Source organism: Hylobates moloch, unplaced genomic scaffold (genome assembly GCF_009828535.3).
Source record: "Hylobates moloch isolate HMO894 unplaced genomic scaffold, HMol_V3 SCAFFOLD_2, whole genome shotgun sequence".
Taxonomy (NCBI): domain Eukaryota; kingdom Metazoa; phylum Chordata; class Mammalia; order Primates; family Hylobatidae; genus Hylobates; species Hylobates moloch.
The window spans coordinates 165,452,152-165,524,240 of NW_026652277.1; the positions used below are offsets into that span (position 1 = coordinate 165,452,152).

The 72,089-nt window shown below is 44.3% G+C and overlaps 1 protein-coding gene and 2 pseudogenes across 1 annotated transcript; all 3 read right to left on the bottom strand.

Moving 5' to 3' along the window:
• Window positions 1–18,632: 18,632 nt before the first annotated feature.
• On the bottom strand, window positions 18,633–18,724 carry LOC116477881 (small nucleolar RNA U13; annotated as a pseudogene).
• Window positions 18,725–18,965: 241 nt separating this feature from the next.
• Window positions 18,966–47,221, bottom strand: TMEM242 (transmembrane protein 242). Its single transcript, XM_032161197.2, has 4 exons — window positions 46,757–47,221; window positions 46,051–46,151; window positions 42,083–42,220; window positions 18,966–20,335 (listed from the first exon to the last, which is right to left on the bottom strand). The coding sequence occupies exons 1-4, from the start codon at window positions 46,842–46,844 to the stop codon at window positions 20,237–20,239; spliced, it is 426 nt and encodes a 141-aa protein (XP_032017088.1). The 5' UTR covers window positions 46,845–47,221; the 3' UTR covers window positions 18,966–20,236.
• Window positions 26,041–27,462, bottom strand: LOC116473331 (L-lactate dehydrogenase A-like 6B; annotated as a pseudogene).
• Window positions 47,222–72,089: the final 24,868 nt, after the last annotated feature.

Sequence of the window (72,089 nt, forward strand, 5' to 3'; positions counted from 1 at the left end):
ACCTGTTTTCGGACATGACCAAGGCCCCAGGGAAAGACGCCAGCAGCTAAGGGGGTCAGTGGAGCGGTGGGAAGTGGGGACCCTGAGTCAGAAGCCTGGCCCTTGCTGCCCACTAGCACTCAGCCTCTCTGCGATGACACAAAATGCCAACAACAGTCAGAGCTTGCCAGCTGCCCAATTGCTCCACAAGGCTCAAAGCGCTCTTATTACCAAAAGTGAGACTAAAATGCAGACGGTGCATCCAACTCAAGAGAAGCCAACCTACTTAGAGAGTTCTGTATGCTTTGTCTCAGATTTGAGGCAGTTTAGAGAGACATGAGCAGATAGACTTGCAGAGGGGCTGTGGAGAGACTGCACAGGGGTGGGCAGGTGAGGTAGCAGCCCCCCACAGACCCAGTCACATCCCTTGGCCTCTTGGTGCCTGAAATGCTGCCTTCTGATATGCTGTTCATCTGAAGACCTTTACAGGTTCCAGAGTTTCTGCCGAAAATGCAAATATCCCTGGGAGATGTGGTGCCTTACGCCCTTTAGCCTAGGGAAGCAGCTGGCCCTGGCCACCCGCACAGAGCCGGGATGTTTCAGCTCACTCCTCCTGCCTTGTGTGGCCCCTGCATATGTTTTTAGCTGATTTTTCAACTTTGCAAACACTCAGGGAGGAAAGAGCAGCCAGAAAACACAGGTCTCAATATTCAGATGGAAAGAAAACTCATTTGGAGCTCATCTTAATGGTTCTCAATTCAAAACATATGGGCTGGTACCAAGAAGATATTCAAAGATCTCACCATTTCTTGAAGCTGAGTCTTCCCTGGCCTCCATCACATCCATGACAGTAATAGGGGGTGTTGCAGGCATTAGGATTTTTAAAACTCCCCAGATGATTCCGATGGGCAGCCAAGCTTGAGAACCCGTGGCCTGGTCCGGTCTTAGGGCGAGAGAAACCCAGGGCTGGCGTTCCCCTCCTCCACCTGCTCGCTGTGTGGTCACAGGTGAGTTCCCGGCAGTCTGAATGCCCAGCACTGTCACCTGGGAAATGGGAGGGGCAACTTCCTTCCCAGGGTAGATGTATCAGAGATAACGTGTGTGAGAGCGTCCGAGGCATGGAGGTGGTGGTGGGGGTGCTGGCAGAAGAGAGATGTCATTATTTGTGATTTTACTGAGGAAGAAACTGAGGCACTGAAGCTGTGCGTAAACCTTGGTCTGGCTCCCATCTGGAAAACAAGACAGTTGGAGCAGAAAATGTCTAAGGTTCCTTTGAGCTCTAGCAATGTGGAGTTCTGCAGTCAGAGGGTTGAAATGCTGGGACATCTTGAATTGTCTTGAAAGAAAAGACTCATAAACGAGGCACATCTCTCCCCCAGAGCCTTAGGAAACAGCCTGGATCCATGCACAATGAAACAAAACGAAACAGCCTCAGCTACTGAATTCATCTCCTCCCCCGGCGCCCCCTTGCCCAGGGCCTCTTATTTCCAGACTGCAGTTGCAACCTCTTGCCCTTCTTGGTTGCCAGTCGTTTTGGGTCCTGGGCTAATGGACATGGCCTAGGAGTGATCAGCCAGGGCCATTACCCCTTGGACGGTGCTGTAGGCAGACCTAGGCTTCGGGGCTCCTGGGCTCCTGGGCCCCTGGAAGAGTGTCGAGAAACATCTGGACAGGATTTCTCAATCTGGGCGCTACTGACATTTTTAGCAGTGAATGCTTTTTTCGTGGGGACCTGTGCTGTGCATTGCAGAATGCTTAGCAGCATCCTGGCCTCTACCCACGAGGTGCCAGTAGCACCCTCTTAGTGGGGAAACGTCTCTAGGCAATACCAGGGTCCCCTGGGGGAACAGAGGCAAAACTCCACCCACCAACCCCCTGCCCCCAGCCTCTCATTGAGAATTGCCGATCTGGAGGCACCCTAGTTGTCCGGAGGCAGAGGGAGGAATGGGACTCCTTGGGGTCAATATTGATTTGTTTTGTATTCCTTGTATTTAAATCCACACAGGAAAGAGCCACTCTACACAGGGCAGACGGACTCTGCGGGGACTAGAGGAAAGGATGGGATTTTCTTCTTCGAGGTGCTCTTTAAAAGGACACCCTGAAGCCCGGTAGCTGCAGTCAGGGATGAGACCTCACCAACCAAGGTGACGTAGGTAACAGGACCCATGGGCCCCCAGGAGGCTCACAGGGAGGGCCCTCCCCTGGCCAGGCCTCGGGTGGGCTGGGTTTGCCGGCTATGCCCCGCCCACACTCGCCCTCCCAGCGGGCCCAGCTCCTGTACCCTGCTGGGTGCGTCTTCACTGTGGTTCACAGAGAGACGTTCTCACTGCCTTGCTCTGTGGAAAAGCAGATTGCAGAGGTGGATGGGAGGGATCCCTATTTTGGAAAAATAACATGTATCACCGTACACACACCCACACACGGAGGGGAAAATGTGGCAGCAGACACCAAAATGTTCCTATAGTTATTGATGGAAGCTAGGATTTCAGGTGCCTTTTTTGCTTATCTTATGCTTTTCATATTTTGACCTTGAACATGTAGTTACTTATAACAAGAAAAAAAGTCATTCGAGAAAGTAAAGAAAGTAGGCAGAAAACGGCACCTTAAAACCCAAACCGCCAGAAAAACCACTTAGATCTCAAAAATGCACTGGGAAAAGCCGACATCTGGTTTTTGGGTTTTGGCACCCACCATGCAGAGTGCGGCCCCTGGGTGCTGAGAGTTCCGGGGTCTGGAGCGGGATACAGGTGGGTAAAGGAGGGGCTCCGAGAGGGTGCAGCTGCAGGCGCTGAGGACTGAGCTCTCCCGGGAGCACGCGCGGGGAACAGGGGAGACCCCAGGAGGGGAACGGCGGCCACGCCCGGGGACCGACGCTGCAGCCCGGAGGAGGCCCAGCTTCTGCGCCTGGGGGCGTCCATGGAGATGCCCGGTGGGCGCGGCCGGACGCGCGACCCTGGGACCACCGGACCCGCAGCCACGCCTTCAGGACGCGTGGGCGGGACAGGCTGCGTGGGCTTCTGATGAGGACAGTCGGGGAGATGTCGCCTGCGCGTTTCCGGGAGCCTCCAGTGGCCCCGGTTCCAGGGGACCAGATAGAAAACAAAAGAGCAAAAGGCAGCCAAGGCCTCCAGCGAGGGGTCATCCCCCCAGCCCTGGTCCCGGACCGGGCGGAAGGCGCTGTGGGGACGCGCCGCCGGGCCTCGCTGTCAGGTCGCCCGCGCCCCGCTCCGCCAGCCCAGCACAGGCGACGACAGCCCCGCCTAGGCCCGCGCCTCGGCCGCCCTCTGCTGGGCGACGCGAGCACCACGGCCGAGCGGCGGCCCCGGGAGCGCCGCGGAGACGGCCGAGCGCGGGGAGGCGGCGGCAGCGGAGGCTCGGCCTGGAAGGCAGGGGCCTTGGGGGCGTCCGGGGAGCGGGCGGGGGACATCTGTCCAGCGTGGGCCATGCGCGGTGCCGAGCGCGCGGGAAGGGCTGAGGAGCTAGACGCGGACCCAGGTCCTCCAGGAGCCCGGAGGGATGGGAGGGACAGCGGGTAAACGGGCAGTGCCGGCCGAAGCCCAGTGGGACTCGGCGGCAGACAGACAGGCGGCTTTCGAGGGAGGACCCGGGGCCGGGCGCGGGCGGCGGGAGGAGAGGCTCTGGAGGCCTGGAGCTCCTCTGCACCGCGAAGACCGGGAGGCTTCAAGCAACAGACGCGGTTCTGGAGGCGGGAAGTCCAGAGTCAAGGTCCCCGAAGGCTCGGGGGGAGAGAATCTGTTCCATGCCTTTCTCTTGGCCTCTGGGGCTGCAGGGTCCTCGGTGTTCGGGGCTTGTCTCCCGTCACTCTAGTCTCTGCCTCTGTGGCCACATGGCCCTGTATCCCTGTGTCTGTCTTTTCTCCTTTTACAAGGACAACAGTTGTCTTGGAGTAGAGCCCACTCTCATCAAATATAGCTTCAATTTGGACGGGCGCTGTGGCTCACGCCTGCAATCCCAACACTTTGGGAGGCCAAGGAGGGCGAATCACCTGAGGTCAGGAGTTCGAGACCAGCCTGGCCAACATGGTGAAACCCCCATCTCTACCCAAAATACAAAAATTAGCCAGGCGTGGTGGCGGGCGCTTGTAATCCCAGCTACTCAGGAGGCTGAGACAGGAGAATCGCTTGAACCCGGGAGGCGGAGGTTGCAGTGAGCCGAGATCACGCCACTGCACTCCAGCCTGAGCGACCAAGTGAGACTCCATTAAAAAAACAACAACAACAACAACAAAAAAAACTCCTGTAATCCCAGCACTTTGGGAGTCCAAGGCAGGCGGATCACCTGAGGTCAGGAGTTTGTGACTAGCCTGGCCAACATGATGAAACCCCGTCTCTACTTAAAACACAAAAAAGTAGTCAGGCTGGTGGTGGGTGCCTGTAATCCCAGCTTCTCAGGAGGCTGAGACAGGAGAATCGCTTGAACCCAGGAGGCAGAGATTGCAGTGAGCTAAGATCGCGCCATTGTACTCCAGCCTGGGTGACAGAGTGAGACTGCGTCCCCCTCTCAAAATAAATGAATAAAAATAAAATAAATAAAGTGTGTGTGTATATATACATAGCTTCATTTTAACTTGATGAAAATGGAAAGGCCTGATTTTCAAAGAAGCCTTCAACACTGAAACCTTCAACACCAGGGGTTTGGACTTTAACACACCTTTTGTGGGGACGCAGTTCCACCTACAGCAGGCCTGTTCCAGGTGGGCATGCAAAGTCCACAGGGCTTCACTCCCAAGGCAGAGAGAACCTTGAAAGTTGTCATGATCTCACCTCACGGGAGTGGCCCTAGAAGGCAAGAGCCCAGCCCGGTGTCCCAGCAAGGAGGATTCCAAGCACTTCTACTCCCCAGGGAGGGATGGGGCCTGGGGACTGCTTGGGGTTTTAGATCAACCCATGTATTGTAGGCAACGATTATTTTATTCTCAAAAAACAACCATGCCACAAATACCCCTCCTTCACTTTCTTTAGTTAGAAGAGCGAACCGTGTTCACTGAGGGGAAATGGGGAAAGTAGATTATAAAGGTTTAAAATCCCAGTGCCCCATGATGGCCACACATGAAAAGGTTCATCTGTCTACCTAAGTGGGTTGGATGTCACTGTCCACAGTGGAATAATGCCACATGCCAACCTTTCTGGAACTATGACTTTTGCCGTCACTTTTTAAGTTTAGTTTCCTAGACTCATCAATAGGGCTGTTCTCTGAAAATATGACCTGCAGTTAGGACTTGGGGCCTCTATAAGTGGCAGATGCTTTTCTCGTGTGACTCAGAAGATGTGGAGAGTCTGGGCCTCTCTTGAGGAGATGAGCTTGGGGAGGTTGCCCCTTGGCCACAGGCTCCACGCTATGGCAGAACCAGGGAATGTGACCTTCTGAGGAGACACGACCCTGGTAAATAAGCAAGATCACTGCCAGAAGAATAAGGCCGAAAGTGTCCAGAGAGGCTGGGGGTGGGGAAGAGACCCAGGGCCAGGCTGGCTGTGAGAGAGTTGAGAAAGAGGGGGTGCGGGGGCTGCACGGAGAGGAGAGTGTGTGTGTGTGTGTGTGTGCTGCTTCTTTTGAACAATGTAGAGTTCTCTATTACAACTACTACATACCAATAGCCTTAAATGACAAAGTAATCTCGCAGAGAAAGATTTCAAAAAATAAAGGACAAACAAAGGCGTGCACTGGGCTCTCTCTCTGGTGTCTTCTCCCCCTCCTGACATAAGAAACTTCCTTTGTTCTAACTTGGGAAGCTCAGGGGTCTCCGCTCAGCCAGAACCCGAACTCTCTTTAGAGTTAAACCCCCAACAGAGGAGCCTTCATTTCCCTCTCCTGCACTCTAGCCAGCAGGGATGCCCTTCTCTCCTCTGGTCCCGCTCATGGCAGACAATAAGGAACAACGTGGAATCTCCATTCAAGCACATAAATTCTCCGACTGTTTTCCTCCAGCCAGAAGTGACTCCACATTTCCCAGCCTCCCAGTCCAGCTAGTGCCAGCTAGCTAAGCACAATCCCAAAATATTAAACAATGCTTAAGATGAAAGCAGGGTGTCACAAACAGCCACCACTTGAGGTAAATGTTTACAAACTAAACATTTACCATTTGCCATTGAAAAGTTTTCATTTCAGAGCTCAGGGTTATAGCAACCCAGGATCTTTTACAGAAGCAGAAACTTAAAACTGAGTTGGTGCAAGAGATGTTTTGTGTTGAATTTATCACAAAAGCCAAGTCAGGATTTCAGATACCTCCTGAAATAAGAAAGCTACCATGGGAAGATTTCAGCAGTATTTATTTTTATTTACAATTTATACCCTGTCAGCTTCTAAAAAGGATTGGAGGCAGCTTCCAATAAAAGATACACGCAGAATAAGATTGCTAAAATGGGAACAGAAAATTGAAAATTCATGCCGAAGAAGGAGGGAGTCAAAAAGGTGGTAAGATTATTATGATGCAAGATTAAATTTAGTTCCAAGCTTTCTGATGGCCAAAGCAAAGATGGAAATGTAGAGGCTGGCGTGCACTTCAGTATCTGAATAAAGAAAAGAAAATCATAACCCATGTATTAGTCTCCAAGGGGTATCAGCGGGTCTCCAGTACCATGCTCATTTGGTGACTCCTATAAGGGCCTTTGAGTTAGGTGATGGAGAGGGTCCAGCTCTCCTGCGTGTGGCGAGCCTAGGCTTTGGAGTGGGACACCTGCCGCGCCAGGCCCCAGGCAAGGGGCCCAGCCCAGCCCTCGCTGCAGAGTGCCTACCCCTGCAGCTGCCTCGCCCTGAGGTGAAGAATCCACAAGGCCCGAGCCTGTCATTTCCTGCGCAGTCAGCCCCGAGACCCCTGAGGCTTGGCATTTGCCCTGGGTCCATCCTCTCCAGTGGCTAGCCCTGCACGTGTTTATGCCTCTGAGCCTGAGGAGGCCCAGGGGCGGCCAGTGGGGTGCAGGGGAATTTGGACTGCAGGCTGGGTTGTCCACACGCTTGTTACTGTAAATCATTGTCATTTCTGATTCACTGTGTAATTCTGCCATTTATATTTATAATGCTATTTGAGAGGTTGTGAAAAAGCAACACCACCCTGAAAACACACAGTCTTCCTCTAGGCTAGGCAGGCTATAGCAGATTAGCGCTTTTCCCTTCTTCTTCTTCTTTTTTTTTTTTTTTTGAGACAGATTTTTGCTCTTGTTGCCCAGACTGGAATGCAGTGGCACAATTTCGGTTCACTGTAACCTCTGCCTCCCAGGTTCAAGCGATTCTCCTGCCTCAGTCTCCCGAGTAGCTGGGATTACAGGCACCTGCCACCATGGCTGGCTGATTTTTGTATTTTTTGTAGAGATGAGGTTTCACCATGTTGGCCAGGCTGGTCTTGAACTCCTAACCTCAGGTGATCCGCCCACTTCAGCCTCCCAAAGTGCTGGGATTGCAGGTGTGAGCCACCCTGATGGCCCATTTTTCCTTTCTGAAAGGGCTTCTTACCTGCATTTGTCTGGGTCCTGTGGGTTTAGAGCTTGTCATTTAAGGATCGGATTGGGCTGGGTGCAATGGCTCATATCTGTAATCCTAGTGCTTTGGAAGTCCAAGGTGGAAGGATTGCTTGAGGCCAGGAATTTGAGGCTTCCATGAGGTATGATCACACCACTGCACTCCAGCCTGGACAACAGAGTGAGACAAAGAAAAAAAAAGAAAGAAAAGAAGAAAGGAGGGAAGGAAGGAAAGGAGGAAGCAAGGAAGGGAGGGAGGGAAAGAGGGAAGGAAGGAAGGAGAGAGGAAGAAAGAAGAGAGAGAAAGAAAGAGAGAAAGAGAAAGAGAAAGAAAGAGGAAGGAATGAAGGAAGGAGACAAAAGAAAGAAAGAAAGAAGGTCTTGTGGAGGGCAAGGACTATATCTGATTTATCTTTGATTCTCTGGGATTTACCACAATGCCTGATGCCTACAGATCCGTAATAAATGTTTGTTGTCCAAATGAAAGAATGAAAAAGATCATACCGTAAAAATAGAGATAAGTTGGGAAGATATATTGATTATGCTGTTCTGTTGAGGGAAAGTTCATGTATTTAGAAATTTAAACTTTTGGTTATTGGGTTCGCATCACAGTATACAAGCATCATTTATAGTTTGGCTTTGAGAACTTTTCTGGTATTACGTTTATGGAAAATGTATAAAAGAAACAAGTTTTGGTTATATTTTTATATTTGTAAAGTAAAAGTTTGGTTAAAGTGATCACTGTTCTTTTTTTATTTTGTCATTTCAATAAAAAATATTTGAAAGAGAAAAAAAAAGAATCAATGAAGGCAGAGACTAAAACAACAACAACAACAACAACAACAACAAAACCAGCGTGGCCTTGCGGTGCTTGGTGGAGCCACGGCAGAGAGAGGAGAAAAGACCGAGCCCGGGACCGGCCGCTCTCCCCGCATTGTGTCCTGGTGGGCCTCTGAGGAGTCTGAGAATTCCAAATCTGAACCTGGCCGTCCAGGCTGCCATGAAGCTGTCTGTCAGGGAAGGAGACGGAGCGCATTTTACTCCCCAGCTTGCGAGCTTGGTGGGTGACTGTTGCGCGTAACTTTCACGAAGGTGTCCGGGACCTGCGCCTGCATTCACTCTTGCCCCGGGCCCAGCAAATGCTCAATTTCAGGCTACAGTCGTCTTTCCCTTCTAGTCTGCTGCCTGGGCCAACGGGGTGTGGGGCCAGATGTGAGTTTGAATCCGAGCTGTGACGTTTATTAGATGTGTGATCTTGGGCAAAAAATTCACCTGATTTGCATTCCAGCCATGTGACCCCAGGATACACTATGAATAAATAGTGCGAAGGGAGGCCTCAGCTTCCTCCTCTGTATAATGAGGATATAACAGTGTCCACCTCGCGGAGAGTGTGAGGATTAAATGAGTTAATATGTGTAAGGTCCTTAGAGCAGTGCCTGATATATAGTAAATGCTACATAGGTTCTGTTGTTACATCAATATTAGGATCAGTGACTGATCTTCTCTAAGTGGGTCTTATCTAATTCTCCCTTCCACAGGACCCCCAAGTGCAGGATCAGACCCTTGGCTGGCACCTCCCTGTGCTCAGTGGCCAGAGGTCACTGTGGAGGCCTGGAGGTGCTATGAGACCTGGTGCCCCTTCCCTGGAACCCGAGCTGCCTCCCAGCTTCTCCAGTGCGGTGAACGGGAAGCGCGTGTGGCCCAGCTCTCACCCTCCTGCACCCGACCAGGAACAGGCCCAGTGTGGGTGCTGCACCCACAGCCACCCCGACATCCAAACCAACATCTGCCCCTGGACAGACAGTGTGGGGCCCTGCTCAGGTACAGCTCTGCCATTCACTGTCATTTCTTTTCTTTTAAAAAGAGAAAAGTGGCCGGGTGCAGTGGCTCACATCTGTAATTCCAGAACTTTGGGAGGCTGAGGCGGGAAGATCATTTGAGGTCAGGAGTTTGAGATCAGCCTGACCAACATGGTGAAAACTTGTCTCTACTAAAAATGCAAAAAAAAAAAAAAAAAAATAGCCGGGTGTGGTGGCGGGCCTGTAATCTCAGCTACTCTGGAGGCCGAGGCAGGAGAATTGCTTGAACCTGGGAGGTGGAGGTTGCAGTATGCTGAGATTGTACCACTGTCCTCCAGCCTGGGCAACAGAGTGAGACTCCATTTTAACAAAAAAAAAAAAGAAAAAGAAAAAGAAAAAGGAGAAGAGTAAAATTAGAGCCAATGGGATCTATGGGCTGTGCAGTCCACAGTGCACACCCTTCCTGTCCCCAGCCACTGGGGACTCGCAGCCAACAGCTCTGGTCCTCCTGGCTCAGGCCCGGCTGCCTCCTGCTGGCCATCCAAGGTGGCACTCCCCAGGGACTGCCAGGGCCTCTACTCTTCCTGTCCATTCTCCAGTCACAGTGGCCTTCCTCTGCCCCCTCAGATTACCGGGAGTTCTTAAAGGAAGGAATTGTTGCCATGTCCCCACCTAGTGCTGGCCAGGCACTTGATAATTGTGCTTTAAACGAATGAACGAATGATTGAAAGAAAATACCAGTTTTACATGTCACAAGCTCAGAAAACTTTATTAACTTTATATTCTTGTTGCTATAGGCAAAGTGCAAACCTCTTAGCCAGTCAAGGCCTTTTATGCTTTTATGAACTGGCCTTAACCACGGACCTTAACCTACCTTTTTTTTTTGAGATGGAGTCTCGTTCTGTTGCCCAGGCTGGAATACAGTGGTGTGATCTTGGCTCACTGAAACCTCCACCTCCCAGGTTCAATTGATTCTCTTGCCTCAGTCTTCTGAGTAGCTGGGACTACAGGCACGAGCCACTCTGCCCAGCTAATGTTTTTGTATTTTTAGCAGAGACGAGGTTTCTTCATGTTGGCCAGGCTGGTGTCAAACTCCTGACCTCAGGTGATTCGCCTGCCTCGGCCTCCCAAAGTTCTGGGATTATAGGCATGAGCCACCACACCCAGCCTTTAACCTACCTTTCTGACTCACCTCCCTCTCTCCATCCTGCCTGTCCCACCACCCACTGCACCGTGGTCTCAGGCTCACTGTGCCACCACCAAGTCTTCCTCTTGGCACCAGCTTCTTCTGCTCCTCTGAGCTTCTCCTGCTCCTCTGAGCTTCTGCTGCTCCTCTAGGCTTCTTCTGCTCCTCTCTGCCTCATACCATCTCAGCCCATCTCCCAAAGCCCATTCCACTTTGGCCTCTTCTAGGTCATTCTCTCTGACTCTCATCTGCACTGTCCTCTCCCTTTCTGGGGTCATCAGCCACACCAAGGTCTTGGTCAGTTAACTCAGCGTGACCTTGTCTGCCTCTCCAATTATATTATAAACAACCTGTGGACCGCACCTTGGAGGGCCCTCCTAAGTGCTCCCCACGTCTTTCCGCATGGCTCCTGAAGGGGTCCAGGGTCTCGTGTTGCCATGTGCCTGTGCTTCTGCCCACTCCTCAGGTGCTCACAAGGGTAGGGCTGCCTTGGTGAAAGTATGGCTCCTGCAGCTGCAGGAGAGGGAGTCCAGAGGTGACAGGAGAGGGAGGCAGCCATGGAGGGTGACACCCGCTGATGCATTTTTCAGTCCAGTGAATGCAGTCACTTTGGATTTGTGAGAATCGGGACCAGTGTTACTGCCGCTATCTACAGAGACCTCACAAGGTTGTCTGTGCTAGCAAGTGAGTGATTAGCAAAGACGCGCTCCTGTGACACATTATGTTGAAAGTACCATCATCAGAACCACACCACAGGGCAGTGCTTCTCCAGCAACAGCAGCCTCGGGGAACCTGAGAGAAATGCAGATTCTCCGGCCCCACCCCAGACCAAATAAATCAGAAGCTCTGGGGGTGGGGCCAGGAACCTGTGTTTTAACCATCTCCCCAGCTGATTCTGATTCAGGCTAAAGTTGGGTGTCAGGCGAAGGGTGGGCAAAGTCTGCAGGCCCAAGCATTGGAGGAACCTGCCCTGATGGTGTAAATAGTGTGCTGTGGGAGGTGCATTTGGGGTGTTATTCTGCTGAGTAACATTAAATCCAGTGGGCCAGCAATCCAGCTTGGGGGCTTTCAGGAGCGGGGTGCTGCATGAACCCTCATTTAACCCTCCCTACAATGTGGTGCCACGGGAGTGCATGCACCTGTTTCAGAGATGAAGACAAGAGGCCCTCATGGGGTCATTTGTCCCAAGCCATCCTGGTTGTCAGTGGTGTGCCCATGGGTGGAGGGGCCCCGGCTGGAGATTAAGGCTGTGTATTAGGGTTCTTGAGAGAGACAGAACCAATAGTATCTGTCTGTCTACACTTATCTAGATAGCTAGAGGAGAAGGGATTTTTTGGGAGAATTGGTTCACACATTTGTGGAGGCTGAGAAGTCCCACCACTGGCTGCCTGCAAGCTGCAGACCCTGGGATGCTGGTAGTGAGGCTCAGTCCAAGTCCGAAGGCCTGAGAACCAAGGGGCCACGGGTGTCAGTCCTGAAGTCCAAAGGCTGGAGCGCCTGGAGTTCTGATGTCCAAGGACAAGAGAAGAAGAGCAGCCCAGCTCCAAGAGGGAGAGACACCAACTCGCCTTTCCTCTGTTTTTGCTCTCTCTGGGCCCCCAGTTGATTGGATGGTATCACTCACATTGACAGCAGATCTTCCACACTTACTCCACTCAGACTCACACGCTAGTGTCCTCTGGAGACACCCTCACAGACACACCCCAAAATAATGCCTCATCAGGTTCGTGGGTACTGCTTCATCCAGTCAAGCAGACGCCTAGAATTAACCATCGTGGTTGGGAGGCTGGAGGAGGCCTGAGCGCTGGGGCCAGGTGGCAGAGGAGCTGGAGTGAAGGGACACAGATCTCACCCTCACCCACCAGTGGCCCTGGGGACCCCTTTCAGGGCGCACTGCCCATTACACAGGTGCTTGTAATTGTAAAGAGTGTTTCAAATGTTGACAATAGCAGGTTTGTCATAAAGGAGTGTTAGCTGCAGAGACAATGTTTCTGACATAGAGCAGTGCTGAATAGACTGTTAATAACTAGTGGGAAATGGACAAGGTTTGGGAAGTGACTGCTTCAGGTCCAGGAAGGATGCTCCTAGCTGAGCAAAGGGCATTGGGCAGAACTCACAGGCCTTCCCCGGGGCCCAGAGCATGGGGTTCCGGAGAGCAGGCTGCCTGCTGGGAAAAAATCAACAACTTATCTGAAGGGAAAAATGTGGCTGGCAGATTGTCGGCACAGCAGAAGAACAGGTAAAAACATTTAATTGCACACACATTGCCATGTCACTGGTCAACACGTCCTTGTTCTGAAAGAGGAAGGAAAAGAGGCTGAGGCTAACAGAACCTGCCAGGGGGCTGCTGATCTGCCTTATCCTCTCCTCTTGGGAGAGCTGGGGCTGGTTCTGGGATAGGACCCACCTAGGGGACCCCTGAAGGATATTTGAAGAAAGTTCTGGAAGTGGGGGTGCAGGATACCCAGAGAAATATGAGAAGGCACCAAAAACCCAAGGGCTGTGAGCCCCTGCCCTGCCCTTCTTCCCACTAAGAGGCTGGGGAGATGCCACAGTTTGTAGCAAGTGGACCATGAATGCTCCTTTTCTGACGAATGGAATCAAATTCACGTCTTGCTTTTCCAGGTGTTCTGTGCAGCAGGAGGAGGAACCGTCAGGCAAGAAGATGAAGTCTAGGTGAGTCCGAAGGCTGAGGCCCAGAAAGAGCTGTGATAACTTTTTCTGGCAACCAAGGGTCAAAGAAAGAGAAATGAGAGGAGGGAGCAGCTGCTTGGGGAAGCCGGCGCCCCAGCAATGCTGCTCCCTGATTAGAGGAAACTTGGATTTAGCGGCATGCACAGGAAGCTACCAAATGGCTTTAGAAAGGTTTCCTGGGAAGCCACGCCTGTAATCCCAACACTTTGGGAGGCAGAGTCGGGTGGATCACCTGAGGTCAGGAGATCGAGACCAGGCTGACCAATATGGTGAAACCCCGTCTCTTCTAAAAATACAAAAATTAGCCGGGCATGGTGGCATGCGCCCGTAGTCCCAGCTACTCCAGGGGCTGAGACAGGAGAATTGCTTGAACCTGGGAGACGGAGGTTGCAGTGAGCCGAGATCGTGCCACTGAACTCCAGCCTGGGTGGCAGAGCAAGACTCTGTCTCAAAAAAAATAAGTAAATAAATAAAAATTAAAATTAAAAACCAAAGAAAGGTTTCCTGAGGCAGCAGAGTCGCATGCTTGCTGAGTACTGCGACTTAGCTCCTTGTCCTTACTGGGGACGCCACAGTCTTCGAGAAGGCTTCTGTCTCCCTTTGGCCTGCTTGTCACTAGCCAATGCTGGATATCACCACTGAACAGCATGGCACTGAGTTCCCAGCCTCAAGCCTTGAGATCGCATAGCTCTTTGGCCACAGGACAGTTACTATGAGCACTGATTTAGAAGTTTGGAGCCACAGAGAGTAGTCATAAGATTCTCAGTGTGTCATGTATTTGAGAGAGCGGTTTTTAATTTTGGTACTTAAAGCTCAGGCATGGAACAGGACATTACATATTGATACTGGAAGGGATGATATTAACCTGGTAGCCCGAACTTTTCTAATAACTTCCGCTGCCTCCTGGCAGACACAGCCCAGGAAAACCAGCTGCCCTGGGGTTTGTCAGGCTAGGTAATTAACGTGTGATGGCACTCCACTCAAAATGATTTAGCGACTTGTGAAAAAGATATAATGCTGAAGCTTATATCAAAGGCACAAATTGGGTAGATTAGGTGGAATTACTGGACTTTCTAGGGCATATTAGGTTCACTGGGAAGCGGCTGGTGGGTTGCTTTCTGTCTAGTTTCTTCGAAGAATGTGACCAGGCGACCCTGGCCCAAGATATTTGTGTGCCCTGCCTGATCCTAGGCACTCTCTGTAAAACTTCAACTTAGGTTCTCTGGCTACAAAATAAAACTCTCCACCCCCGGAGATGAGGACGAAGCCTGACTTCTAGGTGGTGTTGCTGATACTACAAGTAGGAAGACAGCGAGGTTTCTAAAATGAAGGGAGAAGTGCAGGGATTTTTTTTTTTTTTTTGAGGTCCTTTGCTTTTAGGGACAATGCCCTCCATCATGCCTCCAGTGCCTGAGCAGGGCACCGGCCCGTCCTGTGCAGCAAGACCGCCACCTTCTCCTCGGCTGGATGCAGGGCCACTGAGTATCATCTGCCTGTACAGATCATCCTGCAGATCTGTGTATTTCTTTCTTCCTGCTCAGTAGGTCAGAGCTGGTGAGTGCAGTGGGATCTTACCAGATGGCTTTTCATTTTTGAACTATCTGTTCACAGGGCTGGCAGTTAGAAATGCCTAACCTTGCAGCCTCTGGCTGTAAAAGCCCAGGACACCCCCAACCCCACCGCCTGCCGAAATGACTTTTTCCTCATTTTTATTTTGATGTAATTTTCCTTTTCGTGAGTTTTGGTGGTAAAGGCAAATGTGGCCAGCACAGAGAAGGCGAATGTCAGTCTCCCAGGACCTGGTCTCACACACAGCCAAGTGGACGCTTGGGTCCTCTTCCCAGGGAGGAGCTCCTCCCTCCCCTTTCCCTTCCTTCCCCTCCTCCTCCCTTCCGTCCCTTCTGTCCTCCCTCTCCTCCCTCCCTCCCTTCCTAACTTCTTTCTTGAGTCTGCTAAGGGCTATGATGGGCTTAGTCCTGAACCCGAAGAAACAGTCCAAGGTGAACGCCCTCTTCCCGTCAGGGCTGTGGATGTTTCTCTAGGGTCTCACCTGAGCCTGCGTTTTCTAACCTGGCCCTTCACTCTGGCTCCTTCAGTAACATTTAGAATATTGAGAAGTGAAAGCTAACCACGCTCATTGAAGAATACGGATTCCACTCCAACTCCGAGCCCTTACATTTTCACAGTTCCTGGGGAAGATCTCTGTATGCGGGACACTTGGAAAGACAGGAGAACCTGGGAGGCAGGCCGGTTTGCTGCAGAGCCACACCCTGGCAGGTGGAAGTGCGGTTTTACCTCCCACTCCAGATAAACTTGAACCCGGCCCTCCTGCAGGCATTTTCCACTGCGGAGCCAAGCCTCCCTGTGACTCACTGCATCACATGCTGCATCCAAGCATCTCTGTGAAATAGGGAGTTGAGAGACTTGGTCATGTGCTGATTCCACAGATACTTTACAACCATTTGTCACGAGTCTTTGAAGAGAACCAGAGCTGGCTCACGAGCAAGCTGAGTGCAGAGGTTTCCTCAATCCTTATCTTCTGACAAGAGGTCTTATTTTAGTTTTTATGAGATGTACTCACTAGAGCTGTCTTAGCTGTGTAACCTGTCCTGACTGCAGGAAGGATCTGAGTAGCTGTGGCCGCCATGGCCTGATGGGAGATGGAAGGACACAGGGAGACGGTGGCTGCAGGGGACACTCCCCAAAGGCTCTGGATGGAGAGGTCTGCCACGTAGGCTCCGCTCCAGAGTAGGAAACACGGTGGGGGATTCAGCCCCTACAACAGGGTCAGTCGGAGAAGACAGCCAGCAGCAATAAAATAAACATATTCCCATCACCCAGCTTGGCAGAGCAAAGGAGCAAACTGCAGTTTGGCACAACTTTGTACAGACCGCCAAAATCAAGCTTTCTTTTAGAAACTCAGTTTTGCCAACTTGTCCTCTGAAGGCAGGGCATGCACGCGGGAGCGCCAGAGACTCGCCTAGGGCCAGCAATGTGGATGTCGCCTGGAGGTGTCCTGTGGAGGGTCACCTATTAGGCTGCAAACCTGGAAGGCCACTCTAAGCCTGGGGTGTCAGAGGCAGCATGAGGGTACAGTTTTTGAGTGTTTTCAGATGAGCAGGTAACAGGTGTTATGAACATGCCAAGCTTTCTCAGTTTGCCTGACTTAGCTTCTTAGGAGAGTCCATTAAGAATGACCTTTATCCTTATGTCTTTAAGTACATTTAATACATTCACCTATTTTTTTTTTTAAAGTAAGTGATCATGCCTCATCAAACAGTAATGAAACAAAGGCCTCGAGCCAGCTTATCTAAGAAATATAAATCAAGGTCCTAAATCACTTCACTAACACTTGGGTGAGAAAGTTGAAATGATATGTGCCTCTTGGTAGCTGTGATTCTAATTTTCTCCAAAACCGAGTTATCTGCCATCAGACAAAATTTGCTAACAGCCTCACTCATTAGTACACATTCATGTCACTGCTTGTGAGAGATGCTTGCTTTCCTCTTCTATGCTCACAAAATCGCAGCCTTGGGCAATTAAGCCTGATAACACCAAGAGAGACCCAAATACTTGCTATATCATTTAATGACTCTTGGCAGAAAGGAAAAACATTTCACTTGAACATGGTATTATAAAAATATGTATTTTACTAACTTTCATAGGAAATTTAACTATTTGATGAAATGCCTTTGTATGTTACCTGATTTTCATTTGTACTTAACAATTTGTCTTAAAGATGATACATAAAAATGAGGTGAAAATATACAACGTTCCCCATAAACCAAGATTTAATCTTGGAGATTAAATGTTGCCCCAAGTGAAATAGCTAAATTCAATGGATTTTAATTACTTTTGTCCCCATGGGCTCCCCGTCCCCCCACCCCCACCTTAATTTCTTCTATCTTCCCCTTAGATTGCAATGATTAATTTGCAACTTTGGTCCCATACTATCCATGAAACTAAACAAAACATGTGACAGCCGAGATGATTCGATGCCACCTTTTGACTAAGCAGGAGAAGTGCCCTTTCTAACGCCAGCCTGTGCCCATGCCCTGACGCGAGGGTGGTGGTGGGGATGGCCCACGGCCCTCTCAGCAGCCACCTGCTTCCATGCCCTTGGGCCATGGTCCTCCTGGTGATGGGCTGCCCGGCGTCTTTGGAGGCAGCTCCCGTCCCCCACTTTCCACTCTCAGGTTGTCCTGAACCCACACTTTCTTGACTCTGAATATAACAGCAGCCCATGGACTCCTTTTCACAGGCAGCAGCAGCTTACCAAGATACATGTTTTCCCTTGAATGGATCCCGGGGTCTCAGAAGCCCCTCCTCTCTGCCCGTGCTTTCTCTAATAGCTCTTTTGAGCACTGAGACTCTAAGTGTAAAGCTTAACACTCACCCAGTGGAAGCAACAGCCTTACCGAAAGCCTCCTTCATGTTGGCTTAGACAGGAAATGGAAATGGCCTGCGTTATCCATCCTTTAAAGCATTTCTAGTGCTCAGCCTCCATGAAATGGATTGCTTATAGGGAGATAATGTCTGTTCTATTCCTTTTTAAGTCAGTGAAAAATGTCATCCTGGTTAATAGGGTGATTAAAACTCTTTATGCTCCGGGAGATAAATGTGATTATGTTTGTCATACTCTACCCAAGATAAAGACAGCAAAGAAGGCAAACTTGAAATTCCACCACATTTCCTCTCTTCCATATCCAGGGACATTCAGAGCTCAATACACAGATGGTACGTCTCATAAAGAATAACATTATCTGTTCAACATTTTTCCTTTCCATTAACCAATTTAACAATATGCCTCTGGTACAAAAGGAATAGACAAATGACGAAATCTACTGATATTCAAGTTCTGACTGTGGAAAACACCACTTGAGTCATACTGCTTGTTTTCTTTTTAAATTTCCATCTGTGCATTACTTCACTTTTGCTTTTAAGATGCAATTGGAGCTGACACTCGGTCCCTCTTCTAGGGAATTTGTCCCTGCCAGCCTCCCCTCTGCAGGGGAATCATCATCATTCTTATGGGAGTTCCCCTGCCATCGGTCAAGGACAGCAGAGGTGACATATAAGGGTTTTGTAGACACGAGGCATGCCACTCTAGTATTAGGACACTCTTTCAGCAACATATGTCTAGGCCTCCTCTGTGCCAGCCCTGTGGGAAAGCAGCGCCCCCACCATGGCCCCTGGCTCCCTCCTAGGGCCTAGCTGCCATCAGCCTGATGTGCAGCAGCCCCTGCAGCGGTGCTGACACCAGTTTACAAGGCCCTGAGAGGGGTCCCTACCCTTAGGGAGGTTACAAGGCAGGAATCCATTAAACAGAATCACAGTTAACAATGATTTCTCCTTTTAACACTCCAGACAGGTGGGCAAGTCTCCTTTCTCCACCCAGTGGAGGCCTTTAGAAATCACTAGGCATTCTCCATCTATGAAAAATAAAACCCAGATTCTAGCTGTCAACAGTTTTAGGTAAGTGCCCATTCTTTTTTCCCCCCACATCAGATGAGTAAAGTGCATCGTTGTAACAAGGTTTGAGGGTCATCTCATGCATGAGCTTGGAAACCCACGTTTATGAAGCACAAAAGGATCAGGCGGTGCCCATTCTATTCAGGGGAACCTAGATTCAGACTAATTGTGTAGACAAAAACCTGTTCCTTTGGCTCCTGCCTTTCCTTCCTTTCATTCAGAGGCTACAGATCTCTTCTCAGAGGAGATTTAGTTACAAATGAAAGGCCGGTGAAGAGTTTTTGCTACCTGCATTCACTGACCAATTTCACAGTCCTTTCCTTTCAGTCTTCCATTTTTAACAGATGACACATAAATTCCAGATGCTGATTACACCTGTTTCATTAACAATACAGCAATTTTAACAGGATAACATGGTCTACAGAAAAGTATTACATTATGTTCTTGTCATTTCATTTAAAAATCTCCCTTGGAATAAAAGGTTTCATGATAACAGAGATTTCAAATGTCCTTTATTAAACCTGATTGCTGACTAACTAGAGCCTAGGCAAGTAGGAAGAAACTGCGCAACCGATATTTAACTACAGGTTTTTTCTCTGGACATATTGACATATTAAAGTATTTCTCTTCTTGAAAATATTTTAAAATGCAATTGCAGTAAAAATAATTGCATATAGACATTATTCTCCATCTGTTTTTTTTTGTAGGAGACTGTGGAAGACAGGAGGGAGTTGGGCGTGCACACAGAATTTACCCTAACAGCTTTGTTAGGGAGGTGGTGCCAAATACTTTATATTGGGACTCAGTACTCAGGTGACTTTCTGGTTAAAAACATTGAAGACAGATGACAACTGGATTTTTTTTTTACTTTGACAACTGAGACAAAATGACAAATTGTCAGTGTTCAGAGATCCAGACCAACTTCTCAAAAAAATATGTTTACCCCGATATCATCATTATTTTAGCCCAACTGTGCCTTCTGGGGTGATCACAACTCATTACTGGTTTTTTGTTTTAAGAATTTATAGGGCCTTCAAGCAAGGGCATCAGGTAAATAACTAGCATGTGTGTGCTGGCTGTAAATCACAGACCACACTCAGGACACGAAAGCCACACCCACTTCCTACCACACAGGACTTACCAGGTGACTGTCACTTTGTAATCTGGCTAATCAGAATAAGACTTCCAAGTTGTCATATACTGACAAGAAAGGCTCTTGAAACTCCTTTAATTAGACACATTGCAGTACTATTGCTATTAGGGGGTCTGTTTTATAAATATTTTCTTATCATACTTTTATTATAAACTTTTTTACTGTGAAACTTGGTTCAACTGAAACTCGGTTCAACTGTTACAAACAGAATCATTTCCTGTGGGATCCCCTCCACATAAGGAAGTTATTCCTGTAATTACTATTTTTAAATAGTCTTCTTAACTTTGGGAAAACTTTACCCTCCCCCAACACGCACACACATACTCTCCTGTGATGAGGCCAAATGCTATCCAGTGCACTGGTTCAATCAGCAATCTGCCCATGTTCCTGGGAGAAATCAGTCCCAGTCCTTTTGCTGTCATGGTGTCTCCAGAGCCACCCCTTTCTGTAACAAGCATTTTGAAATTCATCCATGCTCATCTCATTTGGATTTCAATGTTTCCTCCCACTCAACAGTCGATTCGGAGTTCTTGGGAATTGTTGGAAATATTGATTGCATTTTACTTCGAAAGTCTTTCATCTAAAAGAAGAAAAATAATCAGTTATCAAATGTTAAAAGAAGGAGAAAAACAGCTATTAGAGATGGCACCTTTGCTGACTGGCTAGTACTTCACTGCTCACAGGTACAGAGCTAAGGAACATCAATAAAAGATAGGGACTATATATATCCTAGGTATCTTGAAAGAAAATGAAATATACTTCCTTTCTTCTTCTGAGTATAAATTTATTATTAAATAACATAAAACTTCACTCTTAGCTGGACATGGTGGCTCACACCTATAGTCCCAGCTACTCGGGAGGGTGAGGTGGGTAGATTGCTTGAGCCCAGGAGTTTGAGTCCAGCCTGGGCAACACAGCAAGACTCCATCTCTTTAAAAACAAACAAACAAACAAACAAACCACTCTTAATCTGCAAGGCAACATATCCTAAACTGTCAACTCTCCATAATAATTATTCCCTCCCAGAAGAAGAGTGTGTATTGTTGGCTTTCATATATAAAGATGCCGTTGAGGATGGGATTTCCATCTGAATAAATAAATATAATCAGGTCATTCAAAGCTAGAATTTTAGACACAGAGAAATGGCAGGCAGAAGAAACTTGGTAGGAGTTTAGTCAAGAACAAATCAAGGAATGGTAGATAAACTGGAATGTTCTTATGTCCAAGACAGTGGTTTTTTTTTTTAATCTAAGTAGGAGTTTTACAAGCAGAAGTTGATTTGGAATCAGAGTCACAGCAAGGGAACAACAGTTTTTTTTTTTTTTTCCTTTTTTTGAGGCAGTTGCCTAGGCTGGAGTGCAGTGGCATGATCATGGCTAACTGCAGCCTCAACCTCCCAGGCTCAAGTGATCATCCCACTTCAGCACCCCCAAGTAGCTGGGACTACAGGCATGTGCTAACTTTTGCATTTTGGGTAGAGATGGGATCTTGCTATGTTGCCCAGGCTGGTCTCAAACTCCTGAACTCAAGCAATCCTCCCACCTCGGTCTCCCAAAGTGCTGAGATCACAGGCGTGCACCACCGCGCCCAGCCTAAGAGATCTTAACATGCAGTGTCACACAGTATTACAGTTTACCTGGAGCACCTGGGTCCACCTAAGGTGTACAACCCCATAAGGTGGGAACACTAACTTACGGAAGTTAGGTGATCTTTACATTGGACAGTACTAGTAACACACTCTCTGATTCATCCTGGTTAATCTATACGGTCCTCCTACAAAGATGTTTCAGCAGCACCACAGCACTGCCTTCCAATTTTTTCTCATCAGCCATCTGCCAGTCATATTTTCCTAAGGATAGAGATTGCCTTGATCAGGTTTGTGAAATACGCTGGACTCATTTGCAATATGCAAGTCATTTCTTAGAGTGGTTATTTTGAGAATCAGCTAATATTTCTTTAACGTCGATGCTTTATTTCAATTTGAGGCTGAATCTTTACCTTGTTTCCAGATTTAGGGGTTTGGGACTTGTAAATCCTAGGCATTTACTCCTAGCACTGCTGCAAACTGTAGCACTGCTGTCAGCAGCATGGACTCTGTTCAAATCCTAGCTCCAGCATTTGGGAAAGCTGCTTACTCTATTAAGCCATAGTCTCCACGTATGTAGAATGGAGACAGTAATTACCTGCTTAAAGAGTTGTGAGGATTAAGGATTAAGTGAGATGACGCATATAAAGCACAGCATCTAACACATGGAAAGTGCTCAATATACATTAGCTATTATCATTGCTGTATTATCGACATATGTGTGCTATATTCCGAGAACAAAGCTCACATGGATATAAATATTATGGAATGTCTGTTAAGTACATTACTTTATAGCTATATATCATTTTAGTTTACATATTCTGTCACTGGAAGATACGTAAGGTCTTCCTTCCGTATTATATATTGTTTATATCTGTGCCAGCCATCTCAGTGTTCTAGACCCAGACACTAATCTTGAAGACACACAGCTCATGGATGTCTCCCTCCTCACTCCCTCTTCCATAAATAATTAGTTGCTTTGTCCAAAACATTAATATCGCCCCCACTGAGGAACTTTGCGTAGACTTTTGTAGTTGAAAAACAGACATCTCTCTGGCCAGGGTTGGCAATGTGCTGCCTGGTTCTTTCTCTTCACTCTTCCGGTTGAACATCTTTTACAACTAAGCCAGATGACGGTTTCCAAATGGGATATCAGATAGCCAAGACACGAACAGAATCATTCACCAGCCTCCCTTTCAGTGGTCTGGAATGTGGTCAGCTGCTGAGAAGGGAGAGGCTGGGAAATGCAGGTGAGGCCAGGGGAGGAGAGCAAGGGGCGGTCCTGCTGTCCTTCAGCAGGGCTACGTTTCCGTTTCCTCCTCTTGGCCTGATTGTTTTCTTTCCTCTAATTTCTCAAATATTAAATTATTTACTTGTGCCCAGGGTCATGGTAACTGAATCACTAGAAGCACTCATATCTGAAAAGTAACTAACTAGGAACAGACAGGCCTGAGATGAGGGAAAGGAACGGAGATGGGTAAAGGGTACCATCTATCCCTGTTCTCTAAGTTTACAGCTGTGGAAATGGAAATTCAGACATTTAAGATATAAACAGGACCTCAAGTGGCTTTAGAGAATGGGCTCCACAGAAGGCTTTTCAGCTCATACTGTTCATATTACATGGATAGTAAATGAAAACCTTCACATCGTTTCCACCTATATCAATTTCTGATATGCAGTTCAGAAAAGGTATTGGTTTCACCAGTGATTCTCTATACATGAAGCCAACAGAACATTTCCCTGTTTAAAGATGTGCTCGAAAAAAGATTTAGCGGTTGAGTGCATTTAAGCAAATTTGGTTATAAAGTAAATGTACTGAATTCCTTGATAATCACAGCTACTGCCATAGAACTGTCTGTCTGCCCTGTACCCCAAAAGTCTGGTGAGGGGGTATGCTGGGAACTAGAGTACCCATCCAGCAACTCCGTTTTACTCCCAAGCATTTTCCAAACTGTAGTTCTCTCTCCTTTCCTCTGACCAGGGAAAATTTTCCTATACTATGGATAACAGGGTTACCCTTCCAAGCAGTGCTGCTGTGCCCTGCACACCTCCAGGGGGTGCTTTCCATAAAAACTAAGACATGAGTGGAGTGTGGTGGCTCACACCTGTAATCCCAACACTTTGGGAGGCCTAGACAGTTGGCTCACTTGAGGCCAGGAATTCGAGACCTGGCCAACGTGGTAAAATCCCGTCTCTACTAAAAATACAAAAATTAGCCAGGCATGGTGGCGCATGCCTGTAGCCCCAGCTACTCAGGAAGCTGGGGCAGGAGAATTGCTTGAACCCAGGAAACGGAGGTTGCAGTGAGCCAAAAGCACGCGACTGCACTCCAGCCTGGGCCACAGAGTGAGACTCCATCTCAAAAGAAACCAAAACCAAACAAAACCAAGACACGAATGGTACTCCCCAGTGCCATGTGCCCACCATCCTCATCTGTCTGAGACATGAGTATTACTTCCCAGTGCCATGGGCCCACCATCCTCATTTCTAAGTCCCAGTGCTTTGTGTCCAACAGTGCTGCATTGTAATAGTCACAGAAAGTACCACCGTCTGAGGTAGTAGTGCTCAAATGGAGTGTCAAGACAAATGGAAAATGTATTACAAGTAATTTGTCACAAATATGGATGTTCTGTAGATACAATGGCCTTTTTAGACATTAAAACAGATTCAGGATTATACCTCTAATAATGTTATTCTCATTCACATTTCAATAGGCCATATAGCCAGTAGGCCAGGAGTGAGGCCAACCACTGATGCCACTTAGAGAGTCCTTACCGTATGCCAGCCACATTTCTCATTTAACCCTCCCAACAACCAAGTGGGGCAAATATCATCCCTCCTTCAAAGATATGGTGATGGAAGCTCAGAGGAACTAAACAATGTGCTCAGTGCCATGGCTGGTAAGAGCAGATCTGACTGCACAGCCTATGTGCTTACTCTGTATCCTGCTTGAATATGCATAGGGGACACTGCTGCACATTTACCATGCATGTCTTGGTAGGGGGAAATCACTTGAAAACATTTGGTCTAATATACAGTGTGCCGAAAAATTACTTAAAAGCCTCAGGTTATGTCCCCAATTTAATTAATTTTAGAAAGTCCTTAAGCATCAATTCCAATAAATAGGCAGTTGTTGGAATTACAAGCTCTCAAATTCCGCAGCTGAGCTCTCAAAAGCTCCTAAAACCGCCTAGAGCTGAACCACCACTCTTCCCACTTTCAAGGAGCCCAGCACATCAGTGAGTCCCATTATGTGACACTGCTTCCTGAGAAATCAACATTTTTAGATGTTTTCAATAAAGCAGTATGGGAGTTCTGGTCAGTGTTTTGGAGATCACCGTCATGCTTGATAAAATTCAGCTAAGCAGGACTGGCCTGGTTTAGAGGGCAGATTCTGATATTTTCACTTTTGACTAGTTTTGCTGCTTTCCACATGGATCCTGAGATGAAATGTATTTGAACATACCGTATTATTAAATATTCAACTGCATTAGGAAAGCGAATGTGAATTTTTACATCTTAGCTTTCCATTTTCTAAGCTACTAATCCTATCATTCAGGTAAATGTCAGACAAACATTTTTACTTTCTCCCCAACTTTCACTGTATCACATGCATAAAGTCCAGAATCTGTAGTAAAGTCAATTGATTTAGAAGTACACAGCAAACATGTAACTTTCTGAGAAATACAATCCCTGAAGTATGCATCAAAATGGCCAATTTTTATGATAGTAATTAACAATAAGGCACAAATTCAAAAGCAAAAACTTTCTGTAAACATGAAATAAACTGAAGAGCAGGAATAACCCAGGAACCTCTTAGAGCCAGGGCCACTCTGAAGCTAAGATCCAGCTCAGTAAGAACAATTTCTAACATGCTTCTTGATTTAATGTGCTAAACAGGTTAGGTTCTCAGGAGTGATTCTAAAATGATTTTCACTCAGTCAGGCTTTATTTTTGGTAACTGCAAATTTAGGAAAGTTTCCTTTCCCGGCCAAAAAAACAACAGTAACTATACCACCTCTGACTGTCAAGCCTTTTTCTAAAAGCTTTCTGAATTACTGCGTTAAACATTTTATAACAGCTACCATCAGATCACTATTTTCATATCTTAACCAAATGATCCTGCTTCACTGGTGTGCGCACATACACGTGTGCGCGTGTACACATATGCCCAACGTGCAGCTGCAGTCCCTACTTCATGTCTTTTTAACGACCCAGCTGAAAGGCCGTCCCAGAGGAAATGAAGGCGGTTTCAAGATGGGTACATTATAAAAAATACCTGTATGTATATACTTTTATTTTTACATTGTAGAGGAAGTTACAACTTTTTTACAGCACATAAATGAACATAGGTATAAGCCAGCAAGAAGAAAGCATGTATCTAATGAAAATAATCAGAATATCTAGAACACAATAAATACTACATCCTACTTTTTGGGAACCAAATGCCAGCTACATATATAACAAGGCAAGTGCTGCTACATCAGGGTACCAAAAACACTTTCTTTAGGAATTGTAAGTAAGTATCATCCACACCTGGATTCTAAATAAAAGAACTGGAGGACTAAATAAATAGGTAAGTCACTTTACGTACTTTCCTGTTTCCATATTTTAGGAATTTAAGTTTATTCAAAATTTTGATATATAATCCTGTATCTATGATATCTTCAGTAATTTCAGAATGGTAGTTTTAGACAACTTTAAAGCTTCAGCTCCTACTGAATTTCCCAAAGTGTTTTTGCACTCTCTTTCAGGTGGTCCTCCTCTTCAGGGGGCAGCTTTATCTTTATAAGGTTGGTAATACCATCCTCTCCCAGGACACAAGGAATATTGAGGAATACTTCTTCATCTATTCCACAGAGACCTCTAATGATGGTGGAAACTGGATGTGTTCTCCTAAGATTCTTCAAAATACTTTCTGTTAAATCAGCTACAGATAGGCCAATGGCCCATGAATATAACCTTTCATTTTAATAATCTCATAGGCACTAGCAATCACTTCTTTGTGGACATTTTTCCATTGCTCAGGATCTTTATCAGTTCCTGTATCAGAGTTCAGATCCTTCAAAGGGAAACCAGCTATGTTCACTCCACTCCACACAGGAATACTTGAGTCTCCATGCTCTCCAAGGATCCATCCGTGGCAGCTTTCAGAGTGGATACCAAGCTTTTGTCCAATCAAGAAACGAAAACGAGCAGTATCCAGATTACAGCTGCTTCCAATAACACGGTTTTTGGAAAATGCACTCAACTTTCAGGCTACATAAGTTAAGACATCCACTGGATTGGAAACAATAATCAGTTTGCAGAGGGGGCTGTACTGGACAATACTGGAAATCATTAACTTGAAGATGGCCACATTTCGCTGGACTAAATTAAGGCGCGTTTCTCCCTTTTCTTGGCGTGCACCTGCTGTGATAATCACTAGGCTGGAGTTTGCTGTGACAAGGTAATCTTTGCTACAAACAATATTTGGCATTTTCATGAAACGGCCGAAATGTTGAAGATCCATTGTCTCACCCTTCAGTTTGCCTTCATCAAGATCCACAAGGGCAAGTTCATCACTTAAGCCTTTTAATAAGATGCTGGTAGCGCAGGCCATGCCCACTGATCCAGTTCCTATGATGGAGACCTTACTGTGATGAACGGGCTCCTCGGAAGTGAAGTGCTCAACAAGCTCACTCTTCACAGTCGTCATCTTGCTCACGGGGGTGAAGAGCCAGGCGCCCTTGAGCGGCATGCGCGCTGCCTGACTGGGACACAGGGCCATCCCCAGGCACAGGAAATTCGCTCCTGCCGAGCTCACTCTCTGGCTGGCCCGCACAACAGGCACAGTCCAACTCATGGCTACTCACTCAAGAAATGGAGGGAGAGAATGGAAAAAAACTGCTGACCACGACGTCGCAACGCCAAGAGAGCCATTAGCAGCACCTTCAGCCCTCTCTGGAGGGTGCGCACGACACGCCCCCTGGCCCTCTACTGTGGCTGCATGGGCCTCGCCAGCGCCTTCAGCATGTACTTTCCGTTGGTGCTCAGACTAAGGCAGTGAAGGGCTACTTCTCTAGCAAGTGATTTCTGGAGTTAGTTTTACAAAGAGTATTCTCATCGATAGTTGACATGCTTAAGAGGTTAACCCAGATCCCTGGAATTACTAGTTTTCTATTTTTAGTATGAATGCCAAGGAAAAATGCTTCTATTAACTACAGATGAAAATCAGGTTACATCTTCTGAACCGTGACCCTGCCAGGAAGGATAGGGCGCTGTGCTTTACATACGGGTGGCTGCCTGCACCATCTCCCAGTGTCCCAGAAGTGGGCTCCTGCTATCTGGTGTATGGCCCTGGGATCCTATTTATAAAGGATCCCACTGCCTTGGTGCCAGTTCTGGCCAGGACCCACACTGGGACAGTCAGCACGAGCTTGAGCAGGGTAGGGGCTGGCTGGGAGTCATTCGATCACTAAAAACTCACCAGGCGAGAATGCTATTCCTTTCTCATGCCGGAGGAAAGCCTTTGATTGTGCGTCTCGAAGAAAAACGACTTCTCAGGTAGAAAGCTGGCAATGTAGCCCTCAATTAAAATGAGGATATCTCTTAAATGTCCTTAAAATGGCAAATTTCAACCAATGCATAAATCAGATTATTGACCAAAGTAGTGAAATAAGTGATCTAGTACAACGTGGCATCAGTATGCCTTACTTCTTCAGCATTTCTCTGGGCAATCTTAAGAACTAAATTCCCTTAAAATTTCTGAGGAGGTGTCAACTTCACATCTGATGAAATGCATACCCTCCTAAGCCCAGTAAATTACAAAAGCTCCGATAAAAATGATGGCACTTTCTCCTCACTTATAAACAGCATTCTGACCGTGTAATGGTTCCTCAAAAGCTCTCCCTCTTGTTTTATTTAAAAGCAGTGTGCTCTTCTGGAATCGGGCCCCTTGGTACATGTAGCTCCTCATGATCAGCAAAAAAAAGATTTCCATTTTAGAATATTGAATGCTGACAAAATGAATACTTTATATTTGGACTTGAAAAGCTATTACTTTTTTTTTTTGAGATGGAGTCTTCTCTGTTGCCCAGGTGCAATGGTATGGTCTCAGCTCACTGCAACTTCCGCCTCCCAGGTTCAAGCCATTATCCTGTCTCAGCCTCCCGAGTAGCTGGGATTACAGGCACCTGCCACCACATCTGGCTAATTTTTGTATTTTTAGTAGAGACGAGGTTTTACCATATTGGTCAGGCTGGTCTCTAACTCCTGACCTCAGGTGATCTGCCCATCTCGGCCTCCCAAAGTGTTGGGATTACAGGCATAAGCCAACATGCCTGGCCAAAAAGCTATTCTTATTTGTGCCATTGAAAGGCAGTCCAGGGCTGGATGCAGTGGCTCACACCTGTAATCCCAGCACTTTGGAGGCTGAGGTTTGTGGATCACTTGAGGTCAGAAGTTCGAGACCAGCCTGGCCAACACAGTGAAACCCCATTTCTACTAAAAACAAAAATTAGCCGGGCGTGGTGGTGTGTGCCTATGGTCCCAGCTACTCGGGAGGCAGAGGCATGAGAACTGCTTGAACCCCGGAGGCAGAGGTTGCAGTGAGCCAAGTTCATGACACTGCACTCCAGCCTGGGCGATAAAGCGAGACTCCGTCTCAACAAAAGAAGAAAAGGCAGTCCAGGAGGAGAGGAACAATAAGCAAAGGAGTTGGTGAGGGTGGGAAAGGTGTGCCATCAGCTGAGTTCCTGACATCCTGTTTCAGGGTGACCTCCTGGTCGTGTTTTCCCTATCAGCAGGGATCAGATACCCCGTTCAGATGACAGAGCCACAAACCAAATGGTAAGGGCACTAGGTACATGAATCCTCTTAGCACTGGTGGTCAGATTTTTGGTTAACATTTGTCGAATTAAAAACTGCAGTTTTAAAAGGGTCATCTTTATTTAATGGTGGCCAATGTTTTAGAGGAATCCTTTAAAAGCAACAATTTTTGATAGCTGTCATTTCTTTTATCTCAGTCATAACTTGAAATGTTTTAACCTGGTGCCTGTTCCCACCATCCACCTATAATGATTCCTTTCACCAGTCAAGTCATTTTCCAAGATAAGTGATCTTGAACATGAAATTCAAGGACATAAAGACTCTTCGCTGGATGGCTACTTTCTATAGTTATTTTCTTTCTAGAGTTTGAACCTCTTCAGAAATACAATCTCTATAATAGCTGCCTCTTCAGTTTTTCCCCTTAGCCACAACTAAATCAATCTTGAGGGGGGGGAAAAAAACTGTTCAAAATAAAAACTACCAAACAAAGCAGGTTTTTTATTTACAATAAGTCTTGAGATAAAAAAGGAAAGCACTAACAAAGACGAAGAGATGTATGTGACCTCCAGAGCAGATTTAGGTCTACTCAAAGATGTGGAAAGCCAAGTATAGCTAGACAGTTCCCTAGTGACTTCCTATCTTAGGTGGCTCATTGTTCCTTCTGAATTTAAAACCTGACTCAAATTATCTATTCAAAACGCAGTACAGTATTATAGCTGATGGCAGGATTACACCTCAGTACTTTCGCTTGTACCACTTAGGAGGGAGGAAGCAGGAAATGAAAACAACCAGCAAGTCCCTGGGCCAAGAATGGCTGCCACTAAGTCACTATTCCTTTCACCTGGACTCACATCCAGCTCTCAAATCCTCCTTTTCCTCTCTGGGAGTCCAGTTCTGATATTCCATTCTCTCACCAATCTTCTTGGCCAATCCCTTAAGCAGAACTGGCTTTCTAAAAGCCTATGTCACCACTGTACTTTGTACCTCTCTCCATTAGAGGATTTATCACACACAATTAAATGTAAAATACTTATGAATGTGCCACTGCAAGAAGGATCACCTTTTATTTACCAGCATATCCCTGTCCTCTAGAACAGAGCTGGGCCCATGAATAGGGATTTGGTAAATATAGTAGAAAAGAATGAGGAACTGTGGAGCTGAGTGAGTAAGGCTGGGGAGTGGGCTAAAAGGTGAGACAGACAGAAAGGCGGGGCTACAGACCCGACCTAGAGAGAGTTCTGAAAGTGAGGGTAAGTAAAATGGGTAGGTGGCACGCACTAGGGCATCTTCAGAAAGTTGATGCATATATTTCAAGTAAAGCTTTGGATAAGCTAAAAGATTTTGTGGCTATTTTCAAAGCCAATACCCACCTTTACCAAGTTAAAACATTAAAAAACAAAACAAAAACAAAAATCTATTACAGTGTTAGAAATGCGATAAAACAAATATGCAGTGGCAGAGAGACTATTTTTATCCTTTAAAGTTAATTAAAATGTTCTGTTCTTTGGAAAGCTTTAAAAAAATAATCAGCACACAGAACCCTTGGTTTAAGGGGGAGAAAGGGATAGGATGAAAGCAGTGTTAATTATTATAAGCTGATCTGAAATAGGCCATAAACTCACCAGCATGCAAGGGGAACATTATATAAACACAATTATTTTGAAAGTCTTCTTTGTGATTTGAAAAATCATAGAATGCAAATTGTAGTTTTAAAATAAATTAGTGGGCTCTAATGCTATTGCTCAGTAATTCTCATGGGGGTGGGGGTGGGGGTGGTGGTGGGGTCTCTGCAAATCCCAGCACATGAAAATATTTTACTCTGTCAGCAACACTGGGAAAACTGGAGGAAAGACAAACAGAGGGCCACAAAGAATAGAATAAAGGCAAAAAGTCAATTCAAAGAGCAACGCTGGGATCAACTTCCTGTTTATGGTATTTAAATATGAATTGGCAAGCTCTTCTAATAAATAACCCCAATCACATTTTTGTTCTTTGAAAGCAGCATCTTATACATAATTTTTGATGCAATGTAAAAGAGCCACTTATGTTAATCATTAAAAAGGAAAACTTATAATGTGGCATAAAACATGGAAAGCAAAGAAATTAAAATTCATTAGCCTGGGCGCGGTGACTCGCACCTGTGATCCAAGCACTTCAGGAGGCCAAGGCAGGTGGATCACTTGAGGTCAGGCATTCCAGACCAGCCTGGTCAACATGGTGAAACCCCATCTCTACAAAAAATACAAAAATCAGTTGGGCATGGTGGTGCATGCCTGTAGTCCAGCTACTTGGGAGGCTGAGGCAGGAAAATTGCTTGAACCCAAGAGGCAGAGGTTTCAGTGAGCCAAGATTGTGCCACTGAACTCCAGCCTGGCTGACAGAGTGAGACTCTGTCAAAAAAAAAAAGAGAGAGAGAGTGTGCCACTGAAATGAAATGGTAGAAGTGATGTGATCAGATTGCATTCAATAAAGACTTACTAAACACCTACAATGCATTAGGCACTGTTACAGGTGCGCGGATATAACAATGACCAAGATAAAGGAGGTCTCTACCCTCAGAATTTACATTCTTTTTGTGATGACTGATAAAACAAGACAATGGTCAATATCATCTCGTTTTGGAATAAGCATTACAAAGAAAAGAAAATAGGATAATTTCAGAGAGTAACTGGGTGGTGGGAATGAAGATATCTGGAGAAGCTGCTCTGAGGAGGTAAATTAAATTTGAGTTGAAACCCTGGATAGCAGCAAACAGCCAGCGATGCAAGGACCTGGGAAGGAGTTTCCTGGGCAAAGCTAGAATAAAGGCCCTAGGCAGGAACAGCCCTGTGTGTTGAAGGAATAAGAAGGCTGGCAGGGCTGGAGTGCAGTGGGGACAGATGAGGTGGGCAATTGTGGTGGCTCAAGACGAGGTCAGTGAGGTTGGTGGGGCTACATCATGTAAACCTTCTTCAACAGGAAGCCACTGAAGGGTTTTAAATAAGGAAGTAGCATGATCTGACTCACATTTTTAAAGTATCTCTGACTGCTGTGTGGAGAAAAAATTCTACAAGGAATAAGGAAGAGGCCGGGAAACTGGACAGGAAACTCTTAAAACACTAGGCAACAGAGGAATGGATGTGGAGAGATGAAGGAGGCAGGCTGTATTCAGCGGCAGAGCTGACAAGCAGGACTTGTGCGCATCAGATGAAGGGAACCAAGGGAAATGAGAGAATCTAAGAGGATTCTCACCGGGGTTTTTGGTTTGAAGTGGAAGGATGGGATGATGGTGGCATTTACGAAATGGGGAAGACCAAGGGAGGAGCAAGTTGGGAATAAAGTGAGGAAATCAAGTACTCTAGTTGGGACATGGGTCATGTGACACACCTATGAGACATACTTGTGAGGGCACACAATACGAAGCTGAGAGGCCGATCTGAAGGTCAGGGCTGGGGCTACATATCTGGATGGCATCAGATGGTACTGTTTGTTTTAAAGTGGCAGGGACTGGACGAAAGAGCCAAGGGGCTGAGGACAGATGGAGGACAGAAGAGTTTAAGTAGGAGCTACTGGACACTGATGTTGAGAGGCTGGCCAGGGGAGGGGCTGGCACAAGAGACAGGCAAAATGGCCAGTGAGGTCGAAGGTAGCTCAGAAGCCACAGTGTTTCAGGAGGGAGGGGGGGCTCCATTGTGCCAAACATTGCTGGGAGGGCAAGTAAGATCTGGCAACAAGGAGGGCACTGGCAACCTTAATAGCAGTTCCAGTGCAGTGCTGGGGCAAGGAGCTGGACTGAGAGCAGGAAGGGGAGGAAGTGGAGGCAGTGACCACAGACAACTCTTTCGGGAAGCTTTTTGTGTAAAGGGGAGCAGACAAATGGGCTGGTAGCTGGAGGAGGCTAAGGAATATCTAGAGAGAACTTTTAGAGGTGGGAGAAACTAGAGCATGTCTGTACACACCACAGCAGAGAAGGAACATGTCACAATCAGCTAAGGCTGAGGATAATGATGGGAGCAAGGTCCCTTGTAGATGACGAGGTGCAGGATCTAATGCCCAAAAGGCAGGGGTGGGCCTCTGGCAGCAGCATGGACCTTTTATCTCTGGCAACAGGAAGAAAGGCAGTGTGCGTGGTAAGTCCAGAGAAGGTGAAGGCCAGAGCGCTCTGGCAGAAGGGCAGAGAAAGGGCTGCAGAGAGGCAAGGCGGGAGGCAGGGAGAACAGAGACAGCTGTCTGAATCATCTCGGAGCAAGAAGGTGCCATCAACTATAGTGGCTGTGGGGGTCGGGGAAAAGCAAGATGTGGTGACTGATTAGATGCAGGGGTGAGAAAGAGTGTGGTCAGGAATGGCCACCTGGCTTTTCTGTCTGGGCAGCTTTGTGGGTGATGCTGCTATTCACGGGGAGAATGACTTAGGAGTAGGTTGTAGTTGGGGACAAATGACAGTTCACTGAGGGACACATGGGATGCCTACAGGACATCCAAGCACCTGTTTCCAGTCAAGTGGGTCCATGAGCCTAGAGCTCAGGACGTAAATGAAGGCATCAGAGTGGCTGGAACCTGTGAAGGAGAAGAGACGAGGGGGGGCAAAAAGGAACCTTAAGCATAACCGGGTAAAATAAAGCAGCACTATTTCACAAGTAAATGGGACAGTCGGAAGTTACAACAGCCAAACTGGAATCGAGAAAACTCATAGAAAGAATAAAGGAAGAACTATAAAAGCCTAGAATCTGTCAGTATAAGAAGCAAACAATAAATGATAGATCTGAGTCACCAAGAAAAAGTTAAATAAGTTATGTTCAGCACAATTTACATAGTGGAAAAATATACAGCACATTAGAAAATGATTTGTTCTTAAAATTGTTAGAAACATTTCAGGTAGAAAAATCCATTTGAGAGAACATCATTTTCTGATATACTAGTAAGTGAATACTTACGAACTGTACATATCAACTATATATTAGTGTAATACTGTCCCACAGTTTTAGATATTTGTAAGTGACTAATCAATCATAAGTAACTTTTAAAACAGAGCTTGAGGGGGAAGCAAATGCTATCAGGTCTCCAGTCCACAATGCTTTATTTAGAGAGATCTGCTCATGTGTGCCCAATTTTCTAGGCTCAGTCTAAGAATTAAGAGAATTAAGGACAAAGAAAAAGAAAACCCAAGTGAAATCAAGGCTGCCTTCCTCCTGTGGGATACAGCTGGGAACATTATCGAGGTGATGAAGCCTGATCTGTGTCAAGCCTCAGAACAAAAAAGCTTTTATGGCAGAGCTGATCTGTCCTAGTCCTTGTCGCACATTCCCACTTGATAAAATGCTTGGGGCCCTATTTTACTTATACAAGGAAACGGGTGGGTTTGAAAGAGGTATTTTGGAAATATGCCAAAACAGCTGATTCCCCTGCTTGGCTTTTTAAAAAAGTACATTGGTCATTATCTCCCATCTTAAACTGAGCAAGTCCCTGTGATTCGGGTTCTCTGTCACCAAACTGCATGTCCACATATACATCAAGTGCCTCTCTCCACTACGATGTTAAACCTATTAGAGCTGCAATGGAATGGGGAAGAAGAGTTATAGAGATGTTCTTGTCACCTCTGACTTGAACTTATTCACTGATGTGCAGTGCTACTTCCAATTCATTTCAAAATGATTCCGGGAAAATATTCCCCAGTCCTCAAGCTGTTTGAAGGCCCAAGAGTGTGACAGATGGAACTACCTCTGCAGGATCGTGATGACTGTTCTGGGAGTTCTAGTGAGCACTATGAAGAAGTGGAAACGAGGCCGAATACGCTGACGTATGGTAATCAGAATAAGAAATTGAGGCTTGCTTCCTGGGGGCAGAAGCTGGTAGAGATCTCTGGAAGCACTGAAGTTAGATGAGGCAAGGAGGCAGAGGGAAATGTTTCAGCCGCTTCTCAGACTTCCCCTGCAGATCCCTCAGAAGTGGCTGCCATTAAACAACTGGCCAGGAGACTCAGGTTCGTTTTTAATGTTTGATCTAAGCCAATGAAAGTACATAGCCCTTAAAGTCTATTTCCCTCCTTAGAGATCATCAAAGTTAAACATTTCTAAGCTTTTTCACAGTTTTACTATTTACATATGGGGTTCTAGCAGTCACTCTACAATGCTGCTTCATTTGAGATGAATAGGTAAAAATAATGCAGGAATAAACGTACTGATAAGAGAAACGCCAAACTACCAGTGAAACTTAAATTAGCAAGGAGCCAAAAGAAATTTGATTGTAATTACTAGCTAAGGCCCTCCAGTTGGTCATAAGGTTACTAAGAAGTGAGCCTAAATATTATCATAGGAGCAGCTACAAAAAAGAACTGGAGAAAATAAATATTATTAGAGTACATCCAATACTGTCTTAGAGGAAAGATACAATATTACTTCCCTTAAAGATTCTCTCTTATAATAGGAAAGTATAATGTCCATTTATAGAGACATTTAAAATATATGTTTTATTTACATGTTTTACTTTTTGTTTTTTAAAGAAAAGGAGGTCTGGGCTCTTAAAAAAGCAGCAACATCTATCAGCAGAAGAGGAGGCAAGACGGGTCCTGGAAAGCTGTGCAAGACTCCAATCACAAATCACTTCCATAAAAGCCTTTCTAGCAGCAGGGACTCAGCAGAGATACAGGAAGAGAGTTGGGGGTGGGGGTGGATTATTTTCTATCAATCAGATTGGCAAAAATTTCAGAGTAATAGAAGCCACACAGGGCAAGGATGCCAGGAAACTTTTATGCATTTTGTATAAACTTTTCTGGAGGGCTGGTTAGCAACAAACATCAAAAACATTTAAAAAATGCACTTTGACTCAACAAACAATAACATCTTTTGTGCAATGAGATGTATGCCTACAGGTTTCCTATGGTATTTAATAGTGAAAAATTACAATCTAAATGCCATTGGCAGAAGACTGATTAAATAGATTATAATATACAATAGGGTTCCATATAGTGATTAAAAGTGATGGAGATTTATATACTCTGCTGTGCAAAGATGTTCCTGTGACTGTTTAGTGAAAAAAGATTCCAGAGTAGCAGGCAGTAAAACAGCATTTCTATACAATTCTATGAATATGCCTACACAAGATGGTCCAAAAAGATGCTTCTACTGTAATTATGATTACAACTTAGTAGGATTTCTGGTGATTTTTGCTTTTTTGTACTTTTCTACATTGATTTTTTTTTTTAACGAGTACATATTTTTACAAAAAATACCCAAGGCTGTCTTTTTTTTCTTTTTTGAATAAAAAGGTCCTCAATATATACGTGAAGATAAATACTGTTTTTGTTTGTTTTTAAACGGGATCTCTGTCACCCAGGCTGGAGTGCAGTGGTGTGATCTTGGCTTGCTACACTCTCAACCTCCCAGTCAGGTTCAAGTGCTCCTCCCACACCTCAGCCTCCTGTGTAGCTGGGACTACGGGCACGTGCCACCATGGCTGGCTAATTTTTTAAATTTTTTTGTAAAAACAAGGTCTCGCTATGTTGCCTAGGCTGGTCTCAAACTCCTAGACTCAAGCAATCCTCCTGCCTCAGCCTCCCAAAGTACTGAGATTGCAGGCATAAGCCACCGCCCAGCTAACAAATACTTCTTATCCCATGGTAAAGGGGTAAAAAACAAATCAAAAACTCCCTTCATTTATACATTAATTTTAAAATTTAAATAACTGGACAATTTAAAGTATTTCACAATAACTAAGAACATTTTCACTGATGATTTTTATTACAATTGAGGTTTCAGCTCCTGTGAGGACAACAGCTATAAATTATCTGTAAATTCCTACTGTACTAGGCATCATGAATGCATTCTCTAGAAGCCCCAGTAAAGGTTAGCAATGGTAATTCTGCTAGTCCTTTGAGATAACCACCTCCCCACAAACATAGAGCACAGGTCCACAGACATAGCGCATACTCCCTTGATAAAGTTCTAATCATACCAACTAGGAATTATTTAGATATTTAATGTTTCTCCTTCTAAGGGGAGGAAAAAAGGCAAGGTAGTCTAGCTATAAATAACCTAAACCTCTTCAGAATCCTTCAAGTATCAACACCTACTATAAATAATAAAAGGTAAAAAAGTTTAAAAGTCACTGCTCTTGAGTTACATGTAAATAACTATGTAAACAGCAAGGTTTCTTTTTCTTCTTTGATAGTTAGGAAATTACCACTTAGTACAAGAGTTCCTTAGAGCATTTACCTCAACTATTCTCCAAACTTAAACTATCTGTCCTGATAAAACAACTGAATCATAGCGTCCCAGAGTACACTCACCTGGCCTTATCATACTGCCCCAGCGTGCACTCACCCGGCCTCATCATAGTGCCCCAGCATGCACTCACCCGGCCTCATCATACTGCCCCAGCATGCACTCACCCGGCCTCATCATAGTGTCCCAGCGTGCACTCACCCAGCCTCATCATAGTGTCCCAGCGTGCACTCACCCGGCCTCATCATACTGCCCCAGCGTGCACTCACCTGGCCTCATAGTGTCCCAGCGTGCACTCACCTGGCCTCATAGCGTCCCAGCGTGCACTCACCTGGCCTCATCATACTGCCCCAGCATGCACTCACCTGGCCTCATCATACTGTCCCAGTATGCACTCACCTGGCCTCATAGTGTCCCAGCGTGCATACCCATGATCATGTACACAGCTGATTTAGGAGACTACAAACCCAAAGGAAATGTTCATCTTTTTTTCCACAATTAAGTTATTGTGATAAAATTAGTACTATCTTAATTATAATCAAACAATAAAATACCATATTTGAAAGTAATCGATGAACACAAACTGAACAGTCAAGCCGTGCTTGCTGGCCAGGCTGGGCAGGGGAGCAGGGTAGATACTGAACTGGCACTGATTTCTCCCCACTGTCAATGCTGGGCAAACTGACCTGCCTTGGTCTAACAAGACATCTTCTCCTACCTCTCCTTCTTTAGAACCTCTGATTAAATGATATACCACTGTGTAAAATACACACTTTAAAGAAACTGAAGTTTCACTTTAAGCATTTTAAACATGTTCCCTTTTAGGCCAGCAGATGTAGCTGTGAATTAAAATAGGAACTACAAGCACTTTCATCGAGCTGCTCTAGGTTAGCCATTAGATGGCACCCTTTTGTATTGGAACTGGGTTTCTATCAGAGATTTAATACAATTCAAGCTAGCTACTTACAACACTGGAGTTGATTTTGATTTATCTAGAATGATCATCTCAGTTATTTATTGAGTACATAGACTTGGACCATTTCTGTTCAACATTTTCTGACTGAGACTGTTTTTTTGGTCATACAAAGATGAGACAGTACACAGTGACAGAAGTTCTTACTGGACTCAGGGTAACCTCATAATTATCAAAACTCTCTAAATGCTGAGGTGAATATACCACACTGCTGTCTGCAAGCCTCAGAGCAGGATCATACCATAAGAATTTGCTTAGAAAGTCAACAGGTAAGGTTTACCACTTTACAGGGTAGCCCTGTCTTAGCACAGTGCATGGCTCAGGAGAAGCCCGCAAATGACTTCAGAATGAACAAATCAGCAAATTAGTAAACACTACCACCTTAAAAGATGTGTCCTTGAAAAGGTATCAGTGGGTTCATTTTTCTGTGGGCCTTCTCAGTCATGGAGATCAAACTGATATGCCTAATGATCTATATGTAGAGAGAGAGTGCATATGCAGTCTCTCTTTTTAGTTAGACGTAAAGATGTCAGGAACTCTGTCTTTCTTTGTGGTCCCAGCACCTAACCCAATCTCAGGTACCCAGCAGAGGCTGAGAAGATATTTCCTACTTATCACTGGATGACATAAAGATGCAATATAAAAGGATTCCACATATTCTTATATTCAGCAGTGCCAACCAGAAAATATTTTTTCTCCCCAAAATATCTTATTTAGGCAGGAATCCTTGTATCAATGCCAAAAAACAAAGAAGTTCATATTCTACCCATCGTCAGTGCTGGGCAAACATATCTGCTTTGTTTGGTAATAAGATAGCTTCCAATACCTCTCCTTCTTTGGAACCTCTGATTAAATGATATACCACTGTGTGAAATACAAATGTATGTTTATATTTAATGTATGTGTTCTATGTGAAATGAAATTCCATAATAATTATGAATAAAAAATTGGATTATTCTAGCACAGTTGGATTATTCTAGCCCACAAACACTGAATTATCAAGTGTATAATTTAGATAACCTAATTTTGTTGGTTTATGAAAACTGGGATTGACTCTTCTAAGTGAGACTATTCGTATTTTCAAATACCTCAAAATTTTACTAAGTTTGTGACCCACATTACTAACAAACATCACATATCAGTTCCACACAGTTCATGTAAAGTGCTAGCAGATTGTCATTTTTATAGAAACTAGCAGCTTAATAACTTTATTACTAAGTACTACTTAATAATCTGAAGATTCAGACCTGGGTTTAAATCTTGACACTGCCAATCACAAGCTATGTCATCTTGGGCAAGTGATTTAACCTCTTTGAGCCCCAATTTCCTCATTTATAAAATGGGGGATAGATCTGCTAGATAGTTATTATGAAGATTAAATAATCCGCTATGTCTAAAATGTCTGTAGAATGCCTAAAATGGAAGAAGAGATTTTATATTGGTCGAAAGCAAAATTGAGGTTAACAGCAAAAATCATGAAAAATCTTCAGTCACAGGTTTTCTGTCTTTTCATGCAATCTCTAATTTAGCATTATAAACAATGACTAGCCAGCAAAGTTAGCTCAAAAATCAAGGTGAGGGCCGGGTGCAGTGCCTCACACCTTTAATCCCAGCACTTCGGGAGGTTGAGGCAGAAGATCTCTTGAGTCCAGGAGTTCGCAACCAGCCTGGGCAACATAGTGAGACCTCATCTCTACAAAAAAATAAAAAAAATGAGCCAGGCATAGTGGCATGCACCTGTGGTCCCAGCTACTCAGGAGGGAAGGTTGCTTGAGCCCAGGAAGCTGCAGTGAGCTGAGGTCACACCACTGCACTCCATCCTGGGTGACAGAGGAAGACCTTGTCTCCAAAAAGTCAAAAATAAAAATAAATTTTAAAAACAAAGGTTAGACTAGGAGAAAAGCACCATCATCTGTCTATCAGTGTATTCTGAGTGGAAAGCACAGTAATGTTGATGTTTGTTTACGATTAAACTAAATATGAAAAGCTCAGTAATGTCTATGAGGTTGTTCCTGCAACCCTGCCAACTTGCCCCAGTTTCTTCCTCCCTGCTGAATCATTCCCATCAGCATATACATGCTGTTAACTCTCCCAATGTAAAATACAACAAGTAAAAACTTATCTCTTGATCCCATTCTTTTTTCCAGCTATGACCCCATTTCCTTCCTTCACTTTGTGGCAAAACTCAAGACTCACCTAGATACACTGCCTCTGATTCTCCTCTATTCTCTTTTGAATCACTCAGGCTTTACTCCACCATTTCACCAATGGCTGCTACACTGCCAAACCTGGTGAATTATCAGTCCTCATCTTACGTAACTTATCACCAGCATACAATACAGTCAGTCACTTCTCCTTGAAGTGTTTTCTTCACCTGGTGTCTAAGTCACCAGGCCAAGGAGATTTCCCTCTTCAGTAGGGTACTTTCCCCTCATTCCCCAACCTCTTAACATTAGGAGTCCCCAGGAGTTCCTTCCTCAGACCTCTTCTCTTTTCTTTCAACCTTCACTGCCTTGGTGAGTTAATCTAGTCTCACAGCTTTAAATGCTAGCCATATACTGATGAGTCTCAAATTCAAATCTTCACCTTGTACTTCTCCCCTAACTCTCAACTTCTATATCTAACTGCTTACTTGCTCTCCATCTCACTATCAAACAGATGTGTCAACCTCACAAGTCACAGATTGAGCTCCTGACATTATCTCCCAATGCCTCCTTTTCTCACGCTGCTCCCCACCCATCCTTCCGTTGCTCAGGCCAAAGGTCTTGATGACATCCAACTTGACTCTTTCTCACACCCCACATCCAATCAACAACAAATCTTTGCTGACTTGACCTTCAAAATACATCGACAATCTGTTTTCAACTTTACCGCTGCCACCTATCTCAAACTACTGCCAATTCTCACCAGTCATGAAGGGTCCGGTCCACAGAACTTCCAACCAGTTGTTTAAAAAAAGGAGGCAGTCATTCTTAATGTAATGCTCTGCAGCTTGAAGTATAAATTTTACATATATACACAAACATAAACACACACACACAAGATTTTAGGATTTTTTCCAAAAATGTGTAAATAACACATTAATAATTTAAATAATTAATTTTAAAATGCTTTAACTCTTTTACAAAGATTATATATATATGTCAAACAGCAATAGAAAGTTGTTCCAAATTAATAATTTTATTGAACAAATAGCTAATGTCAATTTATTTATTTATTCTATTTTGTTTTCGAGACAGGGTCTCACTCCACTGCCAAGGCTGAAGTGCAATGATCTTGGCTCACTGCAGCCTCAGCCTGTGAGGCTCAGGTGCTCCTCCTCCCTCAGCCTTCCAAGTAGCTGGGACTATAGGCGCATGCCACCACACCCAGCTAATTTTTTTTGTAGAGACAGGGCTTCTTTACGTTGCCCAGGCTGGTCTTGGACTTCAGAGCTCAAGTGATTTGCCTGCCGCAGGCTCCCAAGGTGCTGGGGTTACAGGCATAACCCACTGCACCCGCCCTAATGTCAATTTATATAGAACATTAGCTATAAATTAGTCATTACTTAATTATATTTGAAGTTTTACCACCTTCAAAAATTGTGTTTATTAGTAATAAGAAGTTGTCTAGTTATTAGTAAGAATTTAGTCACGTACCCTGTCATCATCTCCCCAGACAGTGACCAAACTACGTGCAAATAAATTTGAAAACCAGAAAAATTTAGAACACAGTAAGCAGAATAAACATCTAGATACCAGGGACAAGACTGTAGTTACTTACACTGTGAACTCCTAAAGCTTTCCAGACTGCGAAGCTAATCACACCAACCCCACACCATGCATAGAGTGAGCCCCAGCCCAGAGCTCGCAAGGCAAGGGAAGACCCGCTTTCTGGTAATGCAGCCGTGGCCATACTTCCCTGAAATGAGACAGAAAAGTTGAGCTAAAAACAATCAGTGCAGAAAGAATAAGCATTCTGGGGGTGTTTGCAAATTTCTCTCTGGGCAAGCGACATGATATTAGGAAGCTAGATCAACCCAAGGTCTAATGCTGGCTTTGCTACTTAATAATTGCATGCCTTCTCTGACTCACAAATATTTGAATATGCAAGGCACCTTGCCTGTTAATTCTTCCACAAAAATCCTAGACCATTTTGTCAAGATTTCTCTATCCCCCATTCATTGGCATTTTCACAGAATGACATTAAAGTGGTATTAAAATAACTCATTTTATGAATGTTTTTCCTGCCATAATATTAACATGAGCAGGGACACCAGATATTTCAGCTAAGTAAACTTTGCATGTGTGTAAACATTATGTATTTTCTTCAGTTATTTTAACCAAATAGACATATAATACACATTATTTTCTCTCATAGCACATCATTTAGTCTACCAATTATGAGACTGATGTACAAATGCAAGATATACTAGTTAACAAAAATGTTGATCTATTTTAATAGATTGACCAAAGAAGCTCAAGAGTAGATTACTTCACCACTTTTAGCTTGCACCTTCCTCTTTCTGTTTATTCAGGGAATTACAAAGAAAAATGAATGTCCATTCAGCATCTATTATTGCTTTTCAACTCCCAGTTCTTTTGCATGACACACAGCTAAGACAATGAGAACAGGACATTAAAAGGATAACTACCATTCCAAAATAAAAGCAGTGTAGGCAGTCCCCAACTGAAAAGTTTATCATTTTAAAGTCTTCTGGGGTTGCAATTTAAATCTGTTTTAATACCTAGATTCCCAGGCTAACGGATAGAAGTCTATTTAAATAGCAAGATTACTAAAAATTGTATCATTTCTTCCCTAGAAGTATCCCAAGATGGGAAGAGTACCACGTTGGGCAAGTTGCTTAATTCATCTGTGCCTCAGTTTCCTGCCCTTTAATGGGGACCACACGTAACGGTGCTGCATAGGGCGTGAGGGGAGTTCAATGAGGCAAGCCCCCAGAAGAGCAGCCAGCACATGCTAAGCACTCAAATATTAGATATTATCAATGTTAGAAAAGACCTCCAGGTGACAACTGTGAAATGCACTGACTAAGTGAAATTCTTAGATTGGTGCTTGCTCAGTATAAACGCATTAACTGTGTGCTCCAAAATCTCTGAGTTCTTCTACAAACGATTTTACCTCTGAAACAGAGTCTGGATAAGTGGTCATACTCCAATTCCAGTGTTCTCCCAGAGGGAGACAGAACCATCTAAAACAGGGATTCTCAAACTTCCTGGTCTCAGGATCCCTTTACATTTGGGCCCTGAAGACTTTCAATTAGGTGGGTTGTATTTATCAATATTTAATGTATTAGAAATTAAAATTAAGAAATTCTTAAATTATATTAGTCATTTAAAAATAGTAAATCATTCTAGATTAATATAAGCCTATTTTTTATGAAAAATCACTTTTCCAAAACAAAACTGTGCAAAGAGAAACAATGTTTTACATTTTTGTTACTCTTTTATTTATTTTTACTTTTTGAGACGGAGTCTCGCTCTGTCACCCAGGCTGGAGTGTAGTGGCATGATCTCAGCTCACTGTAACCTCCACCTCCCAGGTTCAAGCAATTCTTGTGCCTCAGCCTCCCAAGTAGCTGGGATTACAGGTGCATGCCACCATGCCCAGCTAATTTTTGTATTTTTAGTAGAGACGGGGTTTCACCGTGTTGCCCAGGCTGGTCTCAAACTCCTGGCCTAAAGTGATCCGCCTGCCTCAGCCTCCCAAAGTGCTGGGATAAAAGTTTTCTAAAATCTAATTTTCACTTGAAAGCTTGAATTTTATCAGTGGCAATAAATACTGACAACTGTTTGCTTGAAAAGACAAGCTCATTTTATTCATTATTAAGATGTCTGCCAAATATCCACTTCCGAATAACCATAGTTGTCAGTTATTCTTTCAAGTAAAAATGATATTCTATAGGAAAAAAGTAGCTAGTTCAGCTTGCAATTCAACTGCTTTTCTAGAGAAAAAAATCCTACTTCAGTATAAAATAGATGTGCTTTATGTATTTCCCACTTCTTTTTTTTTTTTTTTTTTTTTTGAGACGGAGTCTCGCTCTGTCACCCAGGCTGGAGTGCAGTGGCGCGATCTCGGCTTACTGCAAGCTCCGCCTCCCGGGTTCACGCCATTCTCCTGCCTCAGCCTCCCGAGTAGCTGGGACTATAGGCACCCGCCACCAGCCCACTTAATTCTTTTGTATTTTTAGTAGAGACGGGGTTTCATCCTGTTAGCAAGGATGGTCTCAGTCTCCTGACCTCGTGATCTGCCCGCCTCGGCCTCCCAAAGTGCTGGGATTACAAGCGTGAGCCATCGCGCCCGGCCTTGTATTTCCCATTTCTTTACACAGAATATTAAAATGAGGTTTATTCAAGGGTCATGATTTAATAAAATTAACTATTTTATTTCTTCAACAAGGACATTGTTAAGTAATGCTGGCTTTAAAAAATACAGGTACTTTGTAATGAAGGACACAATGACTTTCAGCACAGTTTGGTGCTACTGCCTTAGTTAGACCAAGGTATCAGCAGTTTTACTCTCCATTGCCTCTGTACCATTAGTACAAGCATCTTAGTATCATTATGAAAATAGTTCTGACTTCATGGACCCAAGGATCAAGGATCAGCAGGGTTCTGTGGACCGCAATTTGAAAACCACTGTTAGACCCTGAAGGGCATCTGTGATGATCAAATCTCAGAACAACGAAATAGGATGGAAAGTTGTGAATATGTGTACATGCTCCCCCCAGCCCCAGAGAATCCCTAGTTTTCATCAGATTATTAAAAAGATCAGTGAGCCAAGGATTAACATAACTTAGGCTTAGAAATCAACCAAAACTCTACTGTTAAGGCACTACTCTGATTTCCACCACAAAATACATTTCTGCTCTGAAAACATTCTATATCATAGAGAGAAAATGACCCACAAGGCCCATAGCAGTGATTTAGGAAGCTTCATATAAGCTTAGAGTATTCAGAGGGGATCCAAGCACACTTTAAACATGGTCTCTTGCCATTATGGTATCAATAGGCTTAAGTATGATTATTAAAGATAAATGTAAGTGGAAAGGAAACTTGACTTTTTATGATGTTTTACATACGACTTTTCCTCCATAGCACACATCAAATTGTAATTACACAGTTATTTTTGTGAATCTTTATTTATTTATTTTTGAGACAGAGTCTCGCTCTGTCACCCAGGTTGAAGTGCAGTGGTGTGAACTGGGCTCACTACAACCTCAGCCTCCTGGGTTCAAGTGATTCTCCTGCCTCAGCCTCCCAAGTAGCTAGGACTACAGGAGTGCCACACCACACCTGGCTACCTGGCTAATTTTTGTATTTTTAGTAGAGATGGGTTTTCGCCATGTTGGCCAGGCTGGTCTCAAACTTCCGACCTCAGGTGATCTGCCCCTCTCGGCTTCCCAAAGTGCTGGGATTACAGGCATGAGCCAGGACGCCTGGCCCAAATTTAGATTTAAAGTCATGTTGTGAATAGGAAATGTACCAGATAAGCTTTCAAAGTCTTGTTCTGCTAAAATTTAAGAAAGCACATAAGTACATCTTTCTAAATGAAAATAAAGACCGTTGGTTAATTTGTACATTTCTAGAATCCATGAGCGTATATAAATTCACATCTTAAAGCAATGTGAAAGGCCATCAATATTTTCTTTATTTTTTCTATGCAAAAGCTGCCATATATTTTAAACAATAACAATAACAATGCTATGAATGGATTTCAGTGTCACCAACCTTATTGAACCATTCAGGACTTTTCTTTTTAGCCAATGATAATGTTGTAATAAATCCAGCTAGCATTCCCGCTGCAGCAACAGTACCAAGGAAAATTCCACCTGCCGAGAGTTTCGGGGAGGAGGGGGGATATTTAAAAAATTAAATAAAAAGAGGTTAAAAAGATGTACAAAAGTAAGTTTAAGATACTATTCGAGTTACAATCAAAATCACTTTTGAAATTCAAGAAACCATGGCTAAGCAGCTCTTGCTAACAGTAAATGACAGCGGCTGAGAAACACGCGTGACCGCACGACCTCTGGTTCCTTGGGTCATTCCGAGTTATTATTCCCGAGCGCAGAGAAAAGGCTCAGCTTCCCTTCCCCTCTCCCCTGGGACCACAGCGTGAAGTTTCTCACGGGGAGGAGAAGAGACGATGGCAATCAGAAAAGGCAAGGCTCTAGAACAATGGCATGGGTGACGGGGAAATATGGCACGCCCAAGAGAATAGCTTGCAGGATCTGCCCCCCGCCCCGCCCAAGAGGAGACTCCACCCAGTAAGCGACCTACCCTCCCTGGGCCGCCAGACTCCGCGGGCTAAACTCAGGGGCAAGCCCAAGCTAAGGGCTCTCAGAGCGGGATGTGTGTGGGAATGCCCGCTCCAGAGCAAGCCAGGGTCCGGGGTTAGCTCGCCCCGACGCCCGCACCTCACCACAACACATCTTACCTTTAACCAGGAAAAGCCGGTCATCCGTGGACCCCGGAGCCTCCAGCCCAGAGGCCGGCTGCCCAGTTCCAGCGCCTGCTGTCTCCATGTTTAGGTCGTCTCTAGTGCGTCCGTCCCCAACTGGGCCCGGGTGGAAGCGAGAACGAGGCGGAGTAGAAAGGTTCCGCTGCCGCCGCCTCCTGTGCAATCTCAAGAAGGGTCCGGAGTGCGGCCGCTGTCCCCAAACCCTCCTCCCGCGCCGGGGCCGGGAAGACGTGCTGTGCCCAGCCCCGGGGGCGGTGCCCTCCAAGGTCGTCTCTTAGGGAGGATCTCTTGATTTCTCCGAGGAGATCATTGCTGGACTTAAGTGATTACTTTGGCTGTTTGAAAGAACGCTCAGCCCCGACTGTAGGAGGCAGTGAGGGTCGCAGATTGCGCCAAGATTCCAGGCCCCGCCTGTGAGACCCTGGAGCTCATTTTCCTAATCAAGCTTACATTGTGTCCAACGATTTGGCCAGCGCTAACACTCCACGATTCTAAAACGCAGGCCTCGGTCTTCTGTCTGTACTTTTCTAGGTAACTTCCTAACAGTGTTGAGGAAAGTGTAAGTGACAGGCTTTCTCCCTGGAGGAGAGCCAGCCGCCCGGCTCTGCGGTGACGCGTACCCTCGCCGCGGTGTGAGTGCTCGGCCTCCCTCGGGAAGTGGAACACTCACAGGAGGACCGAATGAAGGTACCACCCCCGAGAGGAGAGCGACGCCCGCTGGAAGGGCTTCCAGAGCTGCCGGGAACGTTGACCGCTAGCAAGCTTGGTCTTCCGCTGGGAGGCTGGTTTGCCCATTCTGTAAATGGCCATGGAGAGGAGGAAGCTAGTGGTAGAAAATCTTTTCAGCCTCTCAGAGAACAATGACATCTTGTAAAATAAGGCGGTCTCTCTGCCATTTGTCCTGCCCCCCATCACTGGAGGCATGAGCTTCCTGAGGATGGAGATGGGACTCTATGTTCAGTTTATATCCCCTAGCTTTCAGGTCTTACCTGGTTACCAACAACCAATGCATGTTGGATGAATGAGTAAATGAATGCATCTATTTTTGCGTCAGTGAAGTGCAGTTAATAGCTCAAACCTGGGCTCGGGTCCTAAACCGCTTCTCAGATGTGTGAACTTGGGGTAACTTAGCCCCTCTATAGCTCAGTTTCCTCACCTGTAAAATTTAAAAACTGATAGTAGGCCAGGCGCGGTGGTTCACGCCTGTAATCCCAGCACTTTGGGAGGCTGAGGCAGGCGGAGATCAGAAGTTCGAGATCAGCCTGGCCAACATGGTGAAACCCCGTTTCTACTAAAAATACAAAAATTAGCGGAGTCTAATGATGCGGGACTGTAATCCCAGCTACTCGGGAGGCTGAGGCAGGAGAATGGCTTGAACCTGGGAGGAAGAGTTTGCAGTGAGCCGAGATCGAGCCATTGCACTCCAGCCTGGGTGACAAGAGCGAAACTCTGCCATCCGCTCCATCCCCCCCCCGCCCAAAAAAAAAAAAAAAAAAAAACGGATAGTACCTAACTCATAGGATTGCTGTGAGAATTAAATGAAGCGACATCTATAAAGAAGTTAGCACAGTGCCTGGCACATATAAATATTCAATACATGTTAGCCCTAACTATTACCACCTTTGATTCCAGTAGCTGTTTTGCAGCATTGCCTATGGGGATTTTTAAAAATGATGGATTACCAAGGTCTACCACGGGAGATTAGGTCTCTGAAGGCCCGCGGGTGGCAGAGCAGAATGTAAAAGCTCCGTGGGGTTTCTGATGATAAAAAACTACTGCTCTGTTCAAATTTTTGTGTGGGTGAGATCACACAGAATGTATGTGACCTTTGGATTTCCTGGAATCACATCAGCATCTGAAAGGGCTTTTAAGCTGGTAAATGCTGTGCTGATTTGTTGAAGGACCTATCCTTTTTCCTTCCCCCCATACATAACAGTAACCATAGCTGCTAACATGTATTGAGTGCTTTCTATATATCTGACATTGCACTAAGTGCTTCAAGTACATTATCTCATTTATTCCTCTCCATAAACTCAGAAAGACTAACTTGCTCAAGCTCACACAGCTGTTAAGTGGCAGAGACAGGGCTTAAAAGCAGGTCCTTCCTTATCCACTGTGCCAGTCGTCCTCAAGTGTGAACTTGAATATTGGAATCACCTGGAAGGCTTATTGCACTCAGCTTGCTGGGCCCCATTCCCAGAGTCTGTGACTCAGTGGGGGCTGAGAACATGTGTGTCTAATTTCCCGGGTGATGCTGTTGCCACTGGTTCCACTTTGAGAACGTCTTCTGTGTGCCTCCTCTTATGGATTACACCTCTTAAAATCCACATCATACACTTTAACACTAGGAAATCTGTTTTCCCAAGACTGCTTAGGGAGAAAAAGTGCAGACTCCTCCACTCTCTTCTTTGCTGTCCCCTTAGAAGAGGACAGAAACATTTTATTTTAAGGATTAAGCTGGGCACAGTGGCTCAAACCTGTAATCCTAGCGCTTTGGGAGGTCGAGGCAGGCGGATCACTTGAGGTCAGGAGTTTGAGACCAGCCTGGCCAACATGGCAAAACCCCATCTCTACTAAAAATACAAAAATTAGCTGGGTGTGATGGCAGCGCCTGTAATTTCAGCTACTGGGGAGGCTGAGGCAGGAGAATCGCTTGAACCCAGGAGGCAGAGGCTGCAGTGAGCCAAGATCACGCCACTGCACTCCAGCCTGGATGACAGATCAAGACTCCGTTCCAAGATGATAATAATAACAATAATAATAATAATAATTTAAGGTTTATATCACTACTTACTATAAGGAACACAAGGGAGATAATAGATCTTGAAATCTAGGGAAATTACAGAGTCCTGCATTCCAGAGCCGGTCTCCACTGAAAGTAACTGCACATCCTAGGAAACTGGTGTCTGCTTTGTTTTGGATGTTGCAGCTCACAAACCTCTACCTTCTTTCTAAATCCCCAAAGTAAAAGGCAGTCTTCCTTTTTTCTACTTGAAAGCTTGTTTTCCCAATATACACAGGACTGAAAAGGCAATTGACACAAACCAACGGTTTACACTTCAGCCTCAAAATTTGCATTTTGAGCATCTTTGTGGGATACATACCAAGGAGAGAAGGAGCTGTGAGCTCCTTGGTCAAGGCCTGTTTGTGGAGAGTACAGCCCCATTTCTCACTAGCCCCCAGCACCTGCCCTGTGACTTGCTCTGTGCCAGATTCTGGGAGATGGTGTTTCCAGAGCCTCGGAAGCCTGCCACGCACTAGGACAGGAAGTCCCTGGCCCTGGGATAAGACCAAATTCCAGGCATCCCAAATTGGAATGCTGAAAGAAAACATTTTTTAAAGACAATGTTTCCCAAGGTCTCATATCTCTACAGGACACCCAGTTGGGTACTTTGGGTACGATTTGATTAACTGCACTGCTCTAAGAATTCCACAATTCCACTTAGACTTGTTACTAGAGGAAGATATGACACAAGCTCCAAACAGGTGAGTTGTTGACATTCTAAGCACAGTTTCTTTGCAAGATAGGGACTTGAGCAGGGAAGCATTTCCAAGTGTGGAAACCAGAGATTAGAAAGTCACAGAGCTTTGTTGCTTCATGCAGCACCAGCAGGACTGATATTTCAATGGAAGCACGGTACTCTTCTAGAAAAACTAATGGAAATCTCTTACAAGCCAAGGAGGCTGCTGGGAAAGCAGGTTTATCTGAGATGGACGCTGTTGCTATTTCGGTGTTTGTTTTAGTCAGCTGAAAGTTCATACCAGGGACACATTTGACCACATTCTTATTTCAAACGTTTTGGCTCCTGTAGATTCTATTTCAAATGTTGACAGCTAGAAACCTGTTAGCTTTACAGTTCCTGGAATTTGGATGGCCCTAGCTCTAGCTGATTTTGAACTCTGATGGACTTTTTTCCCCGTCACTTTTTAAAACATTTCTTCAGAGCTTCAGTCTCTCCATGTTTAATGTATGAGGCTGAATTATTTTTAAAATCTGATAAGGGTCGAATCATCCTCCCTGCTGCTTGATATAAGATAGTTGTCAAAAATATAGGCCACGTGTGGTGGCTCATGCCTGTAATCCCAGCACTTTGGGAGGCTGAGGCAGGCAGATCACCTGAGGTCAGGAATTTGAGACCAGCCTGACCAACATGGTGAAACCCCATCTCTACTAAAAATACAAAAATTAGCTGGCCATGGTGGCAGGCACCTGTAATCCCAGCTACTCAGGAGGCTGAGGCATGAGAATTGCTTGAACCCGGGAGACAGAGGTTGCAGTGAGCCAAGATCATGCCATTGCACTCCAGCCTGGGTGACCGAGCGAGGCTCTATCTCAAAAAAAAAAAAAAAAAAAAAATTACATATATATACATATAGATATGTAATTTTTTAAAAGATATATATAATTTTTGGAGATACATATATGTGTATCTCAAAAAATATATATATAGCAGAGATCTTTAAAAGTTATTGCCAGCTTAAGTGTGTACACAGAAGAAAAGATCTGGACTTTACACTGAATTATTAACAGAGGTTACTTTGACAGAAGGGAGGAGGTGAGTGTTCTATCTGTATCTCTTCTACTTTCTGCCTTAGTAAGTAAAATGCTGACCAAAGCCACATTTTTACATATTTCTATAATGTTTGCAAAATGTTTAATAAGGGACACATATTACTTTTGTGAGAAGGGAAAAAAATGGAAGGAAAACAGTAAAATACTTTAAAAATATATTGCCTTGTTTAAAAGATGAATTTTGGTTTAAATAGAAATATTGTGTAGGTTTCCAGGGTAACTCATCAAACTCTACGGCAGGATACCCAACGATAACATTCTTGGGAAGCGAGGGAATGAGAGCAAAATGCATTATGTCGCAAGGAGAAGCTCTGGGCTGGCATGAGAGCCCACGTGGCATCTGCACCCTCCAGTTTGCTGCTCTCAGCCTCTTGAATTCCTCCCAATATCTGCTCTGAATCCCCAGAGCTACAGCTCCTTCGAAATGGCATTAGTACGATCAATAGAAATGGTAAGTATGGTAATAACTCCTCTTGAGTGAGCTGAAACTAGCTTGAGTCCAAAGCTTGAGTCTCATTACTCATTTCTGGTATCTCATTACTTATCTTTTAGAATCATATTCTGTAGCTGCCTCAGGTTGAATAATATGTCTGTCTTTATCATAGTAAATGAGAGTTGCCATTATATACTCCTCCATTCAATTTTTCTTATTGTAGAGTATATCTTTCCTATCTCGTTCTGTGCTATCAGTTGAATTGTTATCGTTAATGATAGACTAGAAATCTTTTCAAGAGCTGCTATATTTCATAAGCCACTAGATATTATCTTATAAAAGAGTGATGCATATAATTTCCTTTAACTATGTTTCTCTATCTTCTTGGGAGGATCAAATAGGATCACAGATGTTCAAGCATTTTGTAAACTGTTGAGTGTTCTGGCAATGTAAAGCATTGTTATTTTTAGTCCTGTGTGTGTCCCAGTTATAGAAAAGACTCTTAGCATTCCCAAAAGCCAAATATATTTCCATCTATGCATTATCATTTTGCCAGTATTTCATATACAAGGACATATGTTACACTCACATTTACTATTAAAATCTGTGATATCAACCACTTGCATCATTAAATGTATCTTATGTTTATTGTATTTATTGTTAATAATCTATCCCATTCTGATATAGTAAAGGCTATAAATTATAAAATGATTTAAAAACAAGTATTATCACATGTATGATGAAAGAGTGACCACATAAAGTAGTAAGACCTTTTCTGACCAAATACTGTGTTTCAATTGACTTTATTTTTTATTGACACAGCAAGTATTTACTGAGCACCTCTATGGTCTTAAGGACTGTTTTACTATAGTGAAGTAAAGAGGCACAGTCCTTGGCTCATTGGAGCTTATAGTTCCATAACCCTTAATTTTCTAAGAATTTCATCAAAATATCTTTTTGTTTGAACCTTTGCAGTTGATATTCTTTCTTGGTCTTCTACTTTCTGCCTCAATAAGTAAAATATGGTTTACTTCTTGCTTAAAAAGTATGCAGTGCTTTAAGTCACTTCTCTGAATATCAACTGTTACTGTAAATGTGGATATAGAGGGCTTAAGAGGTTGGTCTGCATATGTACCAAACCCAGACTGTCCTGTCTTGGAATTCAGAGGGGGCCTGTGGGGAAGGTACTAGTTCCTACAAGTAGGCTCAGCAACTGAGGCCCAGACAAAAAACTCAAAAGCAAGAGGCATATGTCCCTGGCGGACAAAGTACATGCCAGGGGGTGATGGCAAGAGAGTTTTTCAGCCCAGGTGACCTAGTTGTGAGATGAAGTAGAAGGATTTTTAAGTAGGTAACAGGGCATCCTGGAATCCAGGGCAGGGAGGGAGTTCAGAAGTTTAGGCAGGGAGGCTGGTGTCACTAAGAAATTTGTCAATGGGTAGCAGAGTTGAAGCCCCTATGCAGAACTGAAGACCTAAAGATGGTAACTGGTAATTGCACAAGACACAAACCCAGCTAAAAGAGCAAGGAAATGAAAAAGAGACCATTGGTCAGGAGCCCGGTTATCAGACCTGGATCACTGTGATAGAGTCAGACATACTCTGATGTTGAGTCAGCAAGGCAAATTGAGAGGCTCAGGTCCAGAAGTACGTGCTGATTCAGGTCAGGATGAAGGCTGGGTCTGCAGGTAGGAACGGGAGTTCAGCCTTACAGGGGTGGGGGGCTCAAGGAGAGGGAGGGAAAGAAACAGGGATCTTGCCTTTAGTTGTGCAACTTGTTCGTTTGCATGAGGGCCTCCATCTTGGGGAGCATGGAACAGGATGGAACAGGTCAGGTCAGGAATCCAGCCTGCATTTTGCTCACCAAAGCCTTGTGCTCTGGTGCTGGAATCCAGCAGCCCTGGGGAAGGTGCACCTTTTCTGGTTCACACACACACACACACACACACAGAAGTACCACATGGGCTAATATTGGCTTTGGAAACCTTGTATTCAGAGGCTAGAAACTAATTTAAAATATCCCAACTGCTGGGAGTATATCTCATATCTCAAGTGTATTAAGTCAGAAAGAAAAATTCACAAGCTTCCAAAGTACTCAAGGCTGCAGTCTCAGAAACCATGGTATGGTTAAAGAAGTGAGAAAATGTGTGTAGATTCAAAGTGCCTTTAGGATTCAGAGAATGGGGCAGATAAATATTGCTTCTGAGGGGTGCAAGCATGCTCAAGCTACTTGAATTTACATTATTTTGGAAAAATATATACACGACCCTTGGACACATTTTTATAATTTTATCTTCACCAGCTATTCCTCTCTGCATTGCAAGAGAATTGTCTACAGTTACTTCCTGTTGGGTAGTATACTTATATTTTAGGAACACTTTATTGGGATTTCACCCCTTTGATTTACTCTTGCTTATAAAAGTAATAACCTCTTAGAATATGATTATACAGCCTGATAAAATATTTACTATCTAGTAAATTACATATCATTTAGATGATAGTGTTTTATTTAGGTCAACTGTTCAGGGCCCAATGCCCTTTTAAAACAGTCAAAGCATTTGATGGATTCACTGCTGAGTGCACTATAAATAAATGCTACCTCAAATTCCAGACAATGCACATGTGCTAGGGGATACATCAGAGCTGCTGTTAACAATGCCTCTTTCAAGGTGATAGAAAGAGCCTGGACTTGTCAGTTGTCTGGAAGCCAGGGTCTAGTTTCCAGCTCTGTCAGTGATGAGGAAGGATTGTCTCCATGTTTCTTTTTTCTTTTTTTTGAGATGGAGTTTTGCTCTTTGTTGCCCAGGCTGGAGTGCAGTGGCATGATCTCGGCTCACTGCAACCTCTGCCTCCCGGGTTCAAGCAAGTCTCCTGTCTCAGCCTCCCAAGTAGCTGGGATTATAGGTGCGTGCCACCACACCAGGGTAATTTTTGTATTTTTAGTAGAGATGGGGTTTCACCATGTTGGCCAGACTGGTCACAAACTCTTGACCTCAGGTGATTCGCGCCTTGGCCTCCCAACCATGTTTCTTAATATGGGCTTCATTTCCTTCCTCTGTAAAGTGAGGAAGGGATTGAATATATCTGCACTTTGTCCAAGTATGTTTCACAGCATGCCAGTTCCAGAAGCTGTTAGGTGTTACCTGGACCAAAACCCAAAAAAACAGATTCTGTGATCAAAGAAGTTTGGAAAACAAAATCTCACAGAGTTCTTTGCTTCAGAGCCTCTCAGAGTCTTCAAGAGGAAGGCACAGTAAGCATTGATTCTGTAACTTATGTGACCAACAACTCTTTGTTTAGGAACATCTTGTGGGCTCATATATCTTAGAATATAGACTAAGAAAATACTGAGCTACTTGGTCACTAGGATTCTTCCTAGTTCCCAAACTCTATGCTTCTAGTTAAGTTTGGAGAAATGAGACTATTCCCTTTAGAGGATGAGAGCAATGCCCCCTCTCTCTTGCAGCTCATGATAAGATCTAAAAGTTAGTGATGTCTCCTCTTTGCAATTTGTCTGAACCAGAAGAATGGTCAAAATAGCAAAGACCAGATTTCATGATGGGGTTGAAGCTTTCCTTCTACTTAAGCCAAACATAATATCTCACTTTCCCATGTCAAATTTAGAGCTTTTCTTCACATTCTAAGAGAGAAGAAGGAGAGCTATTTGCTAGGGGAAAAAGCCAAAACGTTCATGAATAATCTACTTCATTCCAATCAATTAGGAAGAAAAACGCAGTCCGCAAAGCACATTCTGAATTGGTATATTTGAGAGACCAAAATAGGCTGGCACACAGTAGAATTAGATTTACTATTTCAAGCCCTGCTATATATTTATCCTTATTTGGTTGTCTTTTGCAGAGTTGCATGGCTATGGAAATGAGAGTGACCTTGGGTCATGTAGCTGATCATCTTGTATCCAAGAAGTATTTCTCTCAAGTTCTCCTAATTACAGATTCAGCAGCGGGTCTATTGTGACTCCTGATTTTAGAGTGCATTCTACCTGACACGCAGTTTCTCTTACAGTAACCAGGTACCCACTGTGCTGTGATTGTGGTAGTAGCATGCACTGGAGAAGATGATGTGTTGAATGCTAGTCATTTCCTCAGAAAAATGGCCAGTCGTGGTTCCATTTGCAGGGGTGGCTGTGTTTCATCTCACATGATCCACTTACCCTGGCTGAAGCGAGTTGAACCGGAGTCACCACCAGACCCAAAGACAGCCATGTGTAGGCCAGCAGCTCTGCCTAGTGGGAACCACATTTATCAATGGCCCGCCCAATCAGCAACACATGATGTCCTGATGACTTCCTCTCTCCTGGAACTCTGTCTGCTCTTCCCTCTCCTAATGCCCTCGCAGCAATCCTTCAAGGTACTATCCAGCCTTGCTTTCTCTGGCTCCCACACTGTCTTTCATGGGGATATCATGAAAGCCCTTATGGTGTCTTTGCTAGAATTGGGAAAACATACCCCTCTCATGTAAAATAGTCTTATTTAATGCATTAACCTCACTGCACACCTGCACACACAGTGGCCTGTGCAGTACATGCCACTCTCATAACCACATGTGCCACTCACACCTTCTAGAAGCAAAAGCCTATAGGGTGCCATGAGCTGAGTGGCTGGTGGTACTTCCTAATATTACTAACATAACGATTCGCTCTGAAACCCCAGCCTCGCCCCAGCCCACTGTGTGTTCCACTCCAGGAGTCAGATCTGATTCTAGGTCCTGGTTTTTTCCTGTGTGCGCTGCTCTGTTGTAGTGGCTGCACCCATAACTGACCACATCACAGGTGGGTCACATGGAACTCTGGACAATACTCTTCCCCAGCCGATCTTTGACAAGGTCCTTCCTTTCATCACTTTATCAATAAGATTAGTTACGTTTGAAGCTGATTGACCACCTATGCCTAAAGAAGAGTGATTTATGTATCACCTGGAAGGAGACACCTGAGGTCACGCCACAGGTCTCTCCTCAGCCCTGACCATTTCAACGTATTTATAGGCAACTTGGACCTAGAGCTAGAAGGCAGGCTATTAAATTTTACGTAAGGCACAAAACAAGATGGTTTGGTTATTTAATGAATGAGATGAATGACAGAAATGTCTCAAGATTACTTAGCTAGACAAGAACAAAAGTCAATCACACATAAAATCAACTTTAACAGGAATAAATCCAATTTTCAGAAAATACACAAGTGCAGGATGGGAGAGATTTGGCCTGCAGCACTTCCTGAGACAAAGACACGGACAATTTAGTTGGCGATAATTGAAACAGTGGAGGTCATTGTGCGCCTGCCTAGGAGAAGTCTCTCCTGCTCATTCCCATCTGTTCTGGGGCCACCAAGGAGGAAGCGTCCTCCAAGAGCACACAGGCAAAGGGGAATGACAAAGAGGGTGAGAAGCCTTAGCCAGCTTATCTAAGAAGAAATCATTGAAGGAGATATATTTAGGTTGGAAAAGGAGACTTGGGAGGCTGATGCCTCTCTCAGGAGGCACAGAGAAGTTATATTGGGTAGATCATGTCTCTACACATGAGAACCTTTTAAAAATTTGAAATGTCCCCAAAATGGAATTAGGTACTTTCTGGGCAAAAAATGAACATCTTTGTATGTCAACAAACATACCTCTACAACAGAGGTTCATAAATACATTTTTTTGTATTAATATGTACAAAGCGATGTAGAAGACATTTCTCCACTGAGGAACAGGTTAGAACTTGCAAGATGGCTTATGCCACACAACATGGACCAGCTCAGCTCCGCTGTCTCTGAAACTTTCTTTTGTCAGCAGAGCAAGAGTAGATTTATCTCTCAGGGGAAAAATTACATTAATTAGGCTCGTGAGTGAATGCCAGCTTAATATAGTGTAATGAAAAATATGGCAAAAGAACCATAATGGGAAGCCAGATAACAATCAAAGTTGCATGGGACACCCTCCTCTTGGAGGTTCTGGCAGATTAATTAGACAAATAATAAGTAAGGAAAAACGTTTAGAATGATTGAGGATTCAGTGAAGTTCCCAGCTGTAAAAGAAATCTTAAAAGTTTTAACTTTTCTATACATCAGCTATACCCCAATAAAATACAAAACAGAGGGGAAGAAATCCACTATGTGATGATCACAACACTTTACTGACACAAACAAGAAGACTTGACTCCATCATGCTTCTGCCCTAGAAGTCTTTTCTTTTTTCCGTTTTTTTTTTTTTTTTTTTTTTTTTTAGATGGAGTCTCGCTCTGTCACCTAGGCTGGAGTGCTGTGGTGCGATCTTGGCTCACCGCAACCTCTGCCTCCCAGGTTCAAGTGATTCTCCTGCCTCAGCCTCCTGAGTAGGTGGGATTACAGGCGTGTGCCACCATGCCTGGCTAATTTTTTTGTATTTTTAGTGGAGACGGGGTTTCACCGTGTTGGTCAGGCTGGTCTCGAACTCCTGACCTCGTGATCTGCCCGCCTCGGCCTCCCAAAGTGTTGGGATTACAGGCGTGAGCCACCACGCCTGGCCTAGAAGTCTTAATCACACAGTTTGTTAATTCTTCTCCTTTATGTTATAAATGTAATGCAATTCCTGTTGAAATCCAAATAAGATCTTTTGTTGTTGTTTGTTTTGTTTTGTTTTGTTTTGTTTGAGATAAAGTTTCACTCTTGTTACCCAGGCTGAAGTGCAATGGCGCCATCTAGGCTCACTACAACCTCTGCCTCCCGGATTCAAGCGATTCTCCTGCCTCAGCCTCCCGAATAGCTGGGACTACAGGCACCAGCCACCACGCCCGGCTAATTTTTGTATCTTTTAGTAGAGACAGGGTTTCACCACGTTGTCCAGGCTGGTCTTGAACTCCTGACCTCAGGTGATCCACCTGCCTGGGCTTCCCAAAGTGGTGAGATTACAGGCATGAGCCACCATGCCCTGCCTCAAATAAGACCACTTTTAAACCTTGTCAGAATGATTCAAAATTCATCTGAATAATAAACATTCAAGAAAGGTCAAGGTTTTGTTGAGAAAGCACTATGATGAGAGGGACTTGCCCCACAATGTTAAAATGCATGGTACTTTGCATTAATTAAAGTACTAGCTACAGCACAGAATAGGAATCTAGATCTGCAGAACAGAATAGTAAGGGCCAAAACGCACTTAAGGGCATCTCAGAGCTTAGTGAACAAGTGGAGTATTTCAAATCAGAGGAGAAAGTTCAAAAATGATTTGGGGACAAAATGAAACAATAAAAGTAATGGAAAAAATACAGATGGATATCTACTGAAATAAGTTGGTAAATAAGTTGGGAAGAACTTTTAAAGCATGAAACCAAAGAAATAAACGTAGGTCAGTTTGACTACATAAAGTCTTAACACTGCTCTACAGCAGACAGATTAAGTTTGCTCACTTAATCCTATGCCTTCTTCACCCTTGCCAGCCTCTTCCTAACTGTTGGGAATGGCCATGAAATCGGTTCTGGCCAATGAGACATACATAAGCAAAGGTCAGCTGGTCTTGTCTCTTCCCCCACTCTTCTTCCTTCTGCCTGGAACACAGACCTGGTGGCTAGTGCTACAGTGGCCATTTAATGATGATAAGGTGACAAACGGGAGGGCCACGAGAGGACAGGGATGTCAGCCGTCACATTGTCAACTGTCTGAATCAGGTCCAACAGCTGCCTCTCTATGAGATGCTTGTTACATGAGATAATAAGTCCTCCTTAAGAGAATGGAGCTGAGTTTTCTATTTCCTGAAGTTAAATTCATTCCTAACTGATTCTGAGCTTAAGGCAAAACACCATGTTGCAGCAAAAGGCAAATAACAAAAATATTTGCATGATGGATCACAAAAGTTCATATCCTTATTCGTATAAAGACCTCTGTAAATAAGCAAGAAAGCTCTAGATATTCTATTGTTTAAAAAGGGGGCAAAGATTACGAGTAGGGAGATTTTAAAAATAAGAAATTCAGGTGTCTAAGAAATTCATGAAAAAATTTCAACCTCACGACAAATTAAAACAATACCCTAATGATTCATCACCTATAAAACTGGCAAACATTGGAACAATTACAGGATTATTTTCTGGAAAGCAATCTGGCAAAATGTATCAGAAGTTTTGGAAAGTCCATGCCCTTTGAGAATCTGTGCAGGGAAATGGTTAAGGAGTTGCAAAGATTTTGCTACAAGGAAGTCTCCAACAATGCTGTTAATAATTGCAAAATGAAGGAAATGAAAGAAATGTACATGAGAGCTTTGTTAAATAAATTACAGGATTGCCCCCATACAAAAATAATATGCATTTATGAACCTGCTGTCACAGAGGCATATTTGTTGATATACAAAGATGTTCATTACTCATTATTAAGTGAACAGCAAGTTGAAAACCCCCCCAAAATAGAAGCATTTCTATTTTTGTTAATATGTGTATTTATATATTTATGTGTGTGAAAAATGGCATGGAAGAAAATATATCAAGGCATTAATGTTATCCCTGGGCTTGGCCCATATTTTCTGATGATTTCTGTTATAAACATGTATTCCTTTTTTTTTTTTTTTTTTTGAGACAGGCTGGATCATGGTAATCGGCTCACTGCAACTCCTCCGGTTCATCCATTCTCTGCCTCACCCTCGATACTGGACTACGGGGTTTCACTGTGGTCTCGATCTCCTGACCTCGTGATCCGCCCGCCTCGGCCTCCCAAAGTGCTGGGATTACAAGCGTGAGCCACCGTGCCCGGCCATAAACATGTATTACTTTTGAAATAAGAAAATTATTACTATAAAAATATTTCTTGGTAAATACGGAATTGAAACATGGGGAATTAGAATCGATTATTTAATGACATCAGGATGAGATAAGCTGAGGTGTTTGTTTCACAGTAAGGATATCTAAACATTCCAAGCAATTCAAGCTTGTTCTTTTGCAAGGGAATTCATTGAGCACTGTTGACATCTGCTTCGATGATGAGCTTTGTTGGCCTTTTCTGATGAGTGCATTTTGCTTCAGATAGTTTGATACACTCAATCCAGCCAAAGCCAAGTCCTCTGGCTTTCAGGATACTTCTGGGTTTTGTTTTGCTTTGGGTTTTGGTTTTGAGACAGGGTCTCCCTCTGTCGCCCAAGTTAGAGTATAGTGATGCAACTTGGGCTCACTGCAACCTCCGCCTCCCAGGCTCAAGCAATCCTCCCACCTCAGCCTCCCAAGCAGCTGAGACTACAGGCATAAGCTACCACACCTGGCTAATTTTTGTATTTTTTTTGTAGAGATGGGGTTTTGGCATGTTGCCCAGGCTGAGGGTACTTCTGTTTTTAGGGTGACTTTGTATTTCTTTGTTATTATTCTGTCCTAGTGATTTGAAACTTAACTCTCAGAGAGTATCTTATTTGTCTTATTTCCAAGATTTTTGTGGGGAGGGAGGGATGAGAATATGCCTCATGATAGCCCCTAAATATTGGCTTAGTGACAAATGTTGGATTCTCGTAGGCAGGTAATTAGTCTTTGCCTTAAGAGTAATGTGAAGGCAAATGACCAAGAACAATATGATCCTTTGGTAGCTCGATTCTGCCAACTCCTGTGCTAATGACTTCTAACTTACCATTTTTCACATTTCTGAATCCATCAAGCCATGAGCAAGAATTACATTTCCTTTGCTGTATTTCTCAATTTCACTGAAATACTAAATCCTAAAAATGATTATTTCCCTTATGGCAATTACCATCATGACCTTGCAAAAGCCACATGTGTCAGCTGGAACTTCTACAGAATTTCTTTTTTAATGAAGGAAAATATTTTATTAAACTAAGAGCATGACTGATAGGAAAGTAGGATGCATGGGAAAATAGTGAAGTTTATTATCATTACATCTGTTGCCCGGGGCCCATCAGGAAATAGAAAGTCTCTCTCTGTCGCCCAGGCTGTAGTGCAATGGTGTGATCTCGGCTCACCACAACCTCTGCCTCCTGAGTTCAAGCGATTCTCATGTCTCAGCCTCCCAAGTAGCTGGGGATTATAGGCACGCACCATCATGCCCGGCTAATTTTTGTATTTGTTAGTAGAGATGGGATTTCACTACGTTGGCCAGGCTGGTCTAGAACTGCTGACCTCAAGTGATCTGCCCATCTTGGCCTTCCAAAGTGCTGGGATTACAGGCGTGAGCCACCACACCCGGCCTGTTCAGCGGAAGGTTCTTCAACCAACGGACTATCACTAAGGATGTGGGCAGGGAGCTGATGAAAGGCTGAGGCATTCGGAGACTAGCAACAGTGGGAAGCTGTTACAAACCCCGGGCCTCAAGGGACATGGGGTGGGAGCGTGGATGTTTTGAAACCCAGTGATCTGGCAGAGCCAGGAACTCCTGGAGGGATGTCACCAGTCTCAGAACCAGGCACCAAAAGCGTGAAGGGAACAGGGAAAAAATGCCCAGCTTCCTGCCCTAGGATGTCCTCTGGTGCCTCCCATTGACCCAGTCTTAGCAGAAAGCAGCTGAAAAGGACCCCACAGGAGTTCTTTGGAGCAGAGAAAGGCTGAGAGGGTAAAGAATGGATGTGAGGGCACAGGTGGAGAATGACCAGCTCGCTCTCTCAAGGAATGTTTTGTTCTTGAAAAGAGATAACACTTCAAGTAAAATTTTGGCAATGCTTAGCTGTGCTTCCTTAAGGTTCAGCTGTGTGGTTTCAGGACCTTATAATTTTCAAAATATAATGAAAAAAATCAGGTTCAGTTGAATCCCAAAGAAACATATTGTTAGGGACTAATAAATGTTTGTGTCCCTTCAAAATTCTTATGTTGAAACCCTTAATTCCCAGTGTGGTGGTATTTGGAGGTGAGGCCTATGGGAGGTAATTAGTTTTACATGAAATCATGAGAGTGAGGCCCCCACAATGGGATTAGTGTCCTTGTAAGAAGAAACACCAGAGAGCATGCTCTCTTTCTCTCCATGTGAAGGCACAGCAAGAAGGTGGCTGTATGCAAGCCAAGAAGCGAGCCCTCACCAGAAATCAACAGTGCTGGCACCCTGATCTCAGACATCCAGCCTCCAGAACTATGAGAAACAAATTTCTGTTGTTGAAGCAACCTCACCTATGGCATTTTGTTATGGCAGCCCAAACTAAGATACATACCTACAATGAAACATGCATATGTTGAAGGCAGTACTTGCCATCATTTATCAAGCACATGCTTGGTGCCAGGCCCTGTGCAAAGTGCTTTATCTGCCCAGAGTCATTTAATCCCCACACCTGTGGGGTAGATACTGTGACCCCATTTGACACAGGAAGAAACCGTTGTCTAAGGAATTGTTCATCCATCCTCCAAAGTCACATAACTAGCCAGAGTGGAAGCTTTCTGTCTCTAGAGGGCAGGCTATTGTCACTGGTGATAGGTGCTGCCACAAACTGGGACCCTCCATTCAAATGCCCAGAGTGAAGGGGGCAGCTGCTGTCCCCAGTCACAGGAGGGCTGGGACAGGCAGTTTGGGGGACAGATGGTTTGAGGGACAGGCGGTTTGGAGGTCGGGCAGTTTGGGGGTCAGGCAGTTTGGGGGTCAGGTGGATTGCTTTCCTGTTGTCTAGCTTCTCTCACCAGGACAACAGTAGGAACCTGGCCAGTCTTGTTCATCACTGTGTCCACACGACCTGGCAGGCAGCAGGTGCTCAATAATGTTTGTGAAGTGAATACATGACCCCACCAGATAGCATCAATGTTTGTAACTTACATTGTTTTCACCTGATGCCTTTGTGGTTGTGCAAAAATCACCTTTAGCAATGATAAATGTACTTAAATGTTTTTTTAAATCAGTGGTGTAGAGGTGTATCTGAGCATGGAAACCGGTTGAAACTAGTTGCCACTTCCAATCTGGATCACTAACGTGAGCAGCCCAGCAGGGCAGAGTGTGGGAAGTGACACTGCACAGTGGGCTGGCATCATCAGCGTGGCCATAGAGCCACAGTGCCACAGCTGACATGTGTGCAGAACTTATCTGATGCCATTTAAATATTTTTTGGTTTCTGTTAATTTCATTTTTATTTTTTGTAGAGATGGGATCTCACTATGTTGCCCAGGCTGGTCTCAAACTCCTGGGGCTGAAGCAATCCTCCCGTCTCAGCCCCCTAAAGTGCTGGGATTACAGGCATCAGCCACCACATGCAGTCGTCATTTAAATGTCTGTGAGAGCCGTGGCCTGGCTATATAGGAAGATGAAAAGAATTCAAAGTCAAAACAGCAGTGAGAGAAGCTGGGCGCGTTGGCTCACGCCTATAATCCCAGCACTTTGGTAGGCCGAGGCGGGCGGATCACGAGTTCAGGAGTTCAAGACCAGCCTGGCCAATATGGTGAAACCCTGTCTCTACTAAAAATACGAAAATTAGCCGGGAGTGTTGGTGCATGCCTGTAGTCCCAGCTACTCAGGAGGCTGAGGCAGAAGAATTGCTTGAACCCAAGAGGTGGAGGTTGCAGTGAGCCGAGATTGTGCCACTACACTCCACACTCCAGCCTGGGTGACCGAGCGAGACTCCGTCTCAAAACAAACAAACAGACAAACAAAACAGTAGTGATAGAATAGAGAAGTTTAACTGAAACCTTGGTTGAGGAGCTGGTTTCCATGTTCCACATCAGGCAGTAATGTTGAAAAAAGTTTGAATATCCCTGATGAACATCGATGCAAAAATCCTCAATAAAATACTGGCAAAACGAATCCAACAGCACATCAAAAAGCTTATCCACCACAATCAAGTTGGCTTCATCCCTGGGATGCAAGGCTGGTTCAACATATGCAAATCAATAAACGTAATCCATCATATAAACAGAACCAAAGACAAAAACCACACGATTATCTCAGTAGATGCAGAAAAGGCATTTGACAAAATTCAACAGCCCTTCATGCTAAAAGCTCTCAATAAACTAGGTATTGATGGGACATATCTCAAAATAATAAGAGCTATTTAAGACAAACCCACAGCCAATATCATACTGAATGGGCAAAAACTGGAAGCATTCCCTTTGAAAACTGGCACAAGACAGGGATGCCCTCTCTCACCACTCCTATTCAACATCGTGTTGGAAGTTTTGGCCAGGGCAACTGGGCAAGAGAAAGAAATAAAGGGTATTCAATTAGGAAAAGAGGAAGTCAAGTTGTCCCTGTTTGCAGTTGACATGACTGTATATTTAGAAAACCCCATTGTCTCAGCCCAAAATCTCCTTAAGCTGATAAGCAACTTCAGCAAAGTCTCAGGATACAAAATCAATGTGCAAAAATCACAAGCATTCCTATACACCAATAACAGACAAACAGAGAGCCAAATCATGAGTGAACTCCCATTCACAATTGCTTCAAAGAGAATAAAATACCTAGGAATCCAACTTACAATGGATGTGAAGGACCTCTTCAAGGAGAATTACAAACCACTGCTCAATGAAATAAAAGAGGATACAAACAGATGGAAGAACATTCCATGCTCATGGGTAGGAAGAATCAATATTGTGAAAATGGCCATACTGCCCAAGGTAATTTATAGATTCAATGCCATCCCCATCAAGCTACCAATGACTTTCTTCACAGAATTGGAAAAAACTACTTTAAACTTCATATGGAACCAAAAAAGAGCCTGCATTGCCAAGACAATCCTAAGCCAAAAGAACAAAGCTAGAGGCATCACGCTACCTGACTTCAAACTATACTGCAAGGCTACAGTAACCAAAACAGCGTGTTACTAGTACCAAAACAGAGATATAGACCAATGGAACAGAATAGAGCCCTTGGAAATAATACCACACATCTACAACTGTCTGATCTTTGACAAACCTGACAAAAACAAGAAATGGGGAAAGGATTCCCTATTTAATAAATGGTGCTGGGAAAACTGGCTAGCCATATGTAGAAAGCTGAAACTGGATCCCTTCCTTACACCTTATACAAAAATTAATTCAAGATGGATTAAAGACTTAAATGTTAGACCTAAAACCATAAAAACCCTAGAAGAAAACCTAGGCAATACTGTTCATGACATAGGCATGGGCAAGGACTTCATGACTAAAACACCAAAAGTAATGGCAACAAAAGCCAAAATTGACAAATGGGATCTAATTAAACTAAAGAGCTTCTGCACAGCAAAAGAAACTACCATCAGAGTGAACAGACAACCTACAGAATGGGAGAAAATTTTTACGATCTCCCCATCTCACAAAGGGCTAATATCCAGAATCTACAAAGAACTTAAACAAATTTACAAGAAAAAATCAAACAACCCCATCAAAAAGTGGGCAAAGGATATGAGCAGACACTTCTCAAAAGAAGACATTTATGCAGCCAACAGACACATGAAAAAATGCTCATCATCACTGGCCCTCAGAGAAATGCAAATCAAAACCACAGTAAGATACCATCTCACACCAGTTAGAATGGTGATCAATACAAAGTCAGGAAACAACAGGTACTGGAGAGGATGTGGAGAAATAGGAACACTTTTACACTGTTGGTGGGACTGTAAACTAGTTCAACCATTGTGGAAGACAGTTGGTGATTCCTCAAGGATCTAGAACTAGAAATACCATTTGACCCAGCCATCCCGTTACTGGGCATATACCCAAAGGATTATAACTCATGCTGCTATAAAGACACATGCACACGTATGTTTATTGCGGCACTATTCACAATAGCAGAGACTTGGAACCAACCCAAATGTCAATCAGTGATAGACTGGATTAAGAAAATGTGGCACATATACACCATGGAATACTATGCAGCCATAAAAAATGATGAGTTCATGTCCTTTGTAGGGACATGGATGAAGCTAGAAACCATCATCCTGAGCAAACTATCACAAGGACAGAAAACCAAACACCGCATGTTCTCACTCGTAGGTGGGAACTGAACAATGAGAACACTTGGACACAGAGTGGGGAACATCACACACCGGGGCCTGTCGTGGGGTGGGAGGAGGGGGGAGGGATAGCATTAGGAGATATACCTAATGTAAATGACCAGTTAATGGGTGCAGCACACCAACATGACACATGTATACATATGTAACAAACCTGCACGTTGTGCACATGTACTCTAGAACTTAAAGAATAATAATAATTAAAAAAAGAAGTTTGAAAGATTAGATAATACTGTCACTTGAACCCAGGTGTCATGAGCTTTAAGATTAACAACACCTTTTGTAAGGTAAGGACTTATTTTCCTATATGGTCGGACTACAACAAAAGCTCACTGGTCCGTTAGTAGTAGTAGTAGTAGCAGTACTGGCAGCTGCAGTAGTAATAATAATAGTAGTACTAGCAGCAGTAGTAGTTTTTTACCATTGATCTGACTTTTTTTTCTTTACATAAAGAAAACCTGAACCCGTGATATCATTTCAAAAACAAAAACCAAAGGCCGGGCGCAGTAGCTCGTGCCTGTAATCCCAGCAATTTGGGGGGCTGAGGCAGGAGGATCGCTTGAGCCCAAGAGTTTGAGATCAGTCTGGACAACATGGTGAAAATCCGTTGTTACAAAAAATACAATTGGCTGGGCATGATGGTGAGTGCCTGTGGTCCCAGCTACTCTGGAGGCTGAGGTCAGAGAATCGCTTGAGCCCAAGAGGTTAAGGCTACAGAGAGCTATGATCATGCCACTACATTCCAGCCTATGTGACAGAGTGAGATTGTCTCTAACAAAGACAAAGCAAAACAAAAACCGGGTGGACAACTTGCACATTCCTGTCCAAATGCCAAGTCTCCTGCAGTACTGCGTTCTGAGCCTGATGAACGTAAGTACAGGAAGTAAAATGCTCTGGAAACTGACAGAACTAAGGAATCAATACAAATGCTGGGAGAGAACAGACATGCTGTAGTTAATTCCAGGTGCCTTAATGAGAAGCAAGTGCGATCGGTTCATGGGCAGGTCTTGGAAACAGAGAGCAGAGAAGCTGAGTTCAGCTGAATGAAGTACCTGTCCACATACTAGGCACATGCCTCTCACTGCCCCACCACTCTGGGCTTCTTGGAGTCAACATACTTCCTCAGCACAAGACTTTTTAGAATTCTTTTTAAATTGACAAATTAAAATTGTATATACATCTGGTATACAACATGATATTTTTGATATATGTATATGTTGTGGAATGGTTAAATCAAGCTACTTAACTTGTGCATTGCCTCACATACTTAGCATTTTTTGTAGTAAGAACACTTAAAAATCTCTCAGCAATTTTCAAGTGTAAAATATATTATTATTAACTATAGTTACCATGAGGTACAATAGATCTTTTGAATATTCCTCCTGTCTATCTGGAATTTTTTATCCTTTGACCAACATCTCTGCAATCCCTCCTCCCCCCAGCCCTAGCTTTTTAGTTTGATATAATCCTATTTGTTTATTGTTGCCTGTGTTTTCGGGGTCATATCCAAAAAATCGTTGCTCGGACCAATGTCATAGAGATTTTCTCCTAGGTTTTCTTCCAGCAGTTTTACAGTTTCACTTGTTACATCGAAGCCTTTAAACCATTTTGAGTTTGTTTTTGTATATGATGTGAGATGAGGATGTAATTTCATTCTTCTGCACATGGGTAACCAGTTTTCCCAACACCATTTATTGAAGAGACTGTCCTTTCCCCATTGTGTGCTCCTGACATTTGTCAAAAATCAATTGGGATGTGCCTGACACTGGTCAGTTTTGGCTGTAGGTAGGGTTGCCTGGGACAAGTGCAGGCACAGAGCTGGAGTCTCATGTAGGACCCGGATGCCTGGCCAATAAGTGATTTGAACACCTTGAGAAGACAATCCAGGTTTTTTGGGGATAATGAAATTGTTCTTTCCATTGGGTGAACCGTAGTTCTAGCCCATAAAAGTTTAGAATTAGAAATGGAGATGCTGAAGTAAACCAAACTATGCTATTTATACCTTTGTATAAAGTTCAAGAAATCATTGAGACAATCTGAGTGTACTTAGATTTTAAGTGTTTGTAATAAGAGGATTGGACGCATTAGAACAAAGACAGCCCTGCTTGTGATTCCACTTAAAATGTATAATTAAGTAATTACACATTTTGATTTCAGACATGATTTTAGATTGAGTTTAAAATTTGATTAGGCCAGGTGCTGTGGCTCCTGCCTGTAATCCCAGCAGTTTGGGAGGCTGAGGGGAGGTGATCATTTGAGGTCAGGAATTCGAGACCAGCTTGGCCAACATGGTGAGACCTCGTCTCTACTAAAAATACAAAAATCAGCCGGGCATGGTGGTGTGCACCCGTAATCCCAGCTACTCAGGGGGCTGAGGCAGGAGAATCGCTTGAACCCAGGAGGCAGAGATTGCAGTGAGCTGAGATCGCACCATTGCACTTCAGCCTGGGCCACAGAGTGAGACTCCATCTCAAAAAAAAATTTTTTTAATTAATTTTATAAAAGAATGTTTATGTGAGCTTAAGAGTCACTATATTTATAGGCTTAATGTATTAGACTTATTACCATTGTTAAGGATTTGGAATGGCTTTGCTCTTTAGAATAGGCATTTGAAGCAGTCCAAAGGAAAATGGAATATATTACATTTATCACTGCAGTTTCACATATTTGAGGGAATTTAATTAACCACAAGTAAATGGGAATTATTAAGGAAGTTTAGTCTGTTCAACTTGATGTGATCAGTCATTGATAAAAGAAAATGAAATTAACTATTCTTGTTTTGCTAGATGTATAAGTAGATTAAGAGTTGTCATTTGACCTTAGTGGCTCAAGGAAAACTTAGGTTTTAAAATGTGGCATACCCTCCTCCTTTCCGGTTTCCTTCAGCCTTTCCCCAAGAGGCTCAGGGGTCCCTGTGCTTTACGAGATTGGGGGGCGGGAAGGCTGCCCATGAAGGCTTCAGGACAAGCGGTGAGATGTGCTGCTGCCTCTCTAGGGACTGCAACTACTTACAGGGTCAAAAGGAGATCTGGCTTTACCTCTTGGGACAGGTGCCTTGTGAAAAAGCCACGCACATTTCCTAAAAAGAGATGTCTTCAGCCACAGGGATCAGCAACAAATGGAACCACACTGCACATGCCAGAGCCTGAGGTGCCACACTGCACCCCTCTCCAAGATGTGCCCGCTTTGCACTTTTGCCTACTCAGAACTAGGTCCTGGAGTCATATTAGCTATTACCCTTTGTCCAATGCTGTGCAGATGACACCATTGCCAGTTACCTCTGCATCAATTTTATAGGAAAGCTGGTCTCAAGGCACTATAAGTCTTATTTTAAAGACAAGGAGCATTACTCGGTTTTCAGTAATGCATAGATCTGGAGCCTGTTAAGACATAAGAGAAGGAGCATTTATCCAGCTGGCAGCAATTAGTAATGGAATGGCACATTTTGAGCCAAGGAATTACACAGCCCCCTAAGGGAAGAGTCAGTACTGTAAGAATGATACACCGGCCATATCTCAGGCCCCTGGCTATGTCTCAGTCATTCACTGGAGTCTTCAGCCCATGCACACGGGATACATAAACTGCAAATGGCATGTCCAAATAAAGACCCATCACAAGACAGAAGACAAGAAATCACATTGACGAGATGGACACCCAGTAAGAATCTGTTGACTTGCCTAGGCAGGTAGGGGATTGTCTTAGTCCATTTTCATGCTGCTCATAAAGACATACCTGAGACTGGGAAGAAAAAAGGGGTTTAATGGACTTACAGCTGCACATGGCTGAGGAGGCCTCACAATCATGGCGGAAGGCAAGGAGGAGCAAGTCACATCTTACATGGATGGCATCAGACAAAGAGAGAGTTTATGCAGGGAAACTCCCGCTTTTAAAACCATCAGCTCTAGAGAGATTCATGCACTATCATGAGAAAAGCACAGGAAAGACCTGCCCCCATGATTCAATTACCTCCCACTGGGTTCCTCCCAAGACACATGGAAACTAGGGGAGTTACAATTTAAGGTGAGATTTGGGTGGGGACACAGCCACACCATATCAAGGATATATCTGCTGTCTGAGAGCTGGATGATGATGAAGCAAGGACAAGGATCCCAGATACCCAACTCTTTAATGTTCCCTATACCGTGATTCTAGTTACATTTAGCAAAGGTAAAACCTAAATTATGTGGATTCCAATTAAATGGGATAGGAGCAGCATAAAATATGCTTTCCTCAATGGATAGTATAATTTATTCTAAACCAATTGTGCAAGCAAAATAGGAGTGAAATAATTAATAGGCATATGAACAGACATTCCAAACACTCATGTCCTTTAGAATCACCACCTTATGGTAATTAATATGGAACACACACACACACACACACACACACACACACACACACACACACATCCCTATTAATTTTCAAAGGCAATCTAAGGATTTCCAATTGTTAATTTGTTTAAAATGCAATTGACAGTAAAAAAAATCAATTAGACCATTTTCTCTCACTTAAATTGACCTTTATTTACTAAGATTCACAAGTGAGTTCTTTCACAGAGTTTGTAAAAGGTGGAATGGGGAGATATTTGAGACAAAAGAAACGATATTATCAAAGACTTCAAAATATGTTCGGGTCTCTTCTGGTAAAGCCTCCTCGTTCCCCTAGGTTAAGACAAGACTGCCTCTCCTTACTCTCAAAGTACACATCTCTATCACAGTTCTTCCCCTAAGGCATCTTGTGATCACTGGTTATTTGATTTCTCTCTCTTTCTAGACCAAGAATTCCTTGAGGGCAGGAACTCTGTCTTTCTTTGTGGTCCCAGCACCTAACCCAATCCCAGGTACCCAGCAGAGACTGAGTAGATATTTCCTACTTATCACTGGATGACTCAGTTGCCGCTCCAGGTGTGAGAGATTGGCTTGTGGTAGATGAAAGGAGCATGCATGGATATGGTGAACTGACCCTTAGCCACTATTCTACTCTCTTTCTAGAGGCCTTTCTCCCCTGCAGAGGCAGAAGACTAAAGGCTGCTTCTCTGGAATCCTGTGCAGCCAGTGTTCTGTGTGTGAATTCAGTTCTATCAATTAGATGTGCTTTCCTGAGATTTGGATGTGGAAAGTGACATGCGGCAGGGGCGGGTCACCCTTCTCCACCTTGGTTGTTGCTGCTGGCCAGACAGGTGGTAGAGAGACTGGGTTTATTCCCAAGTGTCCAGTCACTAGTGATGTTTATTTTGAGGGCCTTCATGGGAGTATGGGTGGCTGCCTGATATCTGGATTGCAGCAAGGATGGGGTTTGCTTTTGTTGTTGTTGAGGCAGAGTTTCCCTCTGTCACCCAGGCTGGAGTGCAGTGGTGTGATCTTGGCTCACTGCAACCTCCGCCTCCCAGGCCCAAGTTATTCTCATGCCTCAGCCTCCTGAGTAGCTGGGATTGCACCATACCCAGGTAATTGTTTTG

Bases quoted from the DNA above. Each gene is read 5' to 3' on its own strand.
- TMEM242 (XM_032161197.2), bottom strand. From the start codon at position 46,844: ATGGAGACAGCAGGCGCTGGAACTGGGCAGCCGGCCTCTGGGCTGGAG. The intron at 46,152-46,756 runs GTAAGATGTGTT...AACTCTCGGCAG, and splicing joins CCGGCTTTTCCTGGTTAAAG to GTGGAATTTTCCTTGGTACT. The intron at 20,336-42,082 runs GTAAGTAACTAC...TTCTTCTTTTAG, and splicing joins AAGCTTTAGGAGTTCACAGT to ATGAAAGACTTTCGAAGTAA.